Genomic DNA, 72,089 nt, shown 5'->3' with positions numbered 1-72,089 from the left:
ATCCCACATTGCCTGCAACTTGAACTTGTATCACTGATTCGCAAATAGCATGTATCATGAACAAGGATTTTTTCGAGCGCAGTCATTCAGCAACTATCCTTCTACCATAGCACCCAGGTTTAATTTTTAACATAAATATTGAGGCGCCATGACAAACGATCAATGGCAGCCCCGAGGTTTAAAAATTATGCTTCCGAAATCTCTTGATGTCGATTCCGCAAGAGGAGTGGTATGCCCCCACCCTTCCTGTGCCAAACATAGCAGAAGCCCTTTTTACCGAGAAGGGTTTTGATCCAACGAATGTACTTCGTGAAATATAGTTTTATTCATGGTGAGACCAATGTTATTTCACGCAGTAAATGTAGGCTTCAGTAGCATTTACCATTATATTGTATTAATTTAATGCAGAATATTATTGTCAGCTGTTTGCGAATTGAGCATAGTTATCCGTCACTTTTCTGAAGTAAAAGCATCATGGGTAATATAGGCGGAGTTTAATGGATGACTTGTATTCTGATTGGTCACCACGATTTGAGAAACGTTAAACCTCAATAAAAGACGAGAATTAAAGGAAGAGAGAAAGGTATACTGCCTAATAATGTTTTGAATTATTTATTGATTACAATATTGTACTGAAGGCAGTGTCTGACCCATGGATGTGGTCTGACCGCTCGGCCATGTTGGAGCAACAGGAATCTTTGGAAGCGAGGTTCCAATCGCTGATTGGAATATGTCCTATGCAGGGATACCTGGCGTCATGCAGGCAGATCACAAGGCTTTCTAGCCCACCTGACCACCACCCATATCTGAGAACATAATCAAACATATAACATTAGCCCGCCCTGAATTCTGATCTTTGGTGGGAGTAGCGAGTCTCGTGTTCCTGCAATGGCTAGTAGCCTAATGGCCTAAATACAATAGATATACCATATTTAGGCCTATAGCCTACTGAAGAAAATGAGTTGTGTAGCCTAATTGCTGATAGCAGTTACGTTTTTAGTTTAGTTAAGTTTTCAGTAAGCAAGTCAGCACACCCATCGTCTTGGTGAAGGCATTCAGTGGTGTTTTGGAAACCACACAAATAACAGAGATTAGATCAATCCAAAGGGTGTCTCATAGCCTATCACATTCACGTATAGATTGGCAATATAAATGTTAGCACTCTCTTTAGGCGTCTCTTTATTATTTTATATTATATGTAGGCACTTCTGAGTGTACCTGCACAACTTCACTCCCCCAAAACCCAGAATTAGTGTCTTGTATTAGGTAGGTCTAGGCCTATTGCACTGTAAGCTATACTATATTTTGTAATCAGGAATAGGCTATATTGCACTGTTCTGTTGTAGTTTTTTGTAGTTTTTTCTAAACCTCTTTACATTGTTTATAGCGCGTACAATCTGGGAGCTAATGGAATACCAGGCCAGCTCCAGCCTGGCTTATGTGCATGGCTGGCTTGTTTCTGTTCGGGACTGGTAGGAAAAAGCTAAGTCATGCCACTGAAATAGCTGTGAATTGAAATGACATAAAATAATGTCTGATAAATTAAAATAGGTCTTGCCGTCTGGACACATCAGTTCCAATGCTTCCCATGCTAATCCAGCACAATAAGAGCAGGATAATCAGTTAGCTCATGAGCTCACAACAACTAGCAGCAGCTTCCATAACATTAATGGTAGCGGTCAGGGGCTAAAGCTAATGATTCCTGTAACGTTGTGTCTCTGTCTACCATGTTTGTGTCTTGTCTGTTCTGCCCCTATGTTAAGCGACCTTGGGTTTTATGAAAGGCGCTATATAAATGAAAGTTTTATTGTGTTTTATTGTGATAGTATTATTGTGCTCATCCCACATTGTCTGCAACTTGAACTTGTATCACTGATTGCCAAATAGCATGTACCATGAACAAGGATTTTTTCGAGCGCAGTTATTCAGCAACCATCCTTCTACCACAGCAGCCGGGTTTCATTTTTAACATAAATATTGGAGCGCCATGACAAACGATCAATGGCAGCCCCGAGGTTTAAAAATTATGCTTCCGAAATCTCTTGATGTCGATTCCGCAAGAGGAGTGGTATGCCCCCACCCTTCCTGTGCCAAACATAGCAGAAGCCCTTTTTACCGAGAAGGGTTTTGATCTAACGAATGTACTTCGTGAAATATAGCTTTATTCATGGTGAGACCAATGTTATTTCACGCAGTAAATGTAGGCTTCAGTAGCATTTACCATTATATTGTATGAATTTAATGCAGAATATTATTGTCAGCTGTTTGCGAATTGAGCATAGTTATCCGTCACTTTTCTGAAGTAAAAGCATCATGGGTAATATAGGCGGAGTTTAATGGATGACTTGTATTCTGATTGGTCACCACGATTTGAGAAACGTTAAACCTCAATAAAAGACGAGAATTAAAGGAAGAGAGAAAGGTATACTGCCTAATAATGTTTTGAATTATTTATTGATTACAATATTGTACTGAAGGCAGTGTCTGACCCATGGATGTGGTCTGACCGCTCGGACATGTTGGAGCAACAGGAATCTTTGGAAGCGAGGTTCCAATCGCTGATTCGAATATGTCCTATGCAGGGATACCTGGCGTCATGCAGGCAGATCACAAGGCTTTCTAGCCCACCTGTCCACTACCCATATCTGAGAACATAATCAAACATGTAACATTAGCCCGCCCTGAATTCTGATCTGTGGTGGGAGTAGCGAGTCTCGTGTTCCTGCAATGGCTAGTAGCCTAATGGCCTAAATACAATAGATATACCATATTTAGGCCTATAGCCTACTGAAGAAAATGAGTTGTGTAGCCTAATTGCTGATAGCAGTTACGTTTTTAGTTTAGTTAAGTTTTCAGTAAGCAAGTCAGCACACCCATCGTCTTGGTGAAGGCATTCAGTGGTGTTTTGGAAACCACACAAATAACAGAGATTAGATCAATTCAAAGGGTGTCTCATAGCCTATCACATTCACGTATAGATTGGCAATATAAATGTTAGCACTCTCTTTAGGCGTCTCTTTATTATTTTATATTATATGTAGGCACTTCTGAGTGTAACTGCACAACTTCACTCCCCCAAAACCCAGAATTAGTGTCTTGTATTTAGGTAGGTCTAGGCCTATTGCACTGTAAGCTATACTATATTTTGTAATCAGGAATAGGCTATATTGCACTGTTCTGTTGTAGTTTTTTGTAGTTTTTTCTAAACCTCTTTACATTGTTTATAGCGCGTACAATCTGGGAGCTAATGGAATACCAGGCCAGCTCCAGCCTGGCTTATGTGTGTGGCTGGCTTGTTTCTGTTCGGGACTGGTAGGACAGAAGCTAGTCATGCCACTGAAATAGCTATGAATTGAAATGACATAAAATAATGTCTGATAAATTAAAATAGGTCTTGTCGTCTGGACACATCAGTTCCAATGCTTCCAATGCTAATCCAGCACAATAAGAGCAGGATAATCAGTTAGCTCATGAGCTCACAACAACTAGCAGCAGCTTCCATAACATTAATGGTAGCGGTCAGTGGCTAAAGCTAATGATTCCTGTAACGTTGTGTGTCTCTGTCTACCATGTTTGTGTCTTGTCTGTTCTGCCCCTATGTTAAGCGACCTTGGGTTTTATGAAAGGCGCTATATAAATGAAAGTTTTATTGTGTTTTATTGTGATAGTATTATTGTGCTCATCCCACATTGCCTGCAACTTGAACTTGTATCACTGATTGCCAAATAGCATGTATCATGAACAAGGATTTTTTCGAGCGCAGTTATTCAGCAACCATCCTTCTACCATTGCAGCCAGGCTTAATTTTTAACATAAATATTGAGGCGCCAAGACAAACGATCAATGGCAGCCCCGAGATTTAAAAATTATGCTTCCGAAATCTCTTGATGTCGATTCCGCAAGAGGAGTGGTATGCCCCCACCCTTCCTGTGCCAAACATAGCAGAAGCCCTTTTTACCGAGAAGGGTTTTGATCTAACGAATGTACTTCGTGAAATATAGCTTTATTCATGGTGAGACCAATGTTATTTCACGCAGTAAATGTAGGCTTCAGTAGCATTTACCATTATATTGTATTAATTTAATGCAGAATATTATTGTCAGCTGTTTGCGACATAAAATAATGTCTGATAAATTAAAATAGGTCTTGTCGTCTGGACACATCAGTTCCAATGCTTCCCATGCTAATCCAGCACAATAAGAGCAGGATAGTCAGTTAGCTCATGAGCTCACAACAACTAGCAGCAGCTTCCATAACATTAATGGTAGCGGTCAGTGGCTAAAGCTAATGATTCCTGTAACGTTAGCTATTTTGCTGCAATTGGTTCAACTTTTGTTTCTGGACAAAGGTAAGGGATAAACCCAGATAACACAAGGCTAGCGGACCTACAGCAGGTCCCCGATGGACGAGCTGGCGGACATCCGGCGGAATATAACACAAGGCTAGCAGACCTACAGCGGGTCCCCGATGGACGAGCTGGCGGACCTCCAGCCGAATCCGCTGGCGGGCTCCTGGCCATTTGCACATCGAATGGCAAGCAGACCTCTGGCGGATTATTAGCGTCAGGGACAGCGGTCCACTAGTAATCCGAAATGCTCCCACTATTGCTCCACCACCATTCCACCGGTAGTTTATTGTCTATATCCTAGGCACATTGGCCCTAGGCTTATGGATTTCTATTGCTAAATTACTAGTCTGAACATTTTTTGGGTAACCCTTCCTTTCATAGTCCCCCAATTACTAAACATTTACCTGGTAAATACATGCAAAGTATAGCCTAATATAAAATTGGTAATTACTGAGACACCCATACTGTAATTTCAAAACAGGAGTATTTCATGTTTGTGTCTTGTCTGTTCTGCCCCTATGTAAAGCGACCTTGGGTTTTATGAAAGGCGCTATATAAATGAAAGTTTTATTGTGTTTTATTGTGATAGTATTATTGTGCTCATCCCACATTGCCTGCAACTTGAACTTGTATCACTGACTGCCAAATAGCATGTATCATGAACAAGGATTTTTTCGAGCGCAGTTATTCAGCAACCATCCTTCTACCATTGCAGCCAGGCTTAATTTTTAACATAAATATTGAGGCGCCATGACAAACGATCGTCTACGGTCACTGTAGACAATAACGCCTTCTGATTGGTCTAGCCGACCGTAGACTCCCAATCAGATCGCAGTTTTGACCGTAGACTCCCAATCGGATCGCAGTTTTGACCGTAGACTACCAATCAGAAGTCAGATATGCAAATCAGAGTTCGTGCGGGAGATTGAGCTAGAGACAGGTGCGTTATTTTTTGGTAAGAACAATTATTACATTTAAGATCAATTTAACCGTAGAATACACTGCTATTTACATTATATTGCTGTTATGCTCTTGTTGTTTGTCTTTTCGTCGAATTCCTTCCATTACATCCATCTTCTTCGAACGAAAAGAAGTTCTGTTAACAGGTAACGTTCCCGCTAGTTAGCCATCGTCTCTCTCGGTAACGTTAGCCAGATCGAGATCGGAGTTGCTTAAAATTACCTAGCTATATATGTTATTAATCTCTGATTTACCACAGTGACAATGTTTGTGGCGGTGGCAATATAGAATATTGTGCTTGTACTTAATTCAAGCCTCAGCTGGCTACAACTGAAGACCCTGTTATAGTATAGACCCTTTTCACAGCAGCCATGATGACTAAACACAGTTGTAATTGATCAAATTAATTATAATCCCCATTCTATTTAGTGTGTAGCAGCCATTCCAGTAAGCCAGCAAACACAATACAGTATTAGGTCATAATTAATGTTAGTAATTACACTGTTTACCTGCTATGACCTGCTACATGTCTGCTGTGAAAAGGGTCAATTGATTATATATGATAGGTCACCCAGTTGTTGTTTGATAGATCTTTAATTTCTGCCATAAAAAACATTTAACAATTCAACAAAGATTAAGGAAGCAGTCTCAGAATACCAGATCATAACCAGAAATCATTTCAGTTTAGTTCAAAGATGGCAACGCCAGTGATCCGGGTGGTGAACCCAAATGCCCCTGAGAGCCGCCAACAGGCCATATTGGCGCAGACCAGGGAGTCCCGCCTCTACAGGGAGAAGAAGAAGACCTTCCCAGCACCCCCCCAGCAGCTGCTGATCCAGTCCACAGCCCTTTCCCATGCTGAGCGACTCCTCCATGCTGAGGGCATCCCAGCACCGTCGCGCCAGCAGTGCCTGGGGAAGTTGGTGGTTCCATTTGGACAGTACCTGAATGCTTCATTCCACTGGCTTGTCCAGAATGATGTGGGCTACATGAAGTAGTGAGTACATATACAGTATTTGATTCAGAGTTGTATGATTTCAAGCTTTACTGTCATTCCAGTGAGATGCTGACAGAAAATTACTTCTAGATATGTTTATACAAGCCTATGCATGGTTGCTTTCATCTATCAACACAGTCTGATAACAGGTACGAGAGTAATAACAGCAATAATAACATCATTAATGTTGTAATGCATTGTACTATAATTGCAGTGTTATTGACAAGCACAGAGCAGAGGAGGCAGTCCCAGGTAGAAAGGGGGACATAAACCTCAAGTGGATCAAGGACTTTCTGGCAGAGTATGCAGAGAGCTTTCCACAGGTGGCCATTAACCTAGAGGCCAACATCGATAGGTCCATCTACGGCCAGAAAGGGTTTGAGAACACCACCTTCCTGGAGATGTGGGAGCTTTACCGGCAGTACACCGCCCTGAAAGCTAGGCCAGATGACTTCAGCAGTGAGAGGAAGGCAGTCATCTCACAGGCCTATAGCTCCATACAGAGGTGGTTACATACCCCTCCGACCCACATCTCAACAGCACAGATGAAGAGGTTTAGGAAGTACATTTACGATAAGAAGGACCAAGTAAGTTGTCTGAGCACACAGAACAGAATTGCAGAGTGACATGATTATTAATGTGCTATTATGTCAGATACTGTAGGCTAGATATCTAGAATGTATTGTAAGTCCAGACGTTTACAATGTTTTTGCTGTCTAGGAATTACACGGCTCCCAGTCCCAGCCGACTACCAGGCCCCAGCCGACTGCTGCACCGCCTGCCAGGCCCCAGCTGACCACCGCTGCACCGACTGCCAGGTCCCAGCTGACCGCTGCACCGACTGCCAGGCCCCAGCTGACCACCGCTGCACCGACTGCCAGGCCCCAGCTGACCGCTGCACCGACTGCCAGGCCCCAGCTGACCACCCCTGCACCGACTGCCAGGCCCCAGCCGACTACCAGGCCCCAGCTGACCACCGCTGCACCGACTGCCAGGTCCCAGCTGACCGCTGCACCGACTGCCAGGTCCCAGCTGACCGCTGCACCGACTGCCAGGCCCCAGCCGACTGCTGCACCGACTGCCAGGCCCCAGCTGACCACCGCTGCGCCATCTTTGAGTGACTCCCCTGTAAGTAATATTCACCAACCATTATTTTAATGAGAAGATATTAAAAACTAATAAATAATATAATCCAAAATAATGAAGTAATCCACTGAATGAGATGATATTTACAACTACATAAACTTTGCATACTTACAAAAAATGTGGACATGTTTCAGGTTGAGCTAGAGGGTTGGGTGCGGCTCTGGGAAAATCCAGGTGGGATCGCGCTGGCGGACATCTCGTGGGTGAAGGAAGACGCCGAAAGAGGGCTGTTTACCCCTGTTCAAACCTACCAGGACCACACTGGAGTGTTGAAGAGGCGCCGGGTGTTGAAGTCGGACAGGATGTGGTTTTACCCTCCAGAAGCTCCAGCCTACATTGCGGGTGCTCTGCCATCTCCACATCTTTTTTTTAGGAGTCGCATCTTCATGTGGCGGCCTCTTGGGGTGTGGAGGTGCTCACTGAAGTGTCCTCTTGGTGATGGATGTGCGGGCAAAGGACAGAACTTCCTCTACAAGTCCGGCTACTACCAGAGGGTATAACTTATTCCTACATTATTTTATTAGTGAACATGTCAACACAATAACACACTAATAATAATAATAATAACAATCCACTGCTAGCTGTTGGAACTATTCAAACAAAATGTGTTTTGATATTGCAGGTACGTCATGTCTGTGACATATCCAGCTGGTACACCATGATGACAGAGGTGCTGTGCTGTGGACCATGTCTGAAAGCAGCAAGGAGGGGTGAACGTGGTGGCAAGATGGGTCGTTGGCTGGGGTGGGATCCTGCTATCTTGGCTCAACTCACTGGGGCTCACCAAGCCATGTTTCCTGCTGTCCTGACCAACAGGTAAATATTCAGAACATCTGTGTACACTTAATGCATTAATGTCATAGTACTAGCTAATGTTGGTGTACTGATTATAACATTTCCCAGGCGTGGTGTGGACAAGAACGTGGTGCGTCTTCTGCGAGACCGCACTGAGGGGAACACCATGGTGAAAGTGTGGCGGCAGATCCAGGAGAACCACTATGAGGAGTACCTCCATAGGAAGGATCTGTACACCACATTGCTGATGACGGTGGTGCAACCCGGCGGTATAGTCTCAGCGTTAGGCCACACTTTCCAGGCTCCACCTCCTCCGAGGGAGATACCCTCTGCCCGTCTGCTGCGTCACGCCTTCCTGCTGGAAGAAGCAGACCACGTCCAGGACTACAGGACCCAGATTCTCTCCACCTTTGGCACGGTGCTTAAGATGGACTCCACCAAGAAGGTGAGTTTTTATTTTATTTTATTTAACCTTCATTTAGACAGGTAAATCTCATCGAGACAGGGTCTCTGGCCCTCAAGACAAACAAAAAGTGCAACCATGCTCTTGTCTTGCTTGGTTCAGTGTTGGAACTAAATATAAAGTAAGTGTCCTGCCTTGAAGGTCTTTGGATGTGCGTGACCTATTTCATTATCAGTGTTGAACTAAACATTTATTCATAGCTTGTGAACATGTTCTATTTACAGGTGGTGAAGAAGCTGTCTGGCGAGGGCAAGGCCACGGCTGAGTGGTTCACCAGCATAGCCAATGAGCTGTCCCAGGTGGTCACATTCGTCCTCACCTGCGAAGAGTCCTCTGCCAAGCTGAAGCCCATGTGTGACGGTGTGATGGACCGGTTCCAGCAGGCCAATCAGCCTGTGCCGAAGATCCTCTACGTGGATCGTGGGTGTTGCTGTGAGCAAGGCGCGACAGCTCTGGAGACCTTGTTCCAGCCATGGGTGTGTTGATGATATTTTCTTGACCTCAAGAGTCTAGTTCTAGGTTTATGGGTGCTAGTCAGTCTTTAAATAAATATTCCAGAGACCAATGCGCATTTAGGTAATGTTTAATTGTAAGCTTACAGGTACATCTAACCTCCAGAGAACTGGAAACAAAAAAATCCAGAGACACAAACAGATATACCAAAACCCCAAAGTGACATCATCAGTCCAACCATACAGGCACACATTCCATAAAATCATCACTTTTTCACCACTACAGGTGAACGGCGGCATGGTGGTGCGTTTGGACATCTTCCATTGGATGCATCGGTTTGATGGAGCCATTCGTACGGAGAGCCATTCCAAGTACCCTGTGTTCAAGTCCGCCCTGGCAGGAGCAGTGATGGCCTACAACCGCGCAGACCTGGACCTGCTGATCAAGGCAGTGAGAGCAAAGAACCCGGAGGCTCTGGCGTCTCTCACAGACGAGGACATGATGCGACTCCACGTCTCGAGGGAGCATCTGAAGCACCATGTGCGAAGAATCACCCTGGGAGCTCAGGCGACCTTCAACCTCGTCCACACTGCCATTGAGGAGCTGAAAGGTCCTGCTGGTCTTGACGAGAGTGGAGTCAGCTTGTTCACAACACCAGGTAAAAATCTATTCAAATGTATTTAAACAGTTATTAATACTATTTCAATATCAATACGTTATTTATTTACTGTATCATGTGCTGCTTCTGTACATGTATTACCGTCCATCTTTTTGGTTTCTTCACAGAAGCCATAGATCTGAAGTGGGCAGCACAGCAGAGGCACCTGGAATGCCTCCAGGACCCTCCAGACATGGCGATGTATAGGGTGGCTCGCTCTACCACCATCAATGGCGTAGACGTGCCCTATTACAAGTGCATACGTGGAAGCAACAGCTTGGAGGGATTCCACAAATTCCTGCCACACATGATTCCAGGTACAATTTATTCAATATATTTATTTTTATAACAACCTACAGTACAGTATATTCCTGTGCTCAAGTTGATGCTGAAATTATGTGGTCATGTCGTTGCCTTTACTATGTGCTGCAGCTTTGGTGTCGTGTTTTTTCACTTTTTTTGATTTCACATTTATTCTTGAAGCATATCCAAGAGAATCCCTTCTTATACTTTGGAAAATATGCTAATGTATTTCATTGTAATTTCCAGGTCCCCACTGTGCAGCTCGTCCCTACCAGGTTTACCTGATCAGCGGAATCGCACGGTGGAACTCAGACCGGAGTTCAGACGCGGTGTACGGTGGAAAAGGCCGCCATCACCGGACCTACTCGGCACCACTGCTGGATCGCCTGAACACCCGCTGCCAACAGCTGTTTGGGGAGACAGTGGAGGAAAACCTCCGGACCCCGGCTGAGGTCAAGTCCAACGAGCTGCTCGGGTTGGAATACCTGTTCAGCCAGAGCACAGGGGAATCTGACCGCTTCACGTTGGACAACATCAGAGATGACGGTCCTGGTCCAGAGGAGGAGGTGCTGCTGCCTGGTCAGTCCGACCCAGAGGAAGATGAGGCGTACCTGAGTGACGCAGAGGGAGGTGACTACATGGTGGCTGCCGCCCTACCCCACATCGTGCTCACCACCAATGAGAAGAGTGAAGTGCATCCTCCGGCCTTTGTAAGTATTTAATGTTTCATTTTTTGTGTGTTAGATTAATGTTAAAACGCATCTGATCAATGTAAACATTATCATGTTGACATGTCACCAACTTATCATGGTATTATTGTATTTTGCAACAGGAGGACACCTGTAGTCTGAACCCTCTCCCAGGCTTCCAAAAGGTGGAACGGTTCTGCTCTCTGCTGGTGGACATCTGCCTGAGCACCGAAGGCAACCTGACCATCACGACAGCTCAGAGGAACGGGCTCATCGCGGCGTGGAATGATCTGGAGGAGCATGACAAACAACCACAGAAGTTCACTCAGCTCTACAGAACCCACTGGGGCAACACGCTCTACTGTCGCACCAAAAGGGATGACCTTGTTGAGGCTGCTGTGGTACAGCGAGTGAAGATGGCGAAGCGGTACGCTCCAGCTCAGCAAAACATCAGCGCGGAGCACAACAGGGTCATGTACACGCTGGTGAAACTTCTGTGGTTGAGTGTACCTGGTGGCGCTCGGTCCAGCCCAGAGAAGGAGAGGATCGCCAAGCAGTACGGGCGGATCCAGCACTTCGTGTTGGTGGACGATCCAGTGCTGTGCAGAACTGGTATTCCTCTGCCAAAAATAAATTCAAAGACCGTTCGTGACTTCATCCGTCGGCAGGAGAAGCTCATCAACCTCCACTCCACCAAAACACCCTCCTGCATCTCCAAAACCACCTCCATCTCATCCCAGGACCTCCCTCCAGCACCACTTCAACCGTCTGTCCTCCCTCCAGCTGACTACACCCAGCTGGACTACATCCACACCCCGAGCACTGCAGGGACCAAGGTGGTGAAGAAGAGGGAGAGCATCGTGCTGCCCAACCTGCCCACCCCTCCTCCTCCTCCCACTCCCTGCTACGCACACCTTCGTCTGACACCAACGCTCCTCCAAAACCTCTCTCTGGCCACACCAACCATCGCCAGACCCACATCATCCGCCCCAACTGCTCAGTGCGTGCCCATTGTTCCCACCAGCCAACCATCAACCAGCGCATCAGCCAGTGCACCTGCAGCGATGTCCGCCAGCCAACCAGGTCCATCACAGAGTGCAGGCAGGCCTTCTGAGTGGGCTAAGTCCACTATATATAAAAGGAAGCTAGCCCCTCCCACCACTGTTGCGGGGAAACAATCACGGGTGGTCAACTTCCCCCTTTGTTCACTCTGCAAAGGACCAAGCCAGGGGCACAGCAAATACAAGAAGAAGACATTCTGCCCCGTAAAGAGCATGTCTTCATCAAAGGGACTGGAAGGGAGAGTGTTCAACAGCTTTGAACAGTTCACAAAAGCTGTGGATGAGCTGCCCTGAGTTTGTGCCTCTAGCACCCCCACCCCCCTGCCCTCTGAGAAGAATGGACACTTCCCCTCTAGTGCCCTTCTCATCCCTGCCCTCTGAGAAGAATGGACACTTCCCCTCTAGTGCCCTTCTCATCCCTGCCCTCTGAGAAGAATGGACACTTCCCCTCTAGTGCTCTTCTCATCCCTGCCCTCTGAGAAGAATGGACACTTCCCCTCTAGTGCTCTTCTCATCCCTGCCCTCTGAGAAGAATGGACACTTCCCCTCTAGTGCCCTTCTCATCCCTGCCCTCTGAGAAGAATGGACACTTCCCCTCTAGTGCTCTTCTCATCCCTGCCCTCTGAGAAGAATGGACACTTCCCCTCTAGTGCTCTTCTCATCCCTGCCCTCTGAGAAGAATGGACACTTCCCCTCTAGTGCCCTTCTCATCCCTCATTTTATTGTACATAGTTCATCATTTTCCTCTACCGGGATCGAGACCTTGACGTGGTGTAGAGGCTTGTGTGTGTTGAGGACCTTCAGAGCTATACTGTGTAGTCTAGCATGGCAACAGTCTAACATGACAAGCGGTTCTGAAGGGAGACACCAGACTAATGTCGATCCACCCCCCCCCAATACCACCACTACTACTACTACTACTACTGTCTTTAAGTATTATATCAAGCACAGTTCTCATTTGATGTGATTGCTTGTACTGTTAAAGACTGTGGAAATGTTCTCTTATGCATTTTATTAATGAGACGCATTAGACAATATCACTCCATCCAGTGATAAGCAAAGGCTTGTGTTTATTACAGATGTTTTAGGTTGACATGCCAGCCTGGGGGATTAATACAGTATAAGAAAACAACGTAGTGACATTGTAGTGATGTGTTTTGTCTAAGTGTTTACTATTTCATGAACTTTATTCAATAAAGTGGTGAGTACTACAGTAACAGTGCCTTGTGGAAAATCAATTAATAAATGCACCAATGGGGTTATATTTGTTTATCAAAACAGAGGGACACAGCTATAGAGTGCAAGATTGCTTACAGGTGAGGACATGTGCCTATAGTACAACAATATCATTTTACACAGCCATAGGACCATTAAAGTAGCTTTAATCAGCCTCAGAAACATTGAGTATACTTTCAAGGAGACGGACAGGGAAGAAGGTACAGGTAATCTATTAGTCTCACCGTATGACACATTCATACATGTGCAGGAAGCAGCGGCACTGAAACAAGCATGCAAGTGTTTGCAGAAGAAATATCCTCTTTCCTTCCTCTATTTATCCCATCCACCTTTCCTTCCTCTGAAGCCTGGAGCAGTGGTCAGCCATCAACCTCCATTGATCCCTTTGGACTGAAGTTAACCATAAGGACCTGCAAAAAGATAGAAATTACACAAATAAATGGAATTTAGGTAAAGACAAAGTATTCTCACGGATTAATACAGTAAAACAAAACGAGGTTGTGACATATTGAGATCTACTAATCCGATATGTTTTGACAATGATTTCAAGAAAGTTGTGGATTAACATTTGCGATGTTCCCACTTTCGCCCACTAGAAGGTGCCATCGGACAAGAGAAAACGTAAAAACACATGGCTACTTAATTATGCATGTGCACCTCTGAGACCCTCCCCCCAAATTATTGATTTTTGACCGTGGACTTTGAACCTATCGCTTTGCGACAAATTGCACTACGGTACAGTCCATCCCCAATGGCAGCCCCGAGGTTTAAAAATTATGCTTCCGAAATCTCTTGATGTCGATTCCGCAAGAGGAGTGGTATGCCCCCACCCTTCCTGTGCCAAACATAGCAGAAGCCCTTTTTATCGAGAAGGGTTTTGATCTAACGAATGTACTTCGTGAACTATAGCTTTATTCATGGTGAGACCAATGTTATTTCACGCAGTAAATGTAGGCTTCAGTAGCATTTACCATTATATTGTATTAATTTAATGCAGAATATTATTGTCAGCTGTTTGCGAATTGAGCATAGTTATCCGTCACTTTTCTGAAGTAAAAGCATCATGGGTAATATAGGCGGAGTTTAATGGATGACTTGTATTCTGATTGGTCACCACGATTTGAGAACGTTAAACCTCAATAAAAGACGAGAATTAAAGGAAGAGAGAAAGGTATACTGCCTAATAATGTTTTGAATTATTTATTGATTACAATATTGTACTGAAGGCAGTGTCTGACCCATGGATGTGGTCTGACCGCTCGGCCATGTTGGAGCAACAGGAATCTTTGGAAGCGAGGTTCCAATCGCTGATTGGAATATGTCCTATGCAGGGATACCTGGCGTCATGCAGGCAGATCACATGGCTTTCTAGCCCACCTGACCACCACCCATACCTGAGAACATAATCAAACATGTAACATTAGCCCGCCCTGAATTCTGATCTGTGGTGGGAGTAGCGAGTCTCGTGTTCCTGCAATGGCTAGTAGCCTAATGGCCTAAATACAATAGATAGACCATATTTAGGCCTATAGCCTACTGAAGAAAATGAGTTGTGTAGCCTAATTGCTGATAGCAGTTACGTTTTTAGTTTAGTTAAGTTTTCAGTAAGCAAGTCAGCACACCCATCGTCTTGGTGAAGGCATTCAGTGGTGTTTTGGAAACCACACAAATAACAGAGATTAGATCAATTCAAAGGGTGTCTCATAGCCTATCACATTCACGTATAGATTGGCAATATAAATGTTAGCACTCTCTTTAGGCGTCTCTTTATTATTTTATATTATATGTAGGCACTTCCGAGTGTAACTGCACAACTTCACTCCCCCAAAACCCCCCTTCTATACAGAATTAGTGTCTTGTATTTAGGTAGGTCTAGGCCTATAGCACTGTTAGGCTATTCTATATTTTTTCGGTATTTTTGTAATCAGGAATAGGCTATATTGCACTGTTCTGTTGTTTTTATTTTTTTTTCTAAACCTCTTTACATTGTTTATAGCGCGTACAATCTGGGAGCTAATGGAAAACCAGGCCAGCTCCAGCCTGGCTTATGTGTGTGGCTGGCTTGTTTCTGTTCGGGACTGGTAGGGCAGAAGCTAGTCATGCCACTGAAATAGCTGTGAATTGAAATGACATAAAATAATGTCTGATAAATTAGAATAGGTCTTGTCGTCTGGACACATCAGTTCCAATGCTTCCCATGCTAATCCAGCACAATAAGAGTAGGATAGTCAGTTAGCTCATGAGCTCACAACAACTAGCAGCAGCTTCCATGACATTAATGGTAGCGGTCAGTGGCTAAAGCTAACGATTCCTGTAACGTTAGCTATTTTGCTCCAATTGGTTCAACTTTTGTTTCTGGACAAAGGGAAGGGATAAACCCAGATAACACAAGGCTAGCCAGGTCCCTGAATGATGAGTTGGCAGACCTCCGGCGGAATATAACACAAGGCTAGTGGACCTACAGCGGGTCCCCGATGGACGAGCTGGCGGACCTCCGGCCAAATCCACTGGCCGGCTCCTGGCCATTTGCACATCGAATGGCAAGCGGACCTCTGGTGGATTATTAGCGTCAGGGATAGCGGTCCACTAGTAATCCGAAATGCTCCCGCTATTGCTCCACCACCATTCCACTGGTAGTTTATTGTCTATATCCTAGGTCTATTGGCCCTAGGCTTATGGATTTCTATTGCTAAATTAACTTAGTCTGAACATTTTTCCTTCCTTCCTTTCATAGTCCCCCAATTACTAAACATTTACCTGGTAAATACATGCAAAGTATAGCCTAATATATAATTGGTAATTACTGAGACACATATACTGTAATTTCAAAACAGGAGTATTTCAAATGTTCAATTACTGCACATTAATTCAATAACTGACATAGCATCACCAGGTAACCACATTTTTACATAACTTCTATAACATCCAGTGACAAACACAAATAACAAATCACAATGCTCATATTTATCAAAATGCTTTGAATTATAACTGGATCCACTCAGGAATATGGGAGTGGGACCGAGAACAGGAGGAGCAGAAAACAAAACACAGAGTTACATACACAGAGAAACATAACAGTAAGTATAAGTCTAGTATATCAATGGGACTTGTAATTGGTCACTTAATTGGTCACCCAGTTTCTGCAATCAGTTTGACACAGTTAATTCATCTGCAAAACAGACTGTACATTTCCTTAAAAAAACAAAAAAACTTGCAGACATGTTTTACATCACATAGAACCAGGTGCTCCTAAGCAGTTCAATAGTTTTAGTTGCTGTGGGGCTAGGAGTGATTCTGCTGGCCTCTTGCGCTGCCTCCATCCACCCTCCCTGTCTGACGCCCCCTTCAGGTACTTGGTAGCCTCCTGCTGCAGTGCCTCCTCAGTGGTTCCCCTTGTGACGTGATAAACATGATTTATTTACAACAGACATTACACCAGGGATTCTCAACCTTTTGTAAGACCCACTTCTTATTGTTAAAATTCTGAGGACCTAATTGAAGCAGATACTGATCCACCCCTTGGATAATTTTTCACTGTTTACTCCATTAACTAGACATTGAAAGAGAAAACAACACTACCTCTGTTTTATTCCAGATCACAGGAACACAGTGGTCGAAAAGACAAAAGACACAACCCATGCATTATCAATTTTGGTAGACTCACTGATATGAAAAGTAGACACTACCAGTGCTTAAAAATATGTTTACTGTATAAACTTGTGATCATGATGCTGAGCCAAGTTTCCTAAGTGAGAGGAGAGCATATTTGCGCTCGGTGCACGCAAGCTTTCCTCAGTAGTGTGACAATATTACTACTTTTTAAACCCTTAATAAGCATTATTTTACCTTTCAATTCTTTTCACTTACATAAACAGACAGTGAGTGTGTGGTCTCTGAAATAATAAAGAAATATAATATATAACTAACAGAAATACTTACACAAATAACTAAATAGCCTAACTCAAATACTCATTGAATTGCTGAAACTGAACAAGGAACAGTCTATCTAAGCCTGTTGCTGCCCTCCTGTGGCCAAAAACAGTAAATGCAGTCTATCACCGGTAATACACGTTTGTAGCCAACTAACAAGAACGTGGACTAAATCATACTTGGATAACATAACCCAATGAACATAAAAATCAAAGTGCAGTTACTCTTAGCTACCAATAGCCTATAACCAGAGATTACATGATAATAGTATGAAGAAGCTATCAAAATCCCTACTGAAGCCATAGCTAGCAACATAGGGCTAACGCTAATATAGCTAGCAACATAAGGCTAACACTAATCTACTGGGCATTTCTAGGCAAAGATAAAACATTGTGTACTGGTTCAATATCATTAAGGGATTGAACCAGTACACTTTCATCACCTTGTTCAAATATAATTATCCCTCACACTGTTATCCATCTCTATACTAATAAAAGACTTAGGCCTACAACTAAAGAGCTACAACACAGTAGCTGGCGGCTAGGCTAACATTACATTAGCTAGCTAACATTAACGCTAGCTAGCTAGTTAAATAACCTAAATGTGTCAGTTAGCTAAGATAGCTGCCGTAACGCGAAGTAGCGTTAACATTTGAGTAGCAAATGTTCACTCAATAACATATTTTATGTGATGTTTGTATACAGCTTTACATTTTGAACCAGAATTTACCTGACCTGTCGTGTTGAGCTGGTCGTCAGTGACTAGGTTGTTCAAGACTACCCTCCAGTGATAGTTGCAAGTGGAATTTTGACGGTATCCCAACCGAGTTCCACCATGGGGAAACGGACAGGGGAGGGCGTGCCATGCAAGCGGAATTCCGATGGTAGGCTATCCCAACAGAGGTCCACATGAGTTTTACCATCAGAAAAGTGACAGGGAAGGAAGTCAGCGCATGTGAAACTCCGCTCCGAGACCGCTACCGGCTCGCCAGCAGAAATTCTCCAGCTGTTTAACAACAGTGCCCCTCTAGGGCACCCCCCAGTAGAAACACTCCAGCAGATTGTCGCTCTGATTCCGATGGAGGACCGATATCTGTGTGCTATCTGGGAAAAGGTTGGAGTGAAAGGAAGAACGTGTGGAGGTTTGGGGTATAGTCCCATAAAATCATCCCCATCGGGTCTTAAACCCTGATCTCCCGGGTTGGAGTCCAATACTTTCACCGCTACTCTACTTGTGCAGTGGAGATCGGAAGATTGATTTTGGTGTCCTTCTTTATTTTGGTGTGCTGGGACTACTGGCTCTTGTGGTTCCAACAAAGAAATGCAGGTCAACATTGACCGGAGGGAGGGAGAGAATGAGTGACAACCGGACAAACGCTATCCTATGTTCTGGCTTACAGCCACGCACAAAACATTTCACTGCTCTTTGTAGGCTAGCCTATACTTGTAGGCTATAGGACTAATAAACTTGACTTAGACTTAATTTACTAGGCTGGCCTACTTGAAATGGCCTGATGAGTAGTGATTTTCTACTAGAAAGTTATTTGAAGGAAGGCCGGGTCCCTTATCGAGGGTTATAGGGTAACTCGCGTGCCTCAAGAGGCCGTATCCGACCTATAGGGTGTTTTATTGTTAACAGCATTACAGCCTATGACATTCTTGATCACAAGTGGGTTTTTTGTGTGTTTTTTTTTTATAATAAAGTAAACTAGTTGGTTATGTGACTGAAAACGCACCTTGCATTGCTCAGCACAGAACACGAACCCCGAGTCATGTCTGCCTCTACAGCGCCGCAACACAGACGCTCACATGCACACGCACTATGCAGCACGGCGCGGATCACTGCAGTGAAATCCGTCCCATCCACTACAGCACACACCCATCCCTAGTCCGCTAGTTTCTGCCCCCAGTTTCAGCACCAAACGGATTAGAGCAGCCGCTGTATCACAATTCTAAGCAGAAAAGACGCAAAGGGACGATTTGATACGGAGGAGGTAAGAGAGATTACACAATACCGACATTAGTCTTGACGTGGGAAACTCTACCTGGGACATGACGTAGCCTACATGTCCTTGCTATCTAGAGACGGTCCTTGTCTGCTACCTTATCATAGCTCCCATAGGCTATTTTGTATTAGGTCATAACAATTCCAGTGGCTGTTTCTCATTAGAAAGTGAGGGGTAATACGTTTTAGAGGAAATGTCATCATGACTCATTAACGAGCATTGGATAAAGTGGGGTTCATTTTTGACGCAGATAAGCAGACGAATCCGACTGCGCAGTCCTGCACTTTTGGATAAGGACGTGGGCACACACCTTAATGTTCCACCTAAATGTGTCTTCACTTCCATTGACATTGAATTGAGTTTTATAAACATTATGAAACATGTCAGCTCTCAAGTTCATTATGACCTTTCTTCAGAAAAGTTGTTTATGACAATAATTTAGATTATCTCTCCAGGGAGTCCACCTTTGATAAAAAATGTCTTTGAAATGAGCACGTTTTCTCTTATCGCCATCTCATTTAAGCAAATGTTTGCTCTACACACGTTTTTCACTTTTTCAAAGCACACCCATTAAATTGTACCTCTCCTTGTCATTATTATCAATTCATATATATTTGCATTCACCCGCAGGCTGTTTCCTCAGCTCTCCTTCAGTACTCTATCTAGGGTGAGTTCCCCTTCCGCAACAACATGGGCATCGAGAGCCAGGACCCCCTCCCCCAGCCTGGCAGCCTCTCCCACAGACAGGTGGTCTCCTTCCAAAGGATGGAGCCTAAAACCTTGGGGGTAAGTTTGCACCAAGTCAGGGCTACAGATCAATTTGTTAAGCAAGCCAACCATCATTAAAATATTGTCCTCATACACGAGAACTACTTTATAAAAGATACATGGCAAATGGAGTGCACTATATATTGCTCTTATCATCTTTTATAGATGTACCAGTTGCCTTCTCTTTTATTTTTTCTCCCAGGCTGTCCAGATCATCATTGGGTGCTTGATTGTCTGCCTGAGCGCCTCTATCCAGAACCTCCAGGAGGTCCACATCACCAACGATATCTGGGTTTTCGAAGTGGTTGCTCTGCAGGTGATTGAGTGATGAAGGCATACACTGGTCAGAGGCCAAAGTTCACAATTGTGATGGACAGTGTGCAATATCAGAGAACCGTCAGAAGAAAGGCAGAACTGTTTCACAGAATGTATTGATGAGTCATGTTTCTAAACGGTTTGTAGTGCAGAGGGTATGGTCATGGAGTTTGTTTCATGGTCTGTCATGCAGGTCATCTTGTCAGGATCAGTCCTTGTCCACAGTGGGAGGAAGCCCTCTCTCCTCTGGGTGAGTCTGACAACAAAATGTAAACCTCATAATTATTGATGATTGGTAGAGGAACTAGTAAACTGTACTATTTTTAAGGATTCAACATGATACATAAATAAAGTGTCCAAAATGTAATTAAAATGTTACAGTTATCAGATTAGTCAGATTTTGCAATTGTGCTTGTTTAACCCCATCCCCACTATAATAAGTTAAACATATTGAAGAAAGGTGTAAGATATGAATTTAACAGTGAAATTAAATAAATGCACTATGTTAAACCCCTATATGATGAAATAACTAAGTGAAGAAAAACTGTGAATAGTCAATGTATGTCGGCCTACTGTATGCTGTCTCCAGTTAGTGTGAAATGTCATGTGATTACTCATCTTTTTCAGGTCAAAGTTACACTAGTGCTGCACTTGATTAGTGCTGCCTTTTCCACGGCTGCCCTGGGCCTGATGTCCAAACACCTGCCTTATCGCCAGTATAACTACCACTGCGAGCACTGCCGAAGACTGGAGCTGAACACTGTGGTAACCATTCCCTCAGCATTCTCTTACATAGAAGTTGGGAGAGAAGGAGGCATTGTGGGAACACGAGTCAGACCATGCATATGCAGTATCATATTTTGTGATCTCATATTTTATTATAACATGTTTAACTTGGCAAAATGATACTACCATAAGTTATTTGTGTCTTTTTCCCACCTCTCACCCTCTGTGATTGGTCCCACTAGATCCTGATTGACGGCATCCTGAGCACAGTGGTGATCTTCCTGGTCCTGGAGCTGCTCATCTGCATCACAGCCATGCTGTTCGGGCTCAGTGTGCTGGCCAAAGGTGGAATGCAGGTGAGCTGACCACATTGTGAGGATGGGAACTGATTCACCTAAAGGCAGTGTTTGACCATGACCTCTGTTGATTTTAACTTTTTTATTTATCTGAAAGATACATATCAGCAAAAGCCATTGGAGTTGGAGTTGCCTCATCCATTTCTTTCCTCAACTACCTGTATCTTGGTGTTTGTCCTCCTCCAGGGGTCTGGAGGGAGTCAGTGTCCGGTGTACTCACCCACCCAGCCCCCAGCCTCCCCCGCTGTGCAGACTGTGCGGGCTGTGCAGGCCACAGGACCTCAGGTACAGTACAGCCCAGCTAGACCATAGAGTGTCTTAGAGCTCATATTACTGTTATTATTATTATTATTGTTGTTGTTGTTGTTATTAATAAATCATTTTTTTTACACAACTACATATTCCCTCTGATTATTGATTGTTCTGTTGTGATAGATCTACATTTATTTTGATTGATTGACTGATTTCTCCCCTGACTGACTGACTGACTGACTGACTGATTTGTCCCCTGACTGACTGACTGACTGACTGACTGACTGATTTGTCCCCTGACTGACTGACTGACTGACTGACTGATTTCTCTCAGCAGGTTGCTGTTGTTGTCACAGAGCCAGAGCCTGAGCAGCTGGACACCCCCATCGCTTCCTCCCCTCCCTCTGAACCCCAGGTGTACAATTTCCCATGAGGTGTCGGAGCCTATTTAAGTATCTCGTTGATGCACATTCATGTGAAATACAGCAGCACTAGGTAATCCTCAAAGTTGAAGCCATGATGTTTTACCAATCGAATGGACCAATACATGCCATATACATGCCTTTTTTTCCCTTTTTTTCCCTTTTTTTTTGTTTTTACTGTATATCCCCGATCTGCATGGAAAAGTAGTTTGAACAAAGACATTTTCGGCTATTACAGTCTGTTTTATCGCATCATTATTACACAATGCTTCTTTATGTACTGCTGGTAGAGATGACTGTCTAATGCTAGAATGAACATCAGCTTTACACACTTCACAAGAGAGACCTCAGTCACCGCAAGAGTCATAGCTCTTATTTAAATAAGTTGGGCAAATCAGTGGTTCAAATAATTTCCAAATTTGCACTTGCACTTGCAGGGTTTATATACAATGTTACTTTTGGCAGAAAAGTCACCTTTGAGATTTTTCCTTAAAAAAAAAGAAAGAAAGAAGAATTATGAGTGATGAGGTCTGCTGGAAGAAAACATTCCTTCAAAGGGGAAACCTCTGGACTAGTGATTGTTCTTATCATTCATGCTTTTTGCCAGAATAGAACTGAAGCATATTGATTCTCTTCTCTATTTCTGCTCATTCTTGCCACAATCCACCATTTTCGCTGTATGACACCATTGTTGCAGTCACTGTCAAGTTGTGCATTGTGCACTAATGCATTGCTGTCCCTAGAGGGCAGCATTAGTTAAAGTGCTGATGTTGGATCTGATTTGGCGTATTGCTACTGTGATTTGACTGTGCAGTTGATACTTTTGACTCAATTCAGATACATAAACCAATTGTTGCGGAGCACAGCATGACTGTCTTTTATTTTGCTGAAGGGGAGAATTTTAAAAAGTTATCTGTTGAACTAAGATGATCGCCTACATGTCTACTCGACGTAGGCCTACATTTTTCAATCTGAAGGTCCCAGCAGCAAATCTGCACATTCGAATGTCTTTCAAAGATAACTGGAAATGATAGAACTTGTGTAAATAGGGCCATTCTGGTATTTCATGGTTCTCTTGTGTACCACCCAACTATGAGGACCACCGCCCTCATTCGCCTACTTGAAATATATTTGATATTCTGAATATCAACATGTTAAGTGACAGAGGTTGTAATATTTGATTAACATAAAGATTATGGTCTCTAGGGTTAGGGTTAGGCTATATCATATTAGCCCACCTTTTGACATGGGGGCCTATTATATTACCTATCCAGGTGTCACATCTGAATCATTGAGTTCTTCAGTGTGCATGTGAAGATGCCATCCACCACCTATTCTCTCTTATGTTTGGGTGTTGGTTCAGCAATGGAATGAATAATGATGACAGTTGATCAATTCTGCACAACTATAATGCTTTTGTTCAGCACTCACCTCTTTTCTGACTAAAGGACACATCTATAGATAGATCCAAGTGAGAATTGATGGTGACCCTTGTCAATGTTTCCTAATGTCACCAACCATAGAACCAATCCAGAGCAACCACAAATTGTCTGATGCAGTCTGTTATCAATATACCTATTCATTAGTCCAAGATTGGTTCAAGGATGCTTCAATTCAAGCACAAAGTGTCACAACTGGGGGCAATTCACATTTATAATAATTATACTTCTATACCTCAAGGGTCTTTATTGGCCACATTTGATCACACAACACAGCACACACACACACACACACACAAACACACACACACACACGTCTTCAGTGGTTGCCCGTTGAAATTGTTCCCTGCTTTTCTCCCATCCAAGCTGTCCTCCAGGGGCAGCCAGGAGCAGTGAGCAGCCATTGTTCATGGTGCCTGGGGAAGAGCTCAGTCCAAGTCGTCTTGGTCAGGGAAGAGCATCTGTTTTTCAGCATGTTTTTTGCATTGGGTTCTTTTGGGAGGAAACCCTTGCAAACACGGCGAGAACATGCAAACTCTGCACAGAAAGACCTGGGAGACTTGCAGTGAGGCGACAGTACTAAGTAAGAATATGTTATTAAATAACTTGCCTGGTAAAATAAAGGTTACAATAATTACAAATGTTTAAAACTCTTTTCAACTAATGTCATTCAAATGCTCATTCGAATGCTGGTACAACTAACTCACTATTGATAATAAGTAGCTTATACCCTGTAGGACAAATAAACCCACTTGAATTTGAGCTTCAGCCTACCTGTGATTAAACAACGAGGCCTACACAGCAGCTAAGCTCGAAAGGTTTGTAGTGTATATATTTATTTTTTATTCTCATGACACACACACTCACACTTTTGCTTATGCTGGATGGATTCAATCTAGGCTGGATTTGTATGCTATGCCACCTAGTGGTCCTTTTGTCCATGGTGTGTCCCCTGCCTCGACACAAAAAATGGTCTTTGGGGATAATTTACTGTATGTAAGGCCTACATAACTTTTGTTGTGCGTGAATCACGTAATGTGCATAGGTAGTTTGGTTAAAAAATTGTACACACAATGGTTTTTATCTCTATCATACATTGTGTTGTCCCCAGCATAAAAAGCCGTTGCTAAGGAAGTCTAAATATGTTGTCATTGGTAACCTTGCCGCACACCGCTTCCACGTGAAAGGTCATTCATTCAGAGAAAGATGGCGGCCCCCTTGGAGTTGTACTGTTGGAAAGGCGATTGGGGTCTACCCTCTGTAGATACTGACTGTTTAACAGTACTGGTAAGAACGACACATCTGATTGCATATGTTAAATAAAAGGATTGCTGTCTTCTGTAAATGTAGCTGCTATGACTATCCGCTGTTATGTTAAGGCAGGGAGAGGGATGACCGAGCCATGTGTGAGCCAGACCACACCGTCCAGAGATACCCCGGAGATAACCTTACCTGATTATGGTCCTGTGAATGCATTACGTTGTAACTCCAATCGAGTACAAGCTATATTAACTATAATATAGCTAGCTAGTTTAAATAAGGTTGTATAGGACTGATGTTAGCTAAACAAGATGTTAAGTAACGCGTTAGCTAACAGTAGTAATTGAATAGACAGACCATGGAAGTTAGCTGGCTAACACGTTATCAACCTTGATGTAGCACAGAGTAGCTAGCTGATGTTTAGAGCGAGCTTCATATATTGTATAATATGAAGCCTTGCAGTTGAATTGTCATCGATATTGTGCGCATGAAGGTTTTTTGAATATTATCCTTACGTTATGTCTGTAAGCGGAGAACTAGTTCACTGAAGTTTATAGCGTATATGGGCTTTTAACGCCCCACTCGGGATTGTGGTCGTAACGCCCAAACGCAGTGACAAGACATTTTAAATTGCAGGAAAGGAAAAGTAACCGACTCTCCTACAATTACATGTCATAGAGAGTCTACCTTCATATTTTCAGCTTATTATGGGCATATTTAGTTATATAAAAACGACCACAAATCATCACTATGAATTCTGTGAAGTGTCGCCCTCAAAATATTGCTTGGCGACGACTTGTATGAGAATCCCATAATGTACCGTTGGAATTGAAAACCGGAATTGTTTAGAGGATAATTTCAGTTACAAATTAATCTACAGTGTTATTACCAAACATTATTTGGTTTTGTACATTTACGAATGAATGAAAATTAACTCGGCATGCAAAGTGCAATTTTTCATAACTTTAGTTAACGTTACTCTAAAATTGTAACATTTGTTTGAGCTACGTTTAGGAATAGCTAACTAACTAGATCACTTGATGCGAAGTGAACATGAAGACCATTTCACATGAGGTCATATACTGTAGCATAATATTTACAGACAGTCTAAACGTTATCTAAACATCAGTCAACATAACTAAGATGACCAGATGGTGACTGAGATCATTTATAAACAAAAGATACGTCATGATCCTAGCATGTGTTTGTCTTTCAAGTGTTGGCTTTGGCATGTCTGTTAGGACAATCAGTCCCTCCCTGTAAATGAGCTGATTTTTTACATCGAGTCGACTTTGTCCTGTCATTATTAGGCTACTCCTCTTTGTTTTTGTTTACCCCAGTGCATATAGTCTCACCGTGTGCTGCACAGCTGTATAAATATCTTACCACCATCACTTAATGGTCGCCAGGGCTCTGAGAAATGGGAAACATTCTGGTTCTTTTGTCTTTGGCTTCTATCTTTGTCATTAAACTGGTTATTCTCTGCTGATATGCCCATTATGCCCACTACCATACTTTTCAGTTTCTTTGATTTGCATGACACTCCTGAAGTATTAGCTTCAGTGGCTGGCTTATTTAAACAAGGCTAGGCTATCTCACTTCTTTATTAGGGCTATACACCATGTTATGAACCCTTAGGTTTAATTTTACTTGATGATTTAGCTATCTTGATCTGAGCATATTTCTGTCAAACATGCTGACCCAACATGTTTTTTTTTCCTGAATGGAAAAGGGATTTATGTCTGTCTGGCATTGCGGGAGACTCCCTTTATTTTTGGTGGTAGGAAAAAATGTTTGGGTTTCATTCTTGTCTGCGACAAAGTGGGGTCTCCCATTACTAAACCTACACACTGAGAGGAGGTGGGGGTGCAGCATGGTTTCTAAATGCATGTGGTAATTTAAGGTTCTCTTCTCTCCCCTCGCTGAGAGTGGCCATGGTCTATTCAGATTTATTTTTAAAAGCTGTACTATAGGAATGTGTCAAGTGTCCTGATTTTAGACATTATGTTAGTCTAATTCATTGCAATGAAGTGCTTTCTTTTTTTGTGATCAAATATATATATATTTTTTTAACTCTCCACATGAGAACAGAAATAGGGAGAGGAAAAAAAAAGATCACAACAAAACAAATATATTAAACAAGATAGAAAAATAAATAAATAAAATAAACCCACCCACAAAAACAAACAAAAAAGGAACAGAGATTCTTACGGACACAATGCAGTGTTTTCTAAATTTAGCCTTTGAAACCTTCAGGGGTTCAGCTACCTGTAAGGTATTGTTAGAGGAATAACTCTGTAGACTACTGTTCTACTGTCAATCTACTGTTGGGCCTACTTGTCACTATCCAAGAATGAGGCAAGAAGAATTTGACTGCTGTTAAAGCTACGCAGCAACCACTGTTAACCACACAGAACTTTTATACAAGCTGCCAAGAAAACCACTGAATACGCATATTGAGGTTTGACCAAATGTCTTAAAGGCTACATTTTTATAAAGCTGCAAGTCTGCATTAATCTGTTCCTCTGCTTGCATACATCTATTCAAAAATTTAAAAAGCCCAGGATGGACAAATTCACTCTCACCCTCATGCCACAGTACTGATACCCTAGCATGCAAATGTAGTCCTACCATTTTGGTCAATCTGATGGAATTATTTTATGGCGAGTCGATGTTAGGTTTCTGTCTGCAGCCTAGGCTATATAATCTACCTACTGGTGTCAAATAACTAGTAAGCTAACATCTGTAGGCCTAATCGAAGAGCCGTACTTCGATTCTAGATGAAATGGTGGCCTTCAGGCAGTCTTTGGCTGCCGGGGCCTAGCAGCCTGCGCTTTGTTGACAGTGCTTTAGCTTTAATGGCCCTCCCTGTGTGAAACATGCATACCTTTTCTCCCTGTGGGCCCTAAAATGTGTATGATTTGTAGAGCGTTTGTCCTTCAGTTCACCAGAGTGCCCAAATCCTCAGTGGAATTGTCCGACAGCCCCATGGTCTGTTTGATGTTAACTGTGGTTTCCTGACTGCTCTGAAAAGAGTGGGTCTGAACCTTTAGAAAGATGACCTAAGGCCTTGCTCCCTTTCTCCTTGTCCCTCTTTTTTTTCTTCATCTACCACCACCGAGCTAGATGTAGGATAACCCTGTATGTATGGCTTAGGCAGGAGAAATGAACGGTTGATTGACATGTGTTTTTGATTAAATCCAGCTGGTCTTAACTGCAACATATTAAATGTATCCCCCTCCTCAAATACCAGAGGCACAGAAGTCTAGAATATAAGTGGTCCTGGTCATTTATTTTAATTAGAGTATGGGAATATGTTTACAGGGTTGAAAGCCTCAAATGACATCTAGGCTGCTTGGCCTGTCAGCATGTAGGTTAGCTCAGATGGTTATGTGCCTGAAGGGTTACAGAGAACTGTACACCTTTGTCTCGTTAAACCAGTATACTCCTTGATAATCTCACCTTTTGAGTCATCCTAACAAGATTTCTCTGTCTTTGAAGGAGCCGTCTTCACCCCTCAGGGTCGTGTGTTTATGTTTTTAAAGGATGCTCATTAGTGGTAGGCTATAATCTTGCTTTTTGACTGGAAAGGAATCATGCAACTCACTGTCTAAAGACATGTGTTGACCTCAGAACCATCAGTAAGGAGTGGTGGTTTGTTTTCTTGCTGGATTCAGGTTTTTTTGTGGTGAGCTCAAAGTTTTCTTGTCATTTTAGAATAAGCACAAAAACGGCCCATGGAAACAGTCCACACAATTCCACTTATTGAGTCATTGTGACTCCTTTCAGTTGGAGTCTATTTTGTTGATTAATTTGTTTGCTTGTTGTTCTCTTCCAGGCGTATGCCAAGTTTGCTGGTGCTCCCCTGAAAGTCCATAAGATTACCAATCCCTGGAGAAGTCCGACAGGTAAGTCCAGACCATAAAAGACTTAGCCTAACTTTTTTTCTTACTTTTTGATACTCAGTGGAGTTCTTGCTGTCAGCACATAAGACTTGGCTACTGAGGTTAAAGTATTACAGGAAACCCCTCATTACTGAACAGAGAAAAGGTCAAAGACTCAAATGTCATAGTCACAAATCACCTGACCGTCTGAGTAGAACACAACCTCAGGGCACTGATCATACACCCAAAGAACAGAGAGCGAGAGTGAGAGCCAGAACAAGCCATGGTATAATTTATGAAGACAGGAAGCTTTTGCTGTCGTCTCTCTTCTCGCGTAAGTAGGACAAGGTCACAGGTCATGGGGGTACAGGTCACGGGGTCTCTGAGCACCTGATGTACTTAACATCCCTTCATTGTGTGAGTGACCAGCTCACTGCAGCCACATTTCTTCCTTAAAGCGCACAGGTCTTGGTCTCTGCAGTCTTGTCTCTGGTTTCAGGTGTTCTGCCAGCACTGAAGACCAGGGAAGAAGAGAGTGTTTCCAAGCCAAGCAATATCATCATTCACCTCAGAAAACAGGTCAGTCGTCCCACTCTTTGCTTTACCGAAGGACCCCCCGCCCTCACGCTCACCCCATCGTTCTACACAGGAAACATTTAAACATCCATGCCCTTCCACATTTGGAGCTGCTCTACAGAAAACAGATGTACTAATGTGACACTTAATGGCTCAGAGCCAAACTTAGTAACAGACAGGTGATGGGCAACGTAGCCACTTTAGGTCACTACTACGGATGGTGTCTCTATATCTGAAAGGCAGATGTTAGGGGAGATTTCTGTCTGGTTTTCAGGATAACCAAGGTGGTTTGCGGATCATGGACAGTGGGTGTTGAGGGGAATTATTATGGGTTATGGCATCGATTTTAATTGGCAGGGAAAGTGTTTAGTGGTTTAGTTCAGATATAGAGCAGAATCATTGCATTCAGCACATCCACATGAATGCGTTGGCAGTGTGTTTTATTGTTGTTGTGGCTTAAGAGGGAGGTTTGTCAGTTACGAGGCTTGGCAGGGATGTTCATGATTGATGGGTGCTGGGACAGGATTCAAGGATAATATGTCTTGGCAAAGAGAAAGTGTAGAGGATGGAAGGCAACTTAAATACAGGTCCAGCTGGCTATAGACCTGTCGTTAGCAAGTAAAGTTGTGAATTATAAAGCTTTAATTGAAACAGAGGCAGGCTAATGGATAGAATAAACTTACAGCACTTTCCTCTTAAAAGTCACAGTTAGTTTTACATTTGTTTTATGCCTTGGTAACCACAGTTATGGTGCTTAGCCTGTCTAGGTTTATAACAAAATCCTCTGCCTTGTTTCATTTATGCTTGGCTCCTACCAGGCAGGTTTTATGGAGATCGTTGTGATCTTTTTGAGTGATGGATATTGTCCCTCCAAGCCTCCATGTCCTAATCCACAATCCTGTCTTCCCACATCCAGTGTTGACATGCTTCCTCTGCTGTCTTTCAGAAGTACAATGCTGATTATGACCTCTCAGCCAAAGAGGGGGCAGACACTCTGGCCTTTGTGTCTTTGCTGGAGGAAAAACTACTGCCTGCTTTGGTGAGTGTGTGTGTGCGGTGCGTGCGTGCATGTGTGTGTGTGCACGTGTGTTGTCTGTCTGTAAGAAGGTATGCCACACAGGAGAGAGATAAAGGTTATACAAGAGCGAAAAGAGGGCAATGGAAGGTTGGACGCAGGGCAGCATAACTTCACATTGTAACATTTCCATTGTCGCCTTTCTGCGGTGGTTAGCGATGATAAAAATATCAAAGGTATCAGCCCTTTCAGTCTGTGCCAGGGGGAGGAGTTAGAGGAGGCACCCCTGTGGGTTCAGGAACGCTTTCAAGTCATTGAAAAAGAGGAAAGAGACATTTTCTGTGGCCTCATATTAGATATCACCTTTCTGCACTAGCCTGGCGTGACCTCTTGGTACTGTTCTGTTTCTCTCAAGGTTAATGGCAACTGGAAATGCAAGAAGAGGACTATTTGTTCCTAGCCTCGTAAGACCTTCCTGATCTCGCCAGCTCACATTTTGCTTCTCTATACGGATCAGGCCAGGCTCAACATAAATCTGTCTGTGCTCCGACGAGTAAAATTTACTCGGGCCAATCAGCATCCTATGAGGAACTACTGGCAGCAACGGCGTGGTTTAGGTGTTGCGATTGGTTGAAGTCAGTTAGCCTGTGATGGATGGTGATGGTTCACCCAATCACCTGCCAAGTATTTTTGAAAGTACCTGCCATTTTCCAATCAGTTTCCAACGGCGACCTCCCAGATGGTTCTGTGTAACATGTCAGGCTTATTTGTTCCATGAACACTACAAGAAAAAAAAATAATCACAGAGTGTCACAGCCAGACTTGTTTGGCTATGTTTGATTGCCAAGACAAGGAAAAGTGTCTGCTCATTATGCCTTCATAAATATGACCGTTCTGAAGCAGTTGACCTAGGCAAACACAGGGTTTATCAAGGTTATATTGATGTCTAGCTCACTGTCTCAGGAAAGAGACATGTTGCTTCAAGTTTACTGCTCAAGCCCTGAGGAGAATCCTAGTGTTTACGTTTACAATGAGCAACCTGCGCCTCATTTCCTTTAAAAAGTCCCTGGCTTCCTGTATAAAAGAGGGGATAATGAAATGGCTGACAGACGTGGTCTCTCTGGGGATGCATCTGGAAACAAGCGGAAGACCACCGGCGACCCCTGGGGTCAGCTTTCCATCTGTACTAGTGATCCCATGGGAGTGGAGCAGCAGGGCTTACGATTAGGGAAGTGGGCCTGTGACCACAAGGTAGTCACAGATAGTTAAATCCTACATTAGGTATAGATTCCAACGGATTGGTTATTGGGTAATTCAGTCGTGCCGCTGGTGAAATCACACTCATGAAGTGAAGCATCCAGATCACAATGGTGATTCTGTCTATTTACTGTAGTTATTTTGAATAAAGCGACAGGATGTGTGTGAATATCTGTCTTTTACCAATTCTGTGTGGGGTCCTCCTAGCCATAAATATGGTTAATTTCCTAATGGTGGCACATTTTTCATGAACAACATTATTGTTATTGTGTCTAAGGAATGTAGAAAATGCCTTAGGTCATTAATTGTACTCCCCTGACATGACATGACATGACCTATGACATAATGCAGCATATGACATAGTCTGCCCTCTATTCCTCCCATGTTCTGTGCGTGTGTGCCCCCACCTCGCCCTCTCCTCAGATCTACACCCAGTGGGTGGACTCCAAAAACTATGTGGACGTGACGCGCCGCTGGTACGCCGAGAACATCCCTTTCCCGCTCAACTTCCTGCTGCCCAGCCGCATGCACCGCCAGCAGCTGGACAGGCTGAGGCTGGTGAGGGGAGACCCCCTGCTGGAGCCGGGGGAGCAGCTGGAGAAGGAGGTGAGAGAAGGAGAGAGGGAGGGTGTATATGGAGGAGGAGGTGAGAGGGGTGAAGGAGAGGGGGAGGGTGTATATGGAGAAGGAGGTGAGAGAAGGAGAGGGGGAGGGTGTATATGGAGAAGGAGGTGAGAGAAGGAGAGGGGGAGGGTGTATATGGAGAAGGAGGTGAGAGAAGGAGAGGGGGAGGGTGTATATGGAGAAGGAGGTGAGAGAAGGAGAGGGGGAGGGTGTATATGGAGAAGGAGGTGAGAGAAGGAGAGAGGGAGGGTGTATATGGAGAAGGAGGTGAGAGAAGGAGAGGGGGAGGGTGTATATGGAGAAGGAGGTGAGAGAAGGAGAGGGGGAGGGTGTATATGGAGAAGGAGGTGAGAGAAGGAGAGGGGGAGGGTGTATATGGAGAAGGAGGTGAGAGAGTTAGAGGGGGAGGGTGTATATGGAGAAGGAGGTGAGAGAAGGAGAGGGGGAGGGTGTATATGGAGAAGGAGGTGAGAGAGGGAGAGGGGGAGGGTGTATATGGAGAAGGAGGTGAGAGGAGGAGAGGGGGAGGGTGTATATGGAGGAGGAGGTGAGAGAGGGAGAGGGGGAGGGTGTATATGGAGAAGGAGGTGAGAGAGGGAGAGGGGGAGGGTGTATATGGAGAAGGAGGTGAGAGAAGGAGAGGGGGAGGGTGTATATGGAGGAGGAGGTGAGAGAGGGAGAGGGGGAGGGTGTATATGGAGAAGGAGGTGAGAGAAGGAGAGGGGGAGGGTGTATATGGAGAAGGAGGTGAGAGAGGGAGAGGGGGAGGGTGTATATGGAGAAGGAGGTGAGAGAAGGAGAGGGGGAGGGTGTATATGGAGAAGGAGGTGAGAGAGGGAGAGGGGGAGGGTGTATATGGAGAAGGAGGTGAGAGAAGGAGAGGGGGAGGGTGTATATGGAGAAGGAGGTGAGAGAGGGGGAGGGTGTATATAGAGAAGGAGGTGAGAGAAGGAGAGGGGGAGGGTGTATATGGAGAAGGAGGTGAGAGAAGGAGAGGGGGAGGGTGTATCTGGAGAAGGAGGTGAGAGGGGTGAAGGAGAGGGGGAGGGTGTGTATGGAGAAGGAGGTGAGAGAAGGAGAGGGGGAGGGTGTGTATGGAGGAGGAGGTGAGAGGGGTGAAGGAGAGGGGGAGGGTGTATATGGAGGAGGAGGTGAGAGGGGTGAAAGAGAGGGGGAGGGTGTATATGGAGAAGGAGGTGAGAGAAGGAGAGGGGGAGGGTGTATATGGAGAAGGAGGTGAGAGAAGGAGAGGGGGAGGGTGTGTATGGAGAAGGAGGTGAGAGAAGGAGAGGGGGAGGGTGTGTATGGAGAAGGAGGTGAGAGAGGGAGAGGGGGAGGGTGTGTATGGAGAAGGAGGTGAGAGAGGGAGAGGGGGAGGGTGTGTATGGAGGAGGAGGTGAGAGAGGGAGAGGGGGAGGGTGTATATGGAGGAGGAGGTGAGAGAGGGGTGGGTGAAGGAGAGGGAGGATGTGTGAGGAGATAACAATCAAAAGGGAGAGAGACGGTGTGGAGGGGTTCTAAGATCAGGGGTTCTAGGAGATGACAGAAAGGTAAAACAACATAATTGAGTTATAGAAAACATGGTGTTGGAGAAGCTAAGGAGAGGCAAAGAGAGGTTGAAGGTATAACAGATGTGGTTTGACAGGAGGTGAAATAAGGTAACATGGGAGGATTAAGACGATTCAGGTGTAAAATTGGTTTTTCATGCCATTACTTGACGAAAGAAGACTTGGCACCCTAAAGTTATATTTCTATGATAGCTAAGGGAATTCTGACGGATAAAATGAAAATGGCAGCAACAATACCAGAGGAGACTGTATTTAGTCTAAAGACCGGCCACCCTATCTACAGAGGGTGGTTCTTTAAAGGCGGTTGCAATTTAATAAAGCCCCAAAATCCAAAAAAACTCCCTGTTTTCACAATACATGGTAGGTGGGGTCAGACAATTAATTTCTATGGCAGCCACATTCCGAGGGGGAAGTGGTTTTATAAGTGGTAACAATGATATGTTGTATGTGTTAGTGTTTGCATACGATCCCTCCCTAGAATGCTTTGTGCGTGTGCGTTTGTATGACGACTGCGCGCCACTAACTTAAGACGTAGTGATCTGGCTTCTCCATTGAGGCTGTCTGGAACCAGCTCTCTGGGTGATGATGACACTCGCTGATGACATTTTGGTGAATGCAAATCCAGTTGCTCTCAGGCAGTGAATGCAGCTGTGTCCATGCTGATGGTTGTCAGGGCACTATGCGTCTCTTTTCGCAGCTCTACCACGATGCCCTGGAGTGCATGACCCTGCTCTCCCAGCGCCTAGGCTCACACAAGTTCTTCTTTGGGGATTCGTAAGTGGCTTCATTGCTCAAACACTGTGGAGGCTTACGCAAGCACTTGATCTGGCACGTACACAGTATTGTGTTCAAATGACACATAGAAGGAGTGTTATATACTTTTGAGGTGGATGATGGGTGTCATGTGTGGGTACGATATGTGTAAAAACTGACAGTATTGTGTAATATTACTGAAGAAACCTGGTCTGTTTCTCTAGCCCATCATCTTTAGATGCGTTTGTGTTTGGTCACCTGGCTCCCCTGCTGAAGCTCAAACTACCCAATGGAAAGCTCCAGCATCACCTCAACTCACTGGACAACCTGCGACAATACTGCACCAACATCCTGGTCCTGTACTTCCCCTCAGAAGGACGAGGTGAGTCCCCCAACACCTCAAAGAGAGAGAGATTTTAGCTCTACAGTATATTAGCTGAATGCCACACGCTGCCTTGCTAGGAAGACACTACACTTGGAAAACCCATTGGGAAAATAAAATATATTCTGTTAATTCATTTTTGCCACCAATGTTAAGTTTTTCAGGCTCTCCTTCACTATGTCAGACTTTCCCTCACTATGTCAGACTATGTCAGACTTTCCCTCACTTGTCATGTCTGTTTTTCAGATGGCCCCAGCCGCAAGGTGTCAGTCCATTCAGACGGCAGTGACCTTGACAACGAGCCACATAAAAGACGCAACCAGTTTCTGTCAGCCCTGTTTGCCTTTGGCGCGATGCTGGGCTACGCCATCTTGACGGGTATCGTCAGTGTCAAGTACGTTCAGCCACCGGAGGCGCTAGAGGGACTCAGCCATGGAGATGATGAAGATGAGGATGAACAGGAAGACGAAGATTAAGGAGCCTCAAAATGGACTCTCGCACTTCTTCCATTCACTGCATATTGATGGACAATATAGGGACTGGTTCGTGTTCCACAATGCCAGATAATTTGCTGTTTTCAGTACAGCCCACCCTTGGCCTGCATCATCATGCCTATTTGGGTGGTCTTTTATGTGTGTTTTTTATGCAAAGTTTTTGTTTTCTCAACATCCCAGGAAGGCATACCGTTCCTTGTGTCAGAATCTTTATAGACGCTTTAATATAATGCAAGGATGGTATGTCTTTTCTTGTTCAGGTTTTCATTTTGTTGGATGTGGGTGGGACAGTGGTTTCCGAGCCACGTTCTGTAATGTTTTGTCAGGTTTCACTTAGGCAAATGGAATTTTGACTTGATTTCAGGTCATTAAAAGTAAAAATGCTGAACCATCTCGCAAAAGTTGTCTTTGGGATTTTGTTTCTGCTTTAAGGTCAGTTACCACACCCCTAACACACCCTAAAATCACAATGGAAAACACATGAGATTCAGTCATACAGCAGAGTAATATTACTCTTAAATACCTTTTTTTTGCCATGCTTTAGTTGTTGTTTTTAAGGAGAGACTTAAAACATACAGTGTGAGCCCATACTTTGCAGCAGATGTTCTCAAATGGAGCCTTAGCTAGTCAATATCACCCAGCTATCCTCCGCCTCACCACTGCGTCCTGGATCTTGCCTCACTATACACACAATGCTAGGCTTGAAAATGATATCCTCACTGTACACACAATGATATCCTCACTATACACACAATGATATCCTCACTATACACACACTGATATCCTCACTATACACACAATGATATCCTCACTATACACACAATTATATCCTCACTATACACACAATGATATCCTCACACAATGATATCCTCACTATACACACAGATATCCTCACTATACACACAATTATATCCTCACTATACACACAATGCTATCCTCACACAATGATATCCTCACTATACACACAATTATATCCTCACACAATGATATCCTCACTATACACACGGTATCCTCAATATACACACAATGATATCCTCACTATACACACAATATCCCCACTATACACACAATGATATCCTCACTGTACATACAATGATATCCTCATTATACACACAATGATATCCTCACTATACACAATTATATCCTCACTGTACACACACAATGTTATTCTCACAAATGGCACCAGCTGACAAAATGTGTTTTGTGACAAGCCAAGCGATAGGCAAACAGAGGAAAAGAAAAGTCATATTTTTGTTTTGTCTGAGTGTTAACCCTTGCTGCTCAATGCGAACCATTAGGCCAAACATGGACGTAATAAATTATGATTGCGATTCAGCAATTAAAATTATAAGTAAGGTCAAATACCCTATTACCCAATCAGATGTCATATACTAAAAGAACTCTTGGGAACAATTAAGTCTAGGCAATGTATATTTTACACCCACACATTCAGTAAAGTCAACTTTAACACCCTTCCAATGTCCATGTTATACCATACTGTGCATAATTTCCCTTGAAAACGTCCAACCTCAGTAATGTGTAGTCCTACAGCAAACTATCTATTTTTCAAGCCTCCTTATCACTGCTGGTGAGCTCCTGCTTCCCATTTGAGTGAGGAAAGTGTTCAGCAGCTCAAGCTGCGCGGATCACGAGCGAAACAACTTTCACCCATTCTTCTGCAGCGGGCGCGCAGAGTGCAGTCCACCCCCACCCCCCACCCCCACCCCCCCTTGATAACCGGAGTCGCGCTGCCCACTGTGCAGTGAGGAATATATTTAGTTCAATTTAGCTTTTCAGGCCATATCTGTGGACGCGCAACAGAGCAAATTTAAGTTCCAGAAACATTTGGAGACGGGCGTTGAGAGGATGGATACGAGGTGGCTTATGCCAAGAAATCTCCTGCTTGCAACCGCAGTACTTCTGTTGGATTTCACATTGGCTTCCGAAATGCAAGGTAGGCTCTAATAATGTGCGAATTAAAACACAAGTAGGCTAATTGGTTTCAAATTGAATCTATTCTATCCATGCTCTCTGGCACGCAGAACCGTAATTAATGGAATTGCACGTCCATGGCAAAACGCCAGAAGTAGGCTACGCTCGTTTGGACAGTTTTCCAACTTGTGCAGTACTTTCGGAGTTGAATAAAATGAGGACTAGCCCAACTTCAGCGTAATTTAAGCAATTTAGTGTAAACTGCTGTGTGTGATGGACAAAACTGCTGTGTTCAAATTTGGTGTACTGTAAATGTAGCCGATACAGTCAGTAGGTTCTATGTTTCAATTTATTATTTTTTAGTTTTAGCTCTTTATGCATTTTCTGCATGTTAAATAAGATCCTACCATTGGAACAATAGACCCTCAACAATGAATGGGCCCACCCGCCATTCAGAAAAGTCTTTGCTGGATCCTAAAGGAACAATAGGAGCCAAATGTCACTGTTTCACTGGGCTGACAATCCTGATGCACTAGTAACCCCCCCCCCCCCCCCCCTCCCCGATGTTAGGCTGACCTTGTATTAGTGGTAAGGGTTGACGGTCACTTATAGGCTACTTTGACGTTCCAGTCTCTGTCCATTAAATATGATGTTGTCTAAAACATCAGAATGATGCACAAAGACTGCAGTGTGCTATGCACCGGTCATTAATCAGAGCAGAAATGGGCTGTACAATGGATTAGTCTTGAATGGTTCCTGTTGGCACGCCACTGATCTGCAAACAGTAGCGACATAAGCACTTTAACTAAGTGCTCTGGAAGTTGAGGATAGAAGAATGAAGAGAGAGAACCAGCAGAGAAGTTGTGGGATAACATTCAGCGGACTTTCACGAAACAGAGGAGGGATAACAAATGAAGTGAGTAACGGGAGACTTGTTTTCCTAGGCCGGGGTAGACCCAGCAGGGAGTCTATACAATGATGTTGACGTTTCTTTCCTTCAGCTGTGAGCTGTGTTGTCTCAGCAGCAAAGTATCAGTCAGAGTGGATCTCAGGATTGAGAGAGATAGGGCCGGGGTTTTATTTCCAGATCTAAATACAACCTCCCTCAGACAGTGGATCCTGGACCCATATTAGAAGGTGAGAGGGGAGGGAGAGAGGCACCTGGAAGGGGGCGTGGTGGAGGTCAGAGACCTGCCTGCTATCTCTCTGCTGACTGGGTGGTCACTCTGGAAGGAGGGAGAAGATGAGAGAGGGAAACACAGGAGGGTTTGTTAATCACCTTTTCCCGACCATGCATGCCTGGATGAGAGGTCAGATAAAAAGCATCCATCCATGTACAGAGAATGGTTACCTTTGTACATGTGTCACTTTTCTTCTTCAGGTTGGATTCCATTATTCTATTCTATTCTATTCTATTCTATTCTATTCTATTCTATTCTGTAGTGGTGAGAGTACCAATGAAGCTTGGAGACAAAGCTAAGTCTATGGACACCAACATAAGTATTGTAATTCAACATAAGTAACTCAAAAGTCAATATAAGCACCATATTGCAGCCCTTACTGAGCTTTACCAGTATCTATAAGGGGTCACCAACAGTTGCATGTAAAAGTAGACACTCCTCTTAAAGTAGGGTTCAGTGGAAGCGACAGACATCACTACTATCACACAAAAGAGCAGCTTTTGCTGTCAGTGTCAGAAGCAGAATAATACTCTGGTGGTAAAGGCAACAGACCAGAAACAGGGGGACAGGAGGCTCTGTGTTTGTGTCTCGCCTATAAAAACTCAATAACCCTACAAAGTGACAGTAAACTCTGCAGTTGAATCAGCTATTGTCTGTTCTCTCTCTCTCTCTCTCTCTCTCTCCCTGTCTGTCTGTCTGTCTGTCTGTCTGTCTGTCTGTCTGTCTGTCTGCCTCCCTGTCTGCCTCTCCCTTCTGTGCTCTCTCCCTGTTTCAATTAATCTCCTCTCCTCTTTTTGTCATGTATGTGTTCTTCACTCTCCTTGCGTGCCGGTCTTTTTCTCTCTTTGTATTACAACCCCCCTGTTACTGGCTCTGTCTGAACCCCTCTAAGACTCTCCATGTCCTCTACCCCCCCCCCCCCCCCCTCCTCTACCATGGAAGCATACTGTATACAAACCCTCTCTTTCTTTTTTCCATCTTAGTGTAGTGAGCTATTATCATCAAACGGAATCATTGCAGAGAGGACTGCAGTTTCTCCAGTCAGTTCCTCCCAAACACTGTGCCTCTGTTTGCTATCTCAAGGTTGTAGACTCGGGTCTTCGTTAAAGGCCCTGTCCTAAACTTCATCTAGCAGCTGCATGTCCATTCTGTGTGGGTGAGTTGAGGTGGTGTAGGAAAAAGGAGAAAACGCACACCGTCGTCTTGGAGAGGTACCGGTAACGGGTGAAATATACTAGAAAAGGAAAGGAAACCGCTCACTCAAGCTCTCGATGCTGGGTGATTTATTGAGACGTTTCGGCCTTGCGGCCTTTGTCAAAGTCTTGTTCCAAGAATGATAGTTTGTTAGATATAAGTGTATTATATATTGTCAAATGACAGCAGAACATAAACCATCATAGAACTAGAACCGTAGGTTTAATTGTAAGGTTATTTTGAGGTAAGAAAGTTGAGCTCATTTGGTCCTCAAGAACAGTTGAATTCCAGTGGCAATTGAATTTAATATGCCTGAAACGGCTTTGCGGCAGCATTTTTAGCAGTAAAAGTTACCATGAACTGTTTTGGAATTGTTATTGACTGATGTTCTTAACTCCCTCCTCTCCCAGTGGTGGACATCCTGGAGTTGCAGGACGCCAAGCAGAGTGTGTCTGCAGTGGAGAAGATATCAGCAGTCATGGACAGTGTGTCGGACCTGTACCTGGTCTCCACGCTCCGCCTGCCACCCAAACTAGGAGGGGTGCTACTGGGCCTGTACAACAAGGAAGACCACAGGAAGTACCTGGAGGTGGCCCTCATGGGCAAGGTCAACAGAGGTCAGCAGATCATTATTGCCAGGGTGTCTCCAATGCAGGGTTGTCAATTCGTGTCAAATGTCTTGTCAAGTCTTGTCAAAATCTCTCCTCATGAAGTTCCTTTACAGCATTTTTCTTCTTTTGAACGATTTCTTAACTTCTTAGACCGCCCAGTTTCTTTCTTTGAAGCATTTTCTCTGCGCAGGATTGTCAAGTATTGTTATTGTTTACACTTGCTTTGTGCTCTGTCTCTCAGTTCTGGTGCGGTACGTTCGAGAGGACGGGAAACTTCACACAGTGAACCTTCAGAACCCCGCCCTCTCTGACGGACGCACCCAATCACTAATCCTCCGGGTTGGTGGGCTCAGAAGAAACCACCTCAACATGGAGCTCTACGTCAACTGCCGATTAGTTGACTCGACGCAGAGTCAGCCGGCATTGGTCAAGCTCCCTGCAGAGGGGGAAGCTGTGGAAATTCGGAATGGACAGAAGGCCTATGCCAGGCTTCAGGTGACGATAGTGAAACACAAGGCTCTTGTAAAGCTTGTACATGTTGAAGGATACACAGTTTTCTTCCAGTCACGTACTGTACCTGTTATGGCCAAGTAATAAATAAATACATAAATAAAGGCCTTAAGACCAAGCCAAAACACAAGTAGAAGGTTCCGGATCCCCACAGAAATCACTGTAATTGGGTAATTAGGCTGCCCTGTACATGAAACACAAACCTAGCCTGCCCACAGTGATAGACGCATTCCTGACTTTATAGCTTTTATGAGAGATATTCTGTGGTTGTTTTACACGCTCCTGCATCCTGCATTTACAACTGAAATGCAGTACATGCTGCTTAAGCAACTTGGAATTCATTTGTTAGCATTTTTGAGTTTAGGATTGTTTACACAGTTTACATTTGGAAATTATTTGTTAAGGGAGCAGTTGTATGACATTTTTGAGTTATTCTTTGTTCCAGTGTCTTTTAATAATTGCTGCAAATCACATTTGAATGTGAATATAGAGTATTTGAAATAGCCTGCACTGACATTTCTTTCCGTTCCACAGTACCTCTGTGGTTTATGATGATGATATGATGCTGATGTTCTGAATGAATAACTTGTTATGGAGAACCTGCAGCGCTGTAGGCCTTATCTGAGACTGACAGCTGTCACGTTCCCACCGCACAAAGAGCTGGTGGTGTTATAATGGAGGTACTGTATAGAAAGAGAGAAAGGGAGAGACTAAGGAAGGAGTAAGAGGAGTGAGAAATCATACAGTAGTTTCTATTGCTCATCTTCAGTGGGGTTTTCAGGTGACAAGCAGGCAGGTAGAAGCAGCTTCTGTATTGAGCTCGTCTTTGAAGTAAATACCCATTTCAAATCATAGCACACAATCATTGCACATACTCAAAGTTAAAAAAAATGGGACAACAGAGAAAGGACATAATATTGCAATAGAATCTGGGTATGTATATATGCACTATTTATACTTGAGAATGTGTCTGCGTCTCTCAGGGTACAGTGGACACTCTCAAGCTGGCTCTGGGTGGCTCCTTGGCCAAAGCAGGCGTGCTGACTGACTGTCCTTTCCAGGGAGATACATCTTTCCAAAATTCAGGTTGGTCTTTCTGGTTTCAGTCTTTCACTTTGATACTGATTTTGTCACCTGCACTAAGGTGTTCGGTTTTTGTGTGTTGGCTGTAAGCCGACACACCAAGGAGAGGGAATCCTTTTTTTTTACCAATGTCTATGATTACTATGTCTACTATTTAAAAGTGACTGTGGATCCACCAGTAATCAAATTACCTTTATGCCCTCTTGTGGTGAGTTGTGGTAAATATTATTTTCCAACGTATTTTCTTCAGGGGAAAGTAGCCCATTTAAAGAATATAGTGCACTTTGTAGTTCCTCATATGAAACAACTACTGTACATGGTCCACTGTAGTCATCATTAAATCATCATAAAGATAAACCAACAAAGGTGATGAATTACGGAAAAAGTCTCCTCTTGTGTCCACAGTGAGTGCTGATGTGAATGCCATTCTGGGTGAGTACCAGTCAGAAACACTACTCTGACCTTTGACTCCTCCGTCCGTGTTAGGCCTTACCTTGAAGTCTGCCCAGGCTGCACACCTCGACTAACAAACAAATAAACACTATTTTTGAGATTTTTGCAGATTGAAAGGTTGAGCTGAATGTTTCATTCCATAGTATGATAGAGAATAATGGAATACTGTATGTCTTGGAACATCTTCACTGTGCTGTTCTGGTATTTGAGCCTTTGGATGTCTCCGGTTCAGGTGACCACACCAAGGCCCTGATTGGCCAGCTCATCATCTTCAACCAGATCCTGGGAGAGCTACGAGAGGACATAAGGGAACAGGTATGAGAGAGAGAGAGAGAGAGAGAGAGAGACAGAGAGAGAGAGAGAGAGAGAGAGAATGAGAGACAGACAGACAGAGAGAGAGAGGGGGGTGTTGAGAGTGAGAGAATGTTCTTAAATGTTCTTAAATCACCAGTATGTGTGAAAGATACAGACAGACTCTATATATGACATGAGATTATCCCATTATGCTCTATACATGTTCTGACAGAACCCTCTACTGAGACTGTGTCTGTCGTCCCCACAGGTCAAGGAGATGTCTCTGATCAGAAACACCATCCTTGAGTGCCAAGCGTGTGGTGAGCAAAAGACAGAACCAATCAATCAATCAATCAATCCCAAACACATCACGTTAGCCTCAGACAGCATATGCATGGCATTGGCTTAGGCTGTGTTTGTAGATTTGACAGTCGGTTCTCTGTGTGTTCTTCACACCCTAGGCTTCCATGAGCCCCAGTCTCGCTGCGAGCCTAACCCCTGCTACAAGGGGGTGCCCTGCACGGAGTCCCGGGAATACCCAGGGTACCGCTGTGGATCCTGCCCCGGGGGCATGACAGGGAATGGCACCCACTGCCAGGACATAGACGAGGTGCCACTTATGATCCATCATCCCCGTATACGGATAATAGTTATTGATTAGTGTAATAACATGTCAATCTATCCATCATCATATCCATCGTAACATGTCATCGTTCCTTCTTCCTCTTTTTTTCTTCATTGCTTGCTCTAATATCTATCTATCCCCCTTCTCTCTCTTTTTATTTTTCTATGTGATCCCTCACCTTTCAAGTTAACGTTCACTGTAGATTCTTACAAAGTGGAAAATGATGAATACAAATAAGGTTGAATTGACTCTCCTCCTTTGTTTATCTGTTTCTCTCCGTCTGTCTCTCAGTGTGCTCTGGCCCGGCCGTGTTTCCGGGCTGAGGGGTGTGTGAACACAGCCAAGGGGTTCAGCTGTGAGCCCTGCCCCATTGGATACTCAGGCCCTCCCCTCAGTGGCGTGGGAGTGGACTTTGCTAAGAGTCGCCAGCAGGTCTGGTCACCTTCCAGTTTGCATGACCTCTATGAAATAAAAACCATTCATCTTCTACACTTAGATGTCGAGTTGGTATGTGACCTGTATGTTATTCTCCAGGTCCCAACTTATGTTATGAGCATTATTCTGAAATGTCCAGTTCATCGTTCTATGTTCTTGATCCTTCATTTTGGGGTTTTCTCTCTATACTGTAGGAATGCAGAGACGTCGACGAGTGTGCAGATCTATCAAACACGTGCGTTCCCAACTCTGTCTGCATCAACACTGAGGTTAGCTTCCTCCACAGTCATATCCTGTTCATGTAACTGCTGGCTCACACAGCAGTCAGAGATCACTCTTACTACCGATAGCATCTTTTACCTGGCTAATACATCTTCACAACCTTCTTCTTTCTCCATCTCTCTCTCTCTCTCTCTCTCTCTCTCCAAACCTCCCCCCCCTGCTCTCTCTATCTTTCCCTCAACCCCCCCCCCCCCCCCCCCCCAGGGCTCATTCAGGTGTGGCGAGTGTAAGGAGGGCTTTGTGGGAAACCAGACGACGGGCTGCTTCTTGCGTCGCTCCTGCGCCACGCTGGGCTTCAACCCCTGTGACGTCAACGCCCACTGTGTCATGGAGCGCAACAGCGAGTTCTTCTGCCAGGTCTGGCAAAGAGGGATACATCCCAAACACAACCACTTGGTCTCTACGCACTCCTGTAGATCACAGAGAGAGAGAGAGAGAGAGAGGGAGAGAGAGAGAGTGAGAGAGAGAGAGAGAGAGAGAGAGAGAGAGAGGGGTGAGCTCTCGTCAAATCGTCTGCTGCTTGAGCACCAGTATATAGAATATCAGCTCAAAAGTATTGTGGAGCTCCTACACCAAACAGTGCCAGCACCTATTTCAGTGCAGGTAAAACCACTGTGTGTTTATTAAGATAAGTCAAAACCAGTATACTAACTAATGCAATATCCGTTTTTAGTCTGTGTCTGTATCAACCGAGCCATCCTCTCTCCTGTTCTCTCAGTGTAATGTAGGCTGGGCTGGTAATGGGAACACGTGCGGCCCTGACTCAGATATCGACGGTTTCCCAGATGAAGCTCTGCCCTGCATAGACAACGACATCCACTGCCGAGCTGTAAGCGCGTGCCAGCACACAGAACATAGAGTGTAACCCAGACACAAATATACTGACCGGTCCACTGCTGACCAGACAACCATCCCTGTTCTCTCTGGGCAGGATAACTGTGTGAACACACCCAACTCAGGCCAGGAGGATGCAGACGGGGACGGTATCGGTGACCCGTGTGACGATGACGCAGACGGAGATGGCATAAAAAATGTGGAGGTGAGTCTAGCAAGGGCCTTGGAAGAGCTCCTCGGTGGCCGTTTAGATGTCTGTTTTGTCCCGTAGGTGAAAGGATCTTTCTGTCTAGGCAATTCTTCTCACCATTTCGTTTTGTGCTCCTTCCATCTTTACAGGACAACTGTCGTCTGGTCCCCAACAAGGACCAGCAGAACTCCGACACGGACTCGTACGGAGACGCGTGTGACAACTGTCCCAACGTCCCTAACGGCAACCAAAAGGACACGGACGGAAATGGGTCAGGGGACACTTGTGACAACGACATCGACGGAGACGGTAAAGAGGAATTCAGAGATTCCAGTTTTGTACCCCCCTCCCCCTCACTGAGGCTGAGATTGGTCACAAACTTGTCAAACCTTTTAGTGGGTAACTAAAGAGATTGTTCCTCACCTTTATTCTCCTGTCCTATAGGAATCCCCAACGTGCTGGACAACTGTCCCAAGGTGCCCAACCCCATGCAGACGGACCGTGATGGGGACGGAGTCGGTGACGCCTGCGACAACTGCCCAGAGGTTAACGACCCCATGCAGGTCAGAAACGATAGCCCAAGGTGTCACCCAGGTCACACAAGACAGAGAGATGTTAGAAGAAATGATTGGTTTGACCTTGTTGTTAAATGTTGATGTGACATCTTTTTTATGCTCTTTTGTCGTGCAGTCGGACTTCGACAACGACTTAGTGGGCGATGTGTGTGACACCAACCAGGACATGTGAGTGTTTCACACACGCACGCACGCGCACACACACACACGGACAAACACAAACACACACGTTTATTGTTGGGATTACTATCTAGTCAGGCTTCATAACATTGAGCTGTTGAAAGTAACTTTAAATTATATCTACAGTATAGTACCAAATCCCATGCAAATCGCCTGAACATTGTCATTGCCCCCCAATCTGCTCGTCTCTCCACTGTCCAGGGATGGGGATGGACACCAGGACACCAGGGACAACTGTCCGCACGTCCCCAACAGCTCCCAGCTGGACTCGGACAACGACGGGATCGGTGACGAGTGCGACGATGATGATGACAATGACGGCGTTCCCGACTACAGACCTCCCGGGCCGGACAACTGTCGCCTCATTCCCAATCCCAGCCAGACGGACACTGACGGTATGTGTGGGTGGAGACTGTAGAGACAGTCCCAAAACCACTCCTAGCCCCTAGCCCTGCACGAGACCCTCGGTAATAGTAAATGGACTGCACTTATATAGCGCTTTTCCACCTTAGCGGCACTCAAAGCGCTTTACAATGGCCTCTCATTCACCCACACACTCACACACCAATGGCGGTAGCTGCCATGCAAGGCGCTAACCTGCTCATTGGGAGCAATTTCGGGGTTAGGTGTCTTGCTCAAGGACACTTCGACATGTGGACAGTCGGAGCTGGGATTCGAACCACTGACCCTTCGATCATTGAACGACCCGCTCTACCAACTGAGCTACAGCCGCCCCTCTGTATCAAAACACTCATGGAAAACGTATGGAAATAGATGGTGGTATGATGCACCTGTTGAAAGGAAGGATACATTTGTTTGTGTCTCTACTTTCCCTGTCTTTCTTTGACTTCCATTGTCTCATCTTCAATCATCCAATCAAGGAAATGGCATCGGTGACATCTGTGAGACGGACTTTGACAATGATTCCGTGATCGACTTGATTGACGTGTGTCCTGAGAGTGCCGAGGTCACGCTGACCGACTTCAGAGCCTTCCAGACAGTCATCCTGGACCCAGAGGGTGACGCCCAGATAGACCCCAGCTGGATAGTGCTCAATAGGGTGACCGAAGGGAACGTGCAGTACTTGCATAGAGGGCTTCACATTTTAGACATTGCTATATTGACTCCAAACTTATTTCCACATACAATTTTCCTCACTGAAGAAGTTTGTGATGCCAATTGTTACAATGCATGGTCAACGAAGCGCAAAGATACATCATATTATTTCCATGTCCTTATGTTTTTGTACTCAAATGAACTATTGCTTTGTTTTGGATTTTGTCTGTAGGGCATGGAGATTATTCAAACTATGAACAGTGACCCTGGTTTGGCTGTAGGTAAGTCTGGAGATTTCATTTGGTTACATTCTGTCATTCTTGCTTACTGTCTTGTATTCTTTCTCTAACTAATCCTATCCTCACCCCACCCCACCCCACCCCACCCCCACCCTGGGCCCTGACAGAGAACATCAGAAGTCTAAATGTTTCGCTCTCTCCATCTTTCTCTTTTTTATTCCCCCTCTCCACCTGCACCACCCTGTGACCACAAGGCTACACAGCGTTTAATGGGGTGGACTTTGAGGGAACATTCCACATCAACACAGCATCTGACGACGACTACGTCGGCTTCATCTTCGGCTACCAGGACTCCTCCTCCTTCTACGTAGTGATGTGGAAGCAGACAGAGCAGACCTACTGGCAGTCGTTGCCCTTCAGGGCTATGGCCCAGCCCGGCCTGCAACTGAAGGTCAGTTTCACTCATCAATCATTCAGCCTTTTCACATTATCAGCATATCTCACACAAATGTGTGTGAGAAAATGAGCTAGTTTGCCAAAAAGCGACTGAAACTCTGAAAAGTGTGAAAGCAGGAACCAGACTATAACTTTATTCCCTTTGTGCATCAGGCAGTTAAGTCTCGCACAGGCCCTGGTGAGTTCCTGAGGAACGCCCTGTGGCACACGGGTGACACCCCTGGCGAAGTCACCCTGCTGTGGAAGGATCCCCGTAATGTAGGCTGGAAGGACAAGACCTCCTACCGCTGGCACCTCAGCCACAGGCCGCAGGTGGGCTACATCAGGTGAGACATACTGTACCACCACAGCCTCTCACTGTGGATATAAATGGTAAATGGTAAATGGACTGCACTTATATAGCGCTTTTCCACCTTAGCGGCACTCAAAGCGCTTTACAATGGCCTCTCAGTCACCCATTCACACACCAATGGCGGTAGCTGCCATGCAATGCTCTAACCTGCTCATTGGGAGCAATTTGGGGTTAGGTGTCTTGCTCAAGGACACTTCGACATGTGGACAGTTGGAGCTGGGATTAGAACCATTGACCCTTCGGTCATTGAACGACCCGCTCTACCAACTGAGCTACAGCCGCCCCGGTGGCAAACACTTACTGTGAAATATAGTGGGCAAACACTTACTGAAAAAGATTCATGGCATGGGATCGGTTGCAACCTGCAACCTAGAGGCAACAGACCCACAGAGGTTATGACTAATCCAGTGATCCATGTCTGACATTTCAAACAGAATTGGTCATTACCTCCGCCCCAGAGACAGCGTAGGGCGAGAGGTAATGTTTTCGGTGGCGTATTTATTGGTTGGTTGGTTGGTTGGTTGATTGATTTGTTAGCGCGATGACGTAAAAACTACCAGACCAATTTTCCTGAAACTTGGTGGAGGGGTGTAGCATCCCCAGGCCAACTTTACATTTTGGAGTAGATCTGACCCGAGGAGGGCGCCAGAGATCCGCCCAAACACGGCCGGCCATTCACCTCCATTCATTTTTTGGGCTTGGTCTTGAAACGGCCACATCTCGACATATCTGGACGTGGGAAGGTCACAGAGACATGGGGGTTTGCGCTGGCATAAAGCTCTCGACCTAACAAATGCAACAATACCAAACATATCCTGCTCGCACGCATGTGCACGTGACAGAGCAACGAAATGCATTTGTGGTCAGAGGACTGTGCTCTCTGAGCACCATTTCTAGTTTCTACTTATTATAGTCTTGTATGTCAGTGGCATGACCTGCAAGACAATACTAAATAGAAATGAACAATTCTGTATGAAATGTTAGATATATCACTTCACTATCGCCATCTCTTTCTGTATCCCACCTCCCAGAGTGAGACTGTATGAAGGGATGACACTGGTGGCAGACTCAGGTGTGGTGATTGACACCTCCATGAGGGGCGGAAGACTGGGCGTCTACTGCTTTTCTCAGGAGCAAATCATTTGGTCCAACCTGGGCTATCGCTGCAATGGTAGGCTGTTACACTCATTACCTTACCACCAGGAAGTTAAGACGATACTGTTGATCTTTTGACTGATTGATGTGATTTAAATCGAATCCTGCTGGAACCTGTCTTCTCCCACTCTGCAGATACTGTGCCTGATGAGTATGAGTTCTACCGCAAGCAGATCAACCTCAGGGTGTGACATTAGCATCTGAGTTCACACACTACGCAACAACATCACCTGTGCCTTCGCTGGATCTTTGTGTGTGTGCGCTTGTGTTTGTGCGTGTGTGTGCATGCGCGTGTGTGTATGAGTGAGTATGAAAGAGAAGGAGAGAGAGAGAGAGAGAGAGAGGTTTGGCGAGGGCACATTAATTCACTTAAAGTTGCTAGATACTGTCGTTTTCCTCTCAAGTGAATTCATACCTGTCCCTTGTATGCATGTACTGTATGAGTGTAGTGTGCATGAATGAGTATAATGTGTGTGTGTGTGTGTGTGTGTGTGTGTGTGTGTGTGTGTGTGTGTGTGTGTGTTTGCAAACATCCCACTGTCACTGCCAAGGCTATGACAATGATGTTCAACTCCATAACATAAACTGAGATTACTTTTGTGAAGAAAGAGATAGAACCATGAAATGCAATAATAAACAACTAAATCAAACTTCCTTTTACTGAGTGAATTTGGGCAAGATGAAACCATTCTTGTCCAATGTGGTTTCCTTCTGCCTCTAGATGGCACAATGTACAAAAATCTGAGGAAAGGGATCAATGTTGAGGTTTGAATGAACCTCTAGGTGGCGTTAAGTCGACATGGCTTTAGTGAAGAAAGAGGTTGACATTTTCTGAAAACTCACATCATCCATGGTCCAAACACCCACAGGATGCTCCAGTGAGCGACACTACTCAGTCCTCAGATGTGAAAGTATGACCATAGCCTAAAGTAGGCATACCTGCTGTAATATGACCAGCCAGGCGGTAGGCCCAGAGATTGACACATTTCTTAGTATCACAATTAAAGACCCAAGGTGGCATCAAAGTGGGTCCACATTTACCCAAGCAGAAGATTCCAGCCCTGCTGTATTTGGAATTGTTTCAGGTTCAAACAGCCCCCATGAAGGAAGAAGGTCACAATCCTTGGGTCATTTATTTTACCACATCCAATAACAACCACATGGATTCCTTAATGTTCACTGTACACAAGTGGAAACTACTGTGACGCAACCAGGGCAAAAGCAGAGGCTCTTCAAACGGCTGTCCTGTATGAATTATGTACGCTACTGATGCACACAGCCAGGTGGGATGTGACAACTGACATTTCACACATCTTATTCAATTGCTGTATGTCCCCTCTTTCTTTTATTCTGAGATTTGTTTACGTCTAGACTGTCTTTAATTAACTATTTAGACTGCGCATTTACAGTGAAAAGGGATCTTACTGTGACGTATATACCCTGGGTTACTCTCCATTTCATCAACGTGGCTCTTCAGTAGCAAAGGCATGTCCTTTGTTACCCTCAACTTTATGAATTCAGCTTGAGGCTACTTATGAGGCTGATATAAGAGGTACTAGTTATGACAGTTGCATGAAATATATTTTAATAAAATTAATATCAATATAATTGCATTTATCATAAAAGCAAGGGAGTTATTGGCAGCCTAACAACTTAATAAAATATGGAAGCTTAAGTGATAGCCTATTGTGTGTGTGTTTTCTGATGGGCTCATTCACATGCGGTCATATTGAACAAACTGTACCATGGAGCTATAGAACAGTCATAATATAGCTATCAAGAATTTGGGGCAGATTGCAGCAATCCAGGCATGCCTGGACAAATAGCTGAAGGAATTAAATTAATTTCATAATTTTTCCACGAAGGTCGGGGTTTGGCCCGGGTTTTCCAGACGAGCCTTCAAACCACTCCCTTCTGACAGCTGCCGAGCATCCGCTCAACGCTCTCAGCCACGCGGTGTCCACGCGTCCTTCCCGACCGCTGATTGGTCTAAGACGACACAAACAACATTTCTCGACCAATGGGAGCGATGTGCATGCGCTGAGCCATGCTCCGCATTCTGCGACCTCATGTACAGCTGAGACGATCAACAACCCTGGTGAATCACTGGCTGGGCTTCCTCATATAAAACCATCGCCGTCCCACTTTGTTTAGATCGCACAGTTAACATGAGAGTAGGGTTTTGTTCACGGAGTTCCACACACGCAAGCATTTGCTCTGCTTCATAATCATTTGACTCGCTTTATTGATTAGCTAACATCGCGTGAATCAATACAAACCTCAAGTTCAAGTCGGAATAGATTCATCTGATCTTTTTTTACTTGGATATCTACTGAACAGCAACCATGGTAGCAATGACAAAAAGAGTGAAGACCTTCGAGGTCATGTTCAACGATCCAAGCAAGACATTCTACTGCAGTGGAGACAAAGTAGCCGGGAAGATCCTGGTGGAGGTATCTGAGGTGACCAAGGTCTCGGCGATGAGAGTCCTCGGAATCGGATGCGCCAAAGTGGAATATGCGAAAGGCAAGCAGCGCTGCCGCCAGGAGAATGAGTACCTGAGATACGAAGAGGTGGTTTTCCTGGATGATCAGCCAAGTGGTAAGATTGATTTATGAATGGCGCACACTAAATACCCATGCAATTGATTATATAAATAGATTAGTTAGCTTGCTTTCTAACTGCACACTTGACTTGTAGCCAAGATTAGCAAGCCAATATGGTTTACTCATTCAGCATTGTCTTCTGCCTCACCCATCAGTATTCAACTGAAGTTCAATGCACTTGACTTAAGGGCTAAAGGCAAAGGGCCTGAGAAGCGCTCAGGCAGAATATAGATAGCTAAAGGGCTTCCCTCTTGTGAAGTAATAAGCATATCTAGAGTACTATGATTCATGCGTAGTTGGCCGAGGGTGCGATAAGTGTCCCTGGCAATTTTCCCACACTTGAACTGGCAGGATGTTCGCATAGCTACCTAACTGCAATATAACAGACGACACACATTTTGTCTGTAGAGTAATAGTAAAAACTAGTAATTAACAGTAGAGTAATGACATTATCAATTTCTGTCCACAGATACTGATGGATCAGTCGTCCTGAGACCTGGCAACAAGTATGAGTACATGTTTGGATTCGAGCTTCCCCAGCAAGGGTACGTTTCTCCATCAAAATGCCACTGTACAAGGTCAAGTCATCAGGAGAAACTCATTGTAATTGCCTTTGTGACTTTAGGTTCTAATTCATTACCCTCTGTCTCCTCACAGGCAGATGGTGTCTTCCTACAAGGGCAAATTTGGCTATGTCCAGTACTATGTGAAGGCCCTGATGGAGAGGCCTGCTCAGCCTGCCCTGGAGTGCAAGAAACACTTTGAGGTGGAGGAGCCCCTGGATGTGAACACCCCAGATTTGCTGGTGAGCACAATTCTCATTCCTCTATGACCACAGACCCTGACCTACACCAAGAGTAGGAAGAATGTATCCTCCATACCAACAACAACATCATCATTGCTTAGTTTCAATAGATTAACATCTTATCATGAGGAACTTGCACCACGCCTCTATCACCCTTGGACTTTAAACTCCCAATGGCCTTTCTGGGATCATATTCCTGTAGCGTGCTAGGGGACAGCTTCAGGGCCGGCACCTAATCCACCATATCCTGCTCAACTTCCTTCTTAGCAAAGCCGCTTAAGGTCAAGGCAAACTTAGAGCAATAGCAATTCAGGTCAGAGACTAACTGTTGAGGTATAGACAAACTGGACAGTTAAAGCCAAATTGAATGGCAGTGATATGAAAATGAACGTGTGTGTGTAACCCTGCCTCTCGCTCTCTCCAGTCTCCCGCTGGCGGCATGAAGGAGAAGAAAGTCACCTGCATGTTCATCCCAGACGGCCAGGTGTCCCTCAACGCCAAGATCGACAGACGTGGTTTCTGCGAGGGCGAGGACATCTTCATCAATGCCAAGTTCGAGAACACCTGCTCCAGGATCGTGGTGCCCAAGGCAGCCATCATCTCCAAGCACACCTACCAGGCCGGCGGCCGCACCAAAGTCTTCCGCCAGAAGCTCTCCTCGGTGCGTGGAAACCACATCATCTCTGGGATGTGTGACGCCTGGCAGGGGAAGACCATCAGGGTGCCCAAGATCAAGCCCTCCATGCTGGGTTGCAACATCATCCGCGTTGAGTACGCCCTCATGGTAAGCATCTGGTCCCCTAACTTAGCACAATACTAAAGCAAAGTGTCCAGTACAGGAAGTGGTCTCAGCATGTCTTTTTTATAACACCAATTCTTCCTTCTCTGCTCCTCCAGATCTACATCCACATCCCAGGCAGCGACAAGCTGATCCTGGAACTGCCCTTGGTCATCGGCACCTCTGGCCTGGGTAGCCGCTCCAACAGCCTGAGCAGCACGGACGGCTCCGTCATCAGCTGCGCCTCCATGAGCAACGCGTCCATGAGCAATCCCTCTATGAGCAACCCCTCCATGAGCGACCCCTCCATGAGCTGGGTGTCCCTGCGCATGCCCTCCGCCCCGCCAAGCTACTGCGAAATTACGCGCAACTGCAGCCTGGACCAGCCCCTCACTCCCCTCCTGGATGACTACGATGGCGAGGACAGCCCCATCTTCATGCACACGCCCGCTTTCCAGTTCCCACCACCGCCAGCCTACACAGAGGTGAGGGTCTCTTGAGATTGTTTTTTTTTTTTCAGTTGACTGTACCTTTGCCCAAAATGGGGCCAATTGAACGTCCGTAATTGGCAAATATGTAATCTGACCTAGTCCTTCCCTCATGTCTGTTTCAGGTTGATGAGGAGTTAAATGGCAACACGCGGGCGCTGCAAGTCTGTTGAACTTTCTCAGAGCTTTCAGAACTCTGGTCCACTTTGCAGGGACCACTCTACACTTTCGGCATTTAGCACGCTTGAAACGAGCGGAAGATCCAAACTGCTGTCTGAGAGGCGTTGGATGGACAGGAAAGTCAAGCGGGATGTGGGTTTCGGAGCCCACCTTGGCACGGAGGGAAGAAGAGGATGTGACAGTTGAGAGACTGAGACGTTTTGTGCCTGACTGTACTGTCGGCCATCTTTGTTTTATCACGCTGTACCACCTAAGCTGATGTTTTGATTTCTTCCTGGACTGGCGCTGTCCAGGTTTCTGCACCTGAGTGTGAAGTCACAAAGCCTTGTGTTGTGCTATGTTGTGAATAAGCTGCTCTTTCCAGTACCCTCAAAAGTTTGTAAAACGAGAAGTTAGGAGGGTCTTATTGGGCTCTTTATAAACCATGTTCCTTGTGACTTTGTCAATGGGGCCAAGCACTTGTCAATGAGTCCCTAATTTATTGTAAAGCTTTTTGGGTTTGTAATCCCTCATGGTATGTAGTCATTCCATATGAATCGTCTATTTCAAGATTAAGGATTTCATTTGAGGAACCATCTATTTTGTTGTTTGTTAATTTTTTAAATGATACAAAGCAGTTTGTTTGAGGAGACAACATTTTTGTGATGTGTCCAGATAATATGGGTTGCGTTTGAGAATGATTGCATGTCGACTATTATTTCCCTTTGGTATCAAGGGACAGTCATGCAAGGTTCATATCTTGTGTACCTTTTGTTTTTGTCTTTTGCACTTACTTATGGATGCACATTCTGCCTACAGAAGACATCCTGGATCTTCGTTTCCTTATGTTTTTGTTTTGAATACTTGATCAGGGTGTGTCCCCCCGCCCCCCCCACACCCAAAACCACATTTTTTTTCTTATTCCAAATAAGGGCTGGAGCACTTGGCCAAAATAACTTGACTCTACAAGTGCCAAACAAGGAACGCACCTTATGTTTAGATTTGCGTTTATCCTAGAGAGCATTTCACTGTGGGAGGTCTTGTTGCAGGCGACCTGAATTTTCGTGTCTTCCACAAAGCTGAATAATCACTGTTGTAAGACTGATCTGTGAGAATACAAATATGCAATGCATTCTTTATATTTGTACATATCTGAAATGGAGAGTATTTTTTGTATAATACCCTATGGGTTGGTTTTCTATAAGACAAAATAAAAAGTTGAATGAACCCCCTGCCTTTTTCATTTGTCTGCCTATAATTGTATTATTCCAGTATGTAGATAAAGAAAACAGATCTGCTCGTGTGGTTTGGGGTGTTTGCAATCAAGACTACTGTAGGTTTCAGTGTTTATGCCGACATGCGTCAGAGCTCCTGTCTGGCCAGATAAGAGAACTGCTGTTATCATCAGTCAGCACGTCTGAACGGCGCAGCGTGTTCAACGCCCTTCTCTGCTTTAAACCACGGAGGTTTAATTCCCTTGTACACTTTCTCATGTCCCTACAAAGCCCTGTAATGAATTCATGACAAAGAGTTTCTCGCTTATGTCATGGAAGGATCAGCAAGGAGAGGTTACATCAGTTATTTCCCACAGTTTTCCCTTATCCACAGACCTGGGAAGATTAGAGAGAGAAGATTATCAGTGGCATGGTCTTTTGGCAGAGCCAGTCAGACAAAACCAGGTTTGTGGGTCATGCAGAGTATGACCAGTAGCATACTATCCATGAACAGGTGTTAATGATTCATGTTCAACTGTTCGAGAAAGTTAATGTTTGACCCAAGCGGTATTAGAAAGCCGCTCATGCATAACTGTTGATGGCCATTTCCCTTCAGATCGTTCCACCCCATTGAGTCATCAGTACATGTGCATCCTTACATTGGTCTTGGTAACAACAATGGTTACATTGGTCTATGGTTGCTACTGTATAGAGGAAATATAATCTCTTGATTAATTAATTGACTGTTCTTAGGAAGCTAATTGATTTAAATGTCCACCCTCAAATCATTAGATGGTACCACTCGTTCTTAAACAATCGGAAACAGTGGGTCAGTGTGAATGGTACTCTTTCTCGGCCCAGAACCCTGAGCACTGGTGCCCCCCAGGGGTGTGTTAGCTCACCTGTTCTTTTTACCTTGTACACTAATGAGTGTAGGAGTTGCCATCCCAATAATTATATCATTAAATTCTCTGACTACACAGCCATCTTAGCTTTAATGAAAGAGGGGGACGATTTGTCTGATTATTTTTCTGAGATAGAAACCTTTGTAAAATGGTGTGACTCAAACCATCTTGTCGTCAATACCAAGAAAACAGAGGAGATGGTATTTGACCCAAAGAAGATAGGAGGTATAGGCCCTGTAGTTATCCATGGCGTAAACATCGCACAGGTCTCCTCCTACAAATACCTTGGGGTTCATATCGATGACCAACTCTCCTGGAGGACCCATATAGACAACCTCTGTCCTAGATTACAGCAACGGCTGCACTTCTTGCGCCTGCTCAGATTACATGGTGTGGACATCGCTAGTTGTGCTTACATAGAGCGTAGGCCTGTTGTGGTTTTTCACATGCCTCTGTAATATGATCACACATCGCTAGTTGAATCCCAACTAGCGATTCATAAAGACAGATTGATGAAAACAACCGTTTTGCGGCAGAAAATAGATTTTTAGAAGCTGCATTCTCAGTGCCCCGTCCGCCGCCATTACATGGATATACTTGGCTCACGCTGGATTTTAAATTTCTTCTACAGGCCTCCGAATTACACCAAAGTTATCTCGGTGAGTGAAACATCTTATAATATGCCGTAAATAAGGTCCAGGTTGTCAAAAACGAGCATTGTCCTTTAAATTAAATACTTAGGGCTTATTACTCCTGTATCTTTAGATGGGGTATACTAGCTACTGGCCCATGGTGACCCTGTAGCTCTGGGTTCAAGGGAGGGGACGCAAGTCAACTCAGTAAGCCACTGAGTCAGGTTGATTAATGAGTCCTTTTGAATAGTGAGTCATTATTAATAGTTGTCTCTACAACTGCCAGCAATAAAACACTTCCTGTGTATTTCCAGGTCATTTGTACCTTCACCCCAGCTACAGCACAGGGTGAGAGGTTCCAGTAGGTTTTTGGTGGTGTGTGTTGGTTAGTTCGTTGGTTGCTTCATTCTTTAGCAAGATTACGCAAAAAATACTGGATCAATTTTGATGAAACTTGGTGGAGGAGTGTATCATGGGCGAACTTAAACCCATTAAATTGTGGAGCAGATCCTTTCCACAGGCCGGGTCCACAATAGCTTGGTAAACCAGACTCATCGCTTTTTCTTTTTTTGTTGTTGCTGTTTTCAATGAGTCTGGACTTCTAGCCGAGCGATTTGAGTGGGCAAGAGAACTTGCCTTGACAGACAAACTTCAATCAAACCTAGATCAAATTTTTCCAAATCTAGTCTGCAATAACTTCACTTACTGTGTTTATTCTTCTAACGTTAACGTTACCACTCATTGGTTCGGGAGCTGTTCTACTAGGAACCAATCAGGGACTAGCGGCGGAACAGCATTTAAAGAGCTGTCTCCTGCTTGAAAACTCAAATCACTCTGGGCTGCTGAAAGTCCAGACTCATTGTGAACACATCAAAAAATGATGAGTCTGGTTTACCAGGCTAGGTCCACAAATCAATACCAGCAATGTCCCGTGAGCAATACCAAACATTTCCTGCTCACACGCATGTGCACGCACACAGAGCCACAAAAGGCATTCATGAGCGGAGGTCTGTGCTCTCTTTAAAATTGTGCATTACAGGGTTTCTTTGTTGTCCTCTTAGCTCTCTCCTGGCAGATTCTGAAGATAAAGCAGGCAACTCCCACCCACGTATGATGTTGGTGTGTGTGTGTGTGTGTGTGTGTGTACACGTTATATCTGTCCCTACCTGTCTGGGTTGGGTGTGTCTTTGATGGCATTGCCAGTAATACAGACTGGGACTATCCCAGAAACTCTGTTGCTAGGCATCTGGGATACTATCAGACTGATAGTATCTGGTGTTGTAGTATCAACTATCAAAAACCAAGGGTGATCTTGTAACTCTGGTTTTGAAAGACACTTTAAAGTTTACTTTACTTACTTACAATTTATAATCAAATTATGGTCGCCTCAAGTCATTTCACACTGTAATGATTGCTGCAATGGTAATTAAATGTAGTAATTTTTTTCCTTTCTCTTTTCATAGAGCCCTAATAATAATTTCACTTCTGCGGTTAAATGACTCATTAGACTACTAGGAAAGATGTTGATTGCAACCCATCTCACACCATGACATACAGACTAATACCTGACTTGCCAAGTCACTGAATTGGACATTTAATCTTAGACACTCCATCGCTGCAAGAAATAATAGTGTTCTATATTATTCTATTACCCTAGAATGTACAGAGAAAAAAACACTGGATCGATTTTCATGATGTAATAATAATAATAAGAAATACACTGTAAGATGTTAAATGTAGATATGATGTCAAAAGAATGATAAAGCAACATACTGTACAATTAAGCAATAAACCACGAGAGGCCGTGTGTTATAGTGATTTTATAACAGCTAGGGGGCGTTGTTAGGCACGAGTGCGTAAAACCCCCCTAGCTGTTATAAAATCACTATAACACACGGCCTCTCGTGGTTTATTGCTTTTATACAACGGTTACTACAGCTATTAGTGTAAAATAAACACACAGCAATGTAAAATATATTAACATTTATTCAAAACGAAGCATCATTCCCTCAATTCCGCTTACATTGTTATGTAATGGTGTGTTGTTATGTTGTTATGTAAAGCATAGCCTATAGGCTACTTTATTTAATTTATATGCAGTATAAATCTGTCTTTTCACGTTATTCCCTGTGCATCATTAGTGTCACAAATTAACAATACCAATTCAGTTCTTTTAAGAATTTATAGTTGTCTTGTCTTTCCATCAAATAGTAGAAAAGTAGGGTATTGATAGTGGGGTCGATAAAGACTTGAATCGTTAAGCAGTCTCAATAATGGTATCAGTGTCGATAAAAATTAACGAGACCCATCCCTAACCGTGATACAACCGTGAACCGTGATAATTTTGGTCACTATAACCGTGATATGAAATGTTCAAACCGTCCCATCCCTAGTTACGTATGTTAAGTATTTTAACACGGCTTACAGCCAATCAGAATCAAGAACCAGAACTAACCATTGTATAATGAACATTAAGGCAACATCATGAGAACACTAACAACAGCTGGAGTATGAACCTCAGAAGGTTAAATAAACTAAAAAGCCCTTTTGTAGTTTTGGTGTTGGTGGTTGTAATGAGAGAAGTCTGGCTTCAGCTGAAGAGCACACAATGAGTATGTTACAGTATGTACAACCAGAAAGGAGATTGGTCTCCAAAGCAGCTCATTAACTCTTGTCCTCACACACACACACACACACACACACACACACACACACACACACACACACACACACACACACACACACACACACACACACACCCTAGGCTACAGATGACCATAAAGAGGAGGACCACTACTCATCTGGCAGTGGCTTTCACACAGTCCCTGCCTACTGTACCTCACAATTGATTGGTCAACCATGCAGTGACCTGGTATTATGTAAAAGGCATGCCTCTCACATGTGTTTGGGACATACAGTACAGGGGAATAAGTGGTCCCCTGTACCCAGGGCCATTTCTTAGAAACTTGTAACTAGTAGAGGCCTCTGTGTCCTGAATTGTGCTCTTTGCTCTTGCGCAAAACTATCAAGTCAGCCAAGTCTGATGTAAATATATTGGCTAACCAGATATGTAATCAAAATAGTTTGACTGCCTTTGTCACCATCTAATGAGGTCATGATGAGAACAAACCACTATGGCATTCCACATACAATTGCTATCTGTCAACAATGCTCTAATATGACAAGTTTGATTTGTGTTTGTACATAACCATAACCTTTGATAGAGTATCCTGCACACAGTGTAAACAGGGTTATCCAATGGAACCAGTATGATCAATCAATCAATCAATCAAAGCTTTATTTGTATAGCGCATTTCATACCCAGAGGCAACACAATGCGCTTGATGACCGAAGGAGGCAGGCCCAGGCTACACTTTATGTGTGTGCTGCACTTGACTTGCACAAACAGAGAGGTTTGTTGGAAGCTCTTTAGTTTCACCTACAGGACTTCTTGAAGTCTTCCCACAGTCATCACAGTTACAAACCTATAAGGTAAACCTAAGGGCTTTTGAAGGCAATGAAACAAGTGGAAAGCTTTCAGTTAAAGGATTAAAGGTATAATATGTTATATGTGGATTAAAATAAACATTAAAAAAACAAAACATCCATAGGGCTTTGCGAAGGCTGCAGAGTAAAAGTATTGCTTTTCTATAAAAAATGATATTTTGTCTGAAATTATTATATTATGAAATTTTGACGGCCCAACAATGACACTCTGTTGATATCATACCAGCCAATAGTATTACAGCATTGGTACTGCCAACATACTACATATTATACCTTTAACATGGTGGTTGAATGTGACACTTGTCAGTTGTGTTTAGGCAACAACAAAACAAATGTGAATTTGTATTTATTTATTTTATTATTCAGTCATTTAAATGTATTTTAAAACATTTTTTTCTTAGCCAAACTGTATAAATGTTCACCCAAACTGTGTGGGCGTGGTCAACTGATTGACAGACCATGCCGCCACTTGTTGTGGGACTGAATTTTCACCAGCTAGCCAACTAACTTATATTGAATTTAATTGGTAAATATTGATAATTAAGATAAGGACACCAACTTATCCAATAAAAAATGTGTTGCTAGTTAGCTAGCCAAGTTAAGATAAAAGTGCAACTAGCCTTATGGAAACCAACTAACGTTGTTCTCGATAATGTTACTTTATGAAAGCAACCAGCTAGCTATACATTTAACCAGAAATAGTCTACTAGTACTTAAAAATCACTCTAATTTAAGTGACTATTGGTCATGACGTATTCATGGGTAGGCCTAGTGATATCCTTGTGTGATGCACTACAAGGGGAACATTCTCAATTGGTTGAAAATAGGATGATATATTTAACATGTGCCTACACCTCCAAAACGAAAGAATAGACATAGTTAATACTTTCAAAATGTTTCTTCAATGCCCTGTTGTGCAAATAGCATACACACCTAGAAAGCTATACCAACAACCATTGGACTTGGTGCACCAGTAGCACCCAAGGCTATTTATAAAATGGTGTTATAATCAGACTGCAGACTGACTGCTCCATCTATAAACATACATAGCACTCTTTCCATTTACAGACACGGCCAGGACAGTCATTTGGTATAAAAAGTTATTTGAAGGAAGTAGTACAATGTTTACAGAAAATCCAATGTACTACTGTCAATTTATAGCGATATATAAATGAAATATTTTGATTGCATTATAATATCACCAATGTCACAAAACAACATTTTGTTGCAAAGTTTATTTACATCCTCTTTTACTGACAACTAGAAGTAGAGGAAATAGAAACACTATCCACTGTAGAGCTGTTGTTGTTGTGAGCCCCCCCAGTCTCAACTGAGCTGCCCTGCATGCACAGTAACCCAACACCGTTGTTTACTCCTACTGTAGCTGTTCCCAAAAGAGAAAGAGAATGGACTTTCTTTGGATCTGACTCAAACACCTTTCACCCTCTAACCCCTCACATCTTGGCCAGTCCCCCATGCTCTCAGTTTATTAATCCAGGTAGTCATGATGGGAACATTCAGAACCAGGTGGGCCGTCCAAGTCAATGTCACCTTTGGCCCTCCATCATGACACCCCATTGCATGTCACTATTTTACTGACTGCTCTCATCAAGAAAAATGGTCCCATGAGTTTCATTCAAGGTTAAGTTTTAGAACATTACCCATCTTACCTATACCATAGAGCTTATACAGAAACCTCTTCCTTGAATGAGGCCAGTAATGAAACACCACTGAATTTTAGAATTATTTCGTCATGTTTACACAAGTTCATTTTTAATTTTCTTGTTATGACTGATTGTCATCACGTTTTTCAGGACATCAAATACAATTTCCTGATGAGAAAGCGGGTGTGAATTTACAGTGAAATTTACAGTGAATTTTACAGTAGTGTATGTATAGTCAGTGTTGGAAATGAATGCCCTGCAACTGAATCTGGGCAGGCTGCAGGTGGTAATGTGGGTGACGAGGGAAACATTCCTGGTGAGCCCTGTTTCTGCTAAGCTGGTCCTGCCAGTACGGAGCAAAGGTGACAGAGGATGAACCCGTCCTCCAGTTTCCATCACTTGCCAGGAAACCAATGACATCACAGAGATCACGTTTGTCTTAATTTAACCCAGGTGCACTGATGGAGGTGGACAACGTGACAGCATTTGTTTTGGAGCTTGCTGTGGCCAGCGAAGCCCAGGGAGGTGAAATACACAAGGTATGACCCCCTGGAGAGCTGATCTGGCATCTGCCTGAGAGGATCGTATGAAAGGGAGTTTTACTGAGTAGTTTGATATACACTGATCTGAGCATCGGTTGCCCACTCAAAAGTGGTCACACTCAAAAAACATGTGATTCAAACTGTAATTACCCTTATAATATTGTATTATAACATACATTTGGTAGGCCTAGTTATCTTGTTACTGTAGTTTATTTTGGATTATGAAAAAGCAACAGGAAAATATCACAATAAAAAAAAGTTGTAAAAAGTCTATAGATGTACCTCTATAAGTCTTTTAGGTGCCTGAAAAAGGTGTTGAATAGACTGAACAGGCCAATACCAAATGTTTTTTTTAAATTTATTTGGTCTTTCCCTATAAGAGTATCTGAAGGTGAGTGAGCAAAAACGCTATAGAAGTCAGACATCATTCAAGATCCAAGGTGTAACCTCACCATTAAGTTTTTGTATACAGTACATGCGCCATATCAGAGCTCTGATTGGTTTACAGCAGTTGTTCATGCGGCTTGCTATTGGCTGTCATGCTCCAGATGCGTGCTGCTTATGAAACCCACGTGTTAAATTTCATGGATTTCAGTGGCCCCAGGCCAAAGCAATTGTTCCTCTGCTCTCACCAGAATGTAATTGCTTCTGTGGAATCATCTTGCAGACAGGAGAGCGCACAAGGAGCATGTTATGGCTGGAACTCTAGAAGGAAATAAATACAACAGTAAATTATATATAGATATGTGCTCTAATTTCAGCTCTCAGCCATGTTCAAGTTCAAGTTAGTTTACAAGTGAGTGAGGTTCTTTGGTGCAAGTCCTTTCAATGAGCAGTTATAAACATACAATAAAGAGTAAATAGTAAAAAGCAGTATTAAAAATAACATGAAAAATATATTAATACATATATTTTAATACATGTAGGTTATTATATGATACTAATACATAAAATAAACTACTGAGGACATGATAATACATCTGGACATATAGACAGATGGCCTATTGTTGTACATGGCCTATATAACTGGCAAAAGGTGAACAGAGACTGCATCACAAATATGTTTGTCAGAGATTATCTGTTTTGTCCTGTTTGGGCTTGTTGAAGTTTTCTCTTACGAAATCTCAAAGCTTCCCATTCAGTGGTGGTGAGGGGGATTTCTTTTGTTATTGCCTTCACTTTCTGTGCTGTTGCATGAATCATACCCTTATTTCACAACTCAACATCTCAAACAGCTCTAATAAACATTTCCCAGCTTGAATAAAGGTTTAAATGACTGAATAATGATAGGCCAAATATACAAATTGCTTATGAATTGTTTTTAGTTGTGACGTTATTTATTATATGTTACTTAAGTCTTTCATTCTTAAAATTGATTGGCGGTAGTCTTACAAGAAACCAGAGGTTGTCTTTACCATGTTTACTCAGTGAAAATTCCTGAGCTGTGAAATCATTTGTACAAAGGGTTCTCCTTATGTATGTTTCATGATGTTTAGTCATGTTTATCAAGTCACAGTATGAAGCAACTGTCCCCGGGCTGTGGAAGGTCATGTGCATGCAGGGTTTGCATGGTGATATGTGTGAAAACTTGCTTCAGCCAATTGTGTTGTGAGTGACATTAGCCTCTAGCCAATCATAAACAGTCAACATGTGAGATAGGAACTGAGATGATACATTTGTCAAGGAGACAAGTAATAGACATAGTGACTGAATGTACGGTTCCTCACAGTGAATGTGTCACTGTCTTACACAGGGCATGTCACATGGCACCAAGCTGAATTAACTATCATGATATTGATGTTGCGTTATCATCACTGTCACTGAGTGAGGACAAGGCAGTGATATACTATATCTAATTTCACATATCTCTATAGAAATAGTAATGATGGTTGAACTGAGTTATTAATTGTCTCATAATGCCTGTCTTTGTGTGACTCATTACTTGGGATATCCAGTCAAGATTTTATCAAAAGTGCCATATCATATTAATATCATACTAATATTACTAATATCATACTGCCATGGCAGTAAATAGATGGGATCCTGGGAGAAGCAGACAGCTCAGCCTAATCATCCAGGCCAAGTCCTTCCTCCTTGACCAAATAAGGCCTTGCTGTGTCCACGTTGGCTTAACTCTGCATTCTGGTATGACTCTAGTACTGTGGGGCCGCTGGATTGAACCACACACACACACACCCACACACATTTGCCCAGTACAGCATGTGCTGCTTGTCTTCTAGGAAAAGAGCCTGTCCTTTAGTTTCCATGAGTTAGAGTGTGGATGCTGAATCCACACTCACATGTAATCACTTTTAGGCACTGTGAATACAGCAAGGTCACACTATAGGATGTGCCTGTTTGTTTGTTTGTTGAGATCCCCATAAGCTATTTTAACAGTAGCTACTCGTGATGGGGCCCCCATAAATATTAACAATATTTTATATACAGTAAATACATCATACACATCCATACAATTCACACTTACAGTAAGACGCGATACAGTACATGACAAAACTAAACAATAACAGTACAATTACATTATAGATCATCACACACCTGACCTTACCATTTTATAACCTAAGTCCCCAATAGTCTCATTATTATTATGTCACTAAATAGCTTTTCTTCCAAACACATTTTTCCATTCGGAATGCTTTTAGTGTGTCTCAGAGGGATTATGGTTGAGATTATAAAAAGGCAAATGAAGAGCATCTTGGAAATGTCATCATGGAAAAAGTTTTCTCATTTCCATTTCAACTCACCTTTTGCCTTCATACTCTACAAGAGCCTATGATGTATGATATCATGATACCCTTTACAGCCAAGCCATGCGCAGCGGCTTCTTAAAATAAAGCTTTGATTGGCTCGGGCCCTTGTTCACGCCTATCGTGATTGGCTGAACGCGTTATTCACGAGGGCTACCATTCTCTCACTGCATGATCACCACACCCTGCCCCAAACCTAACCCCCCCCTCCCAGTCTATATTTCCTGTTTCTGTTCTGGAGTGGGAGTGAGAGTCAGACCCTTCCTCCTCTTTTCCCTCCTCCCCTTATTCCAGTGCGCTTCAAACACAGACAGCTTCTCTGTGAGGCTCAGGAATTTACTGTACCAACTATACTGTGCGAGCCGCATGAATAGCAGTTCATACAGTAGACAAAATATGGCTAGAATGCGCATAGTCATATAATATCATCACAAATCAAATTAAATTGACTGAAGAAAATGGAAGAGATGATAAATTAATATTCTTAGTCATTTTGCATGACTAAAGTGTAAGTGTAAAGAGAGTGAGAAAAGGTCAAATGTGTGCTAGTGAGAAATGGTCATTACTCGTGTATTGTTTTAGCCTGGCATAATAAAGGTGATAATGTTAGGACCTGTGTTTTTGTGTGTTTTATGTGTTTGTGTGTGTTTGCATGATGCCACTGATCCGAAAGGCCATAATATGGGCAAGGCATATGACCTGTCTGAACACAAGGTCCTATCAATGAAGTTCCTTTCAGTCCCAGAGCCATAGAAATATAGGGGCCTTGTCCTGCCCCTCGCCCCTACCCAGGTGAGAATACACTGGGACAATTACTTTGAGGCTTGCTTGATTTAGGCAATACAATACATCTCAGTTCTGACTTTCAGCCGTTCCAAATACAGAGCCCCTAAAGCCTGTGCAAATCACTAAATAGGGACAATGCTTTGAGGGGACAACTTAACACTGGAAATGTGGTGTCACACTTTGTCATTGTCAAATTACTATGTATTGTAGACTAAAGACATGATATAGTAACACTTTATAGTTGCCCTTTATAGTAAGTTCCACTCCCTCAATTATAATGTTGGATGTTCAATAATTCAACAAAAACAAAAACACATTTTATCTCACTTTTGTGTTACATAATATAGGGTCTTCTGCCATTATTTTCTTTGACGAAAGTTGACACAACACATTAGGTAGGTAAGGTCTCATTAGAAAAGTCACATACATGCCTTCTTATGTAAGGAGAGACCCAGTGTCTAACACAGGCATCTGAATGAGTTGTTGTGTAAATACTGGGAGAGGAAAGATGACCTTGACAACTGTGTATATCTTCTTTTCATAACAGAATAGAACACCAGGGATGGTAATCATAGCCTTCTTGTTGTTGCTGAGGATTGCTATCACTTTTGGATGAAACTAGTGTGTAGGGAAGGGCTATACTACAAATTATTGTTCATAGTCAAATAAACTTTAGTGGAATGACCATCAGATAGTTGTCAAAACTTAACAACATGAAAGTATTTATGACATTCAGACTTATTTGCTACAGTCACAAAAGGACAGCAAGGTTTCTCTTACTTTCTGCTTGACCTCAACAAAAATGATGACCTTTTCTTCTTCACTCTCGGGCAGCACAAATTTCCCTCGAGCTCAGTCTGAGTCTGCAGATCATGAGGGCAGCCACCATTGGCTGAAGAGCGCGATCATGCACTCTCCAATTGGCTGAAGGGTTTGTTCACGCGCCTGCCATGCAGGAAGGGCATGCCAGCATCCTCATAGGCAGCTCAGTCTTTGTGTCTGGTTCTCAAGGACCCGCGTTTTTTCTGCTGCTCATGACTAACTCCCTTTGTTCTGCCAGGAAGCTCACTACTCCTTTTGAGAATTGAGGGTCTTATTTGAAAATGTAATGGATCTTGATTGAAAGGACAAAATGTTCTGGGTGCCCTGGTGGCGAGCGGTATACTAAATATCCCTTACCACTTGTTAAAGCTTGTGAAGCCCTGATTTCTCGGTTCCCAGTGAATGTTGCCATACTGACCAACTTCTCACACTCACTCACCCCAGGAAGAGTAATCATGGCTTTGGCGTCAGCTATTGGGGATCCTAATAAATTTAACTTAAACTCATGGCTGTTCCTCAACATCCCTCCTGGCCATGGGACCCAAGAAGGTACCAGAATGTCATCTACATAACTGTGACACTAACCTAGTCTATGATTGAGGTCACATATGCATTTGGTATGTAGGTCCTACATGTTCTGTTGCATAACCATGTACTTGAATGATACCCACATTCTAGACTGGCATTCACTTGATCCCCATGGTGGTGGATTGCGAAGCCGACATTTGAAAGGTTACACTTAGGCTTGATGTCAAACACATACTTCAAGCGATGTGAGCATGAAGTCAAACAGATTTGCACAATTGGATATAACTATTTCAGAGTAATTTTAGAAATTGAAATTCAATCAAAACTAGAGTCCTACTATGTCAAAGAGGCTACAAGTGCTTCGTTATATATGGAGGAAACCTGGAAAGAACACAGAAAAGCACATCTAAAAGCTACCCCATCTCAGGCTAACAGTAACTTCTCTGTGACTACAATGGCACAATCAGGTTAGTCTCGCATAGACAGACCTATCTTCACACTTTGTTTACGCTGTGCCAGCGTTGGAGAAAGGTCTGGCTGCACTCATTACCATTTGAAGATATGGGGAGGAAAATTATGTATTTGTTTAAACCTATCACAATCCTCTTGGATGGAGCGGTGACTATGTTGTTGTTGTTTCAGATAGTCTGGATTGAATTTGATTGGGCCGGGAAAATCTTCCATCGCCACTGATTGGGCAGTTTTAGACTAATGACAACAATTATCCCCAAAACCTACATCCGTTGAGACTACAATCAGTTTAAGTCCAGAGCAGAAAATGAATGAGTATCATTTCCCTCTCAGGAAGTGTGCTAATCACTTCAACTAATTTTAGTTAGGAGTTACAGTATTAGTTAAGTTCCAGTATTGATAAAGCATATATATAATATCCCACTATGAGTAACCTAGAAACATTTAATTTAATTATCATATGACATATTATACAACTTTTGATAATTGCAGGACATTTCTTTTTTCACAATAATCCCTATTACTTTGCATCTGCATTTATATGAATGATTTACACCACATCCTTCAACACACCCTTTATGAATGAAAACACAACACAAACGACTGCTGAAGGTTGAAATGTAGTTTGACGTAATGTATTGCTCTATATATGGCTCTGTGTGCTACTAACCCTGTTCTGCCTCCCCTCTCCCTAGTGCCTCTCTCTCTCCCTCCTATCTTCTAACCAGGTCCAGTGGATGCCCCACTGTCACCTGCAGACCACCCTGAGTCCGATAGATACCCCTGTGTCTGCTGCAGATGTCGTAGCAAATTAGTTAACACACACACACGTACACACAGACATACAACAGCCCACTTCCGGCATTAGGCCTGGGCCCAGTACCCCCTTCCCCTCACCCTAACCCGGGTCCGTATCCTCTTCCTACCCCAACCCTACCCCAGACCCCTGCCTCTACCTGGACCCAGGCACACTCACACACACACTGACATACACCAGTCCTGGGCTCAGATTGTCACAACCCATGCCTCTAACCCTGCCTCTCTGCCTGCCCCTAACCCTCTCTCCGAGAATGAGTCCCCTGGCACCTCCCAGAGGGCGCAGAGGGAACTGCGGGCTCGTCGGCGTGAGCAGCTGCCGGTCATTCCGGTGATTGCACCCCATCCTGGCCAGCCACCACCTGCAGCCATTCCGGTGATTGCACCCCATCCTGGCCAGCCACCACCTGCAGCCCATCAGCCCAGGAGGTTAAGAAGCCACTCCACACAGCATGCGGCGCCAGATCGTTGACTAACCAACCTAGTGGGTACACGTCTCTAGCTCCCTGCCTCGTCTGTATTTTGAACCTTGCCTTACCCTATTCTCCCTGTCTTCCCAGTTCCTGCCTGACCCACGCCTCCACGATTACCCCGCTCCTGCCTGACCAACGCCTGTACGACAACCCTGCTCCTGCCTGACCCACGCCTGTACGACAACCCCGCTCCTGCCTGTCCATCGCCTGTACGACTACCACGCTCCTGCCTGACCATCGCCTGTACGACTACCACGTCCCCGCCTGACCCACGCCTGTCTACGGATCACGTTACTGCCTGCCTCTCCCCGGGTCGCAATAAACGTGCCTACGGGCTTTCACCCCAATCGTGTCTGCTCTTGGGTCCTCCATCCTGATCCCTAACAGATCCCCTTCCCCTCACCCTAACCCGGGTCCGTATCCTTTTCCTACCCCGATCCTACCCTTGACCCCTGCCTCTATCTGGGCCCAGTGTTTGCCATGTCTCTCCTATGATGTTATTACCTCTCTTACTCTGAAAATGTAATTTAATGTTATTTATTGCTCTATAAATGTTCTTAACCGGTAAACAAACATACTCCAGGAGCTTGCTCGATCGCCTCGTTGAGAGGGGTCAGGGAAGAATTTTTACAGCTCACTTATCTGGCCCCCGGGTGATTACTGTTTTTTTGCTTCCCTCTGGAATATGTAGGGGTGGGATGTCTGCCCACCTCCCTTGTTCTCTGTAAAGCACATTGTGTTGCCTCTGGGTATGAAATACGCTATACAAATAAAGCTTTGATTGATTGATTGATTGAATGTGGGCTGGTAGAATTCAAGATAATGGTGTCACATTGCAAAAGTATACAGTTATCCAACAGATGCACACAAACAGAGATACTCACACAAACGCACACACACACACAGTCACTCACACATGCATGTCCAATATCAGAAAATTCCCTGTACACTATCCCCTATGATATCCCCCATTTGTTTGGTTACGCATAAGAAAAGATTCTCTTATACAGATTCATGCCAGCTACCTTATAAAACTCAAGTGTTGTTTTCCCACAAAGCTCAATACGTGAGAACTAGTGTTATAACTCTTCCCAGTGGCAGGAATGTGTAAAAACACTGGGTGCCCCTTTACGGCCATTATAAGATTCAAAACAGATTGTGATGGAATGTACACAACTGTGCTTGTTTTCAACAGTGTACGTGTGTGTGTGTGTGTGGACGTGCAAGAGCCTGCAAGGCGAGACTGCACAAACACAGGCCCCCCGCGCTCTGCCTGGGATCAGTTTGTGCTCAGCAAAGAGGGAGGAAGGCAAAACAACATCTCCACGAGAATAGTTCACCTTCTCTAAACCAGAGTAACCGAGTTGAATTGGTTAAACTCGCTCTTCAGTATAAATATCGCCCACCCGGGCCATCGAATCTCTGGATAAAGCAGTGTTTGTGTAAGGTTGTCATGTGCGTTGACGGGCCAGAGGACCCGAGATTGAACCCAGCGTGGGCAATTGAGGGTGGAAGCGATACTGATGAGCGACGCAGTGACACCTGTCACACCTGCACCATCCTGCGCAAGACACAACCTCACTACTGTATGTCACTTTATTAGACGGTAAGTGACAGTAACTCAACATCCAACCTCCGAGACACATATGAAGCCGGTGACGTTGGTTTTTGGTTCAAATTACATTAATTACCTTCTCATCTGAGCAAAGTGCTTCAGGGAACTACTGCAAGTCTGAGTTGCCTCCAGACACCAGGAAAGGAGAAACAAAAACAAGGCTGAATATGTTACTTGAGTCTTCCTCCCGCTCAGTCTCTCCTTCCCAGCAGGTATACTGTATCTATATATAGGCCTGTTCTCAGGGCTCTAGAGGGCCTTGCAGGTGCCAGGGGAGTTCAGTTGACTTCTAAAAGTGCACCGTAATGGTGCAGGCCAGAGTGTCCTGTCTGTGGTCTGTGGCGCTGTTTTCTTTCAGGGATATGTTCTTCTCACTGCACAGTACAGCCCCCCTCCCTCCCCGAGGGTCAACGTCAGCATCAACCTCAATCATGGGACTGCTGAGCTCTGCTGGTTGTCTGCAAACACCCCCCACCCAACCTACCCTTCACCCTGTCTCAGCACCGGTCATGGTTGAGCTGTCTCACTGTTGACTTGTTGACACAGACTTGGCAAAGAGACAGGATGGTACTGATATACAGTAGCAGTGATTGGCTGTATCTGCCGCAGTCTGTAGGCAGCAGACTACAGTTGATGTGAGGACAGGAAGCCGGTGGATGCAGGGATGAAAGGAGCAAGGCTAGCTAAATGCGGGTGTAATGACAAGAGTTGTTCTCATTTCAAGTGTTGAAGTCTTATTTTAAATTCTAATAAATCGCTTGGGTCTGGTCCAAAATAGCACCAAGGTAAAGATAAAAGGTTTTAACTTGCTTTCTGGAGGATTAGGGAAGAGATGAGTGAAGTCAGCATTGGGTTTTGTTGAATTGATTTGTTTCAACTGTGTTGTTACAGTGTATCACAGGAAGGGACACTTGTAGGTTGATTTGAAATGATAAAATGGATAATTACTACTGCTATATATAGTAGGCTATATGTGTTTACTGTATTTATACTAATATGGCGCATATACTTAAAGCTACTCCAAGATACAAAAGTAAACAGTCTGAATTGCCTATTGTAGTCCTTAGTTATAAGCAACAATCTATCAGTTGAAAAGGCCAGTACTGGACACTGCCATGACACTGCCATGCCAGACAGCAAATGTTGTTCTATGCAGATGAGGACACTGTAGAGTTTCTGCACAGTATAGCCCTCCCAGGAACACTGGGACACAACCAAAGCAGAGGTCAGGGACTTGAAAAATGCTCCATAGGAGCAAGATGTCAACAAGCCCACATCGGAAAATTCCATATTCTGGATAGAAACTGACCTTGGTCTGTATCCACCACTGTAATGTGTTTTGACTAGAGATGAGATTTCACCATATTATTTTTTTCACATACTTATTTTTGTTCTCCTTCATAATCATTTAAACTAGTGGCTGGCCTGCTGCACAGTCATGGGTGTTGTTGTGCGGGCACAGGTTGAGAGGACTGTTAATAATTTTGAGTTGCATATGATGAAAACAACAGTCTGTAAATAGACCATAATCAACAGGTGCTTTCACCTAGGATAATTGAGACTGTCATCACCACCATGCTTCCAGTAGGGCAAGGTGCCACATTGTCATTAAGACTCCTTACATTCATTTCCTAATGAAGCCCTGTTGTGTCAAACACGGAGGCCAGAGCCAAAGCAGACAGAACATAGCCTACAGTATGCCAAGAATTTTCATTGATACCACAATATTAACTGTTTAACT

The 72,089-nt window shown here is 43.9% G+C and overlaps 2 protein-coding genes across 2 annotated transcripts; both read left to right on the top strand.

Moving 5' to 3' along the window:
• Positions 1-24,528: 24,528 nt before the first annotated feature.
• Positions 24,529-48,963, top strand: LOC311323327 (thrombospondin-3b-like; the record flags this gene model as incomplete). The annotated part of the gene is made up of 31 exons (XM_084455528.1): positions 24,529-24,609; positions 28,421-28,490; positions 28,966-29,045; positions 29,989-30,081; positions 31,738-31,920; positions 34,204-34,280; positions 34,484-34,641; positions 34,888-35,035; positions 38,511-38,518; positions 39,853-40,059; positions 40,295-40,548; positions 41,547-41,649; positions 42,052-42,078; positions 42,332-42,414; positions 42,662-42,713; positions 42,855-43,003; positions 43,310-43,450; positions 43,648-43,722; positions 43,940-44,092; positions 44,454-44,564; positions 44,667-44,774; positions 44,909-45,068; positions 45,204-45,322; positions 45,450-45,502; positions 45,716-45,909; positions 46,396-46,574; positions 46,803-46,851; positions 47,064-47,260; positions 47,419-47,591; positions 48,649-48,788; positions 48,908-48,963. 31 exons carry the CDS (start codon positions 24,529-24,531, stop codon positions 48,961-48,963), a joined length of 3,681 nt encoding a protein of 1,226 aa, XP_084311654.1.
• Positions 48,964-50,877: 1,914 nt separating this feature from the next.
• Positions 50,878-54,806, top strand: LOC311323020 (thioredoxin-interacting protein-like). The gene is made up of 6 exons (XM_084455143.1): positions 50,878-51,373; positions 51,848-51,923; positions 52,036-52,183; positions 52,608-52,967; positions 53,081-53,446; positions 53,575-54,806. The coding sequence occupies exons 1-6, from the start codon at positions 51,118-51,120 to the stop codon at positions 53,620-53,622; spliced, it is 1,254 nt and encodes a 417-aa protein (XP_084311269.1). The 5' UTR covers positions 50,878-51,117; the 3' UTR covers positions 53,623-54,806.
• Positions 54,807-72,089: the final 17,283 nt, after the last annotated feature.

The sequence above is a fragment of the Borostomias antarcticus genome, assembly GCF_949987555.1.
Source record: "Borostomias antarcticus genome assembly, chromosome: 21".
NCBI lineage: Eukaryota > Metazoa > Chordata > Actinopteri > Stomiiformes > Stomiidae > Borostomias > Borostomias antarcticus.
The sequence above is the reverse complement of the archived record's forward strand: the minus strand, read 5'-3'. Positions and strand labels throughout refer to the sequence as shown.

Excerpts from the sequence above, each read along its gene's own strand:
- LOC311323020 (XM_084455143.1), top strand. The coding sequence starts at position 51,118 with ATGGTAGCAATGACAAAAAGAGTGAAGACCTTCGAGGTCATGTTCAAC. Across the intron at positions 51,924-52,035 it reads TTCGAGCTTCCCCAGCAAGG|GCAGATGGTGTCTTCCTACA; the intron begins GTACGTTTCTCC and ends GTCTCCTCACAG. Across the intron at positions 52,184-52,607 it reads TGAACACCCCAGATTTGCTG|TCTCCCGCTGGCGGCATGAA; the intron begins GTGAGCACAATT and ends CGCTCTCTCCAG.